The sequence below is a fragment of the Cupressus sempervirens genome, chromosome 10, assembly GCF_028749045.1.
Source record: "Cupressus sempervirens isolate cs-2001-9-10 chromosome 10, ASM2874904v1, whole genome shotgun sequence".
Classification (NCBI taxonomy): Eukaryota; Viridiplantae; Streptophyta; class Pinopsida; order Cupressales; family Cupressaceae; genus Cupressus; species Cupressus sempervirens.
The window spans coordinates 854,766,172-854,838,260 of NC_143127.1; the positions used below are offsets into that span (position 1 = coordinate 854,766,172).

At 34.6% G+C, this 72,089-nt stretch overlaps 1 long non-coding RNA gene and 2 other non-coding genes across 3 annotated transcripts; all 3 read right to left on the minus strand.

The window, feature by feature from the left end:
* Window positions 1-23,047: 23,047 nt before the first annotated feature.
* LOC149536698 (uncharacterized) lies at window positions 23,048-24,966 on the minus strand. The gene is made up of 2 exons (XR_016357035.1): window positions 24,729-24,966; window positions 23,048-24,633 (listed from the first exon to the last, which is right to left on the minus strand). It is a non-coding gene; the product is annotated as an uncharacterized LOC149536698 (long non-coding RNA).
* Window positions 24,424-24,503, minus strand: LOC149536699 (small nucleolar RNA Z102/R77). The gene has a single exon (XR_016358239.1). It is a non-coding gene; the product is annotated as a small nucleolar RNA Z102/R77 (small nucleolar RNA).
* Window positions 24,556-24,642, minus strand: LOC149536700 (small nucleolar RNA Z101). The gene has a single exon (XR_016358236.1). It is a non-coding gene; the product is annotated as a small nucleolar RNA Z101 (small nucleolar RNA).
* Window positions 24,967-72,089: the final 47,123 nt, after the last annotated feature.

The following is a 72,089-nucleotide window of genomic DNA, read 5'->3' on the forward strand; positions in this document are numbered from 1 at the left end:
TCTGAATAGCCTCGCATAAAGAGTGGATCTCTGTCAAGGAAAGATAACTGCCTTCCTGCTCATCACTAGTAGGAGAACCCCATCCATAAACTGCTAACAACTGACGAGCAGCATCAAAATTTTGGCAAGCGATAGCAATGTCTCGGTCACTAACTCTTAACTGATTAGGCACATGATGGCACTGGCTTGACTGTCTCCTACAAACCTCCTCTGATGCACTGTCTAAAGGAGTATCCTCAAAGTCACTAGTCTCTAGAGTATTACAATCCATACCCTGTGAATTAAATCTAAAGCTCATATCAACATATGAAGTATCAAAAACATTAGCACTGCTGTCTAACTCCTCTATACCCAAGGAAACTAAGTCTTCAAAACTGCCCACTACATCCTCTTGGATGTCATCAATGCCAATATGATCCTGGGACTCATCTGTACACACTGCCAAATATGAAATATCATCAACACATTCCAGCAAGTATGGTCGACTAGATATATGAACAAAGCCCAACACCGGTGTATAAAAACTAATACAAACATCGGATAAACTCCTGGCACAAGAAAAGACAACACCGTGCAATCTGCTAATCAAATCCATGGTAGCACCCAAACAATCACTGCTACCAAAAAGTGTTAATGATTTACATAAATGCTTAAGATCTCCATAGGATGGCATGAATTATAGCTTTGATACCACTGTAATGGGCACCTACTGATTATAACTTCGTGAAACACTTTGCAAGCAAGCTCTAATACCAATGTAATGGGCATTGTCGTATGCCCAAAAACTGAATCAACTAGAAAATTAGATTTTTTATGTAAATTGAAGATTGAACCGATGCGAAAATTATATTAATTCTCAAAATGATGAAATCAAGTATAAAGCAATGTATTCCAAAGGCCAAGCCCCAAGGGAATGACATCTAGAATGTTACAAGAGAGGATGAACATCCTCTATTGCTAAGAAAGATATGTGATTCACACATCCAAGCTCTTATCAAATATCATTCACAAAAATCCCATGCTCAACAATGAGACTCTCACCCCTATTTATCCTTTTCCTTCACCCTTCTAGAAGGAACTAAAACATTAATTAATTGCAAGTGCTAGAAGCTTCCCCCTTCCAATAATTAATGCACTCTCTAGAAACTCCTCCCTTGCAATACGATAATTAATTGTGTTTATAGAAAATTAAATTACTAGAGGCTTCTGCCTTTCCAATAATTAATACACACTCTAGAAGCTTTTGCCTTGTAATACAATAATTAATTTAATTAATTAAATATAAAGTCACCTTTTAAATATTAATTTATTTAATGAATTTATAAGAAATTAATTTAATTTTATCTTATGCTCTACTTAGACTTTGGAGAACGTGAAGGCTAAAAGATGGGGTCATTACGTGGCCAGTCCCTTATCCATTGTGATTCAACATGAAAATAATCATTTATGACAACAACATAAACACACATCTAGTGATCTATGGAACATAGATGAATTACAAAAATTAGATCTCACATGAACATGTTGATAACGTTCTTACTAATATCTTGAAAAAGCTTCAACTATCTCCTCTATTGAAAACTCATTTAATACACTCTTTAATCATGAGCCAAAAACTAAACATATGTTACATGAAATGTGCAACAAAAGTCACTTAAAATGTTTGATCATCGTGACTGAAAAGATTAATTAAAACTCTCCAAGAGACATTAACAAATGTTGTTAAAAATACCACCCAAGCTAGCTTATTTCTTATTATCATAAATTGATTACAACAAGATGAGACTAGAACTAAAAGAGAAAGTAGACCAAACTCTTAACATTAAGACTGTACAAACATTACATTAGCTAGATTAAAAATGGAACCACTGGTCTTCAACAGATATAGACCATAAAAGGTGGAACCCCTAAAAAGAAGAGAAGTGAAACATAAATAGAAGAGAAGATAAATCTAAATCTAAACTATATAGGAAACATGTCTCTTCCTCCTAAATTTGTTATGCACATTCATATTTCCCCAATTGAAATAGACCACCTATTCACCTCTCTAAGTAAACATGTAATCTCTTCAACAAAAAATACTAATTGCATCTTGTTACCCTCTTTATTATGTTACAAACATAAAAGAATAGTCTGTCTAAAACAAAAAACCAAACAACAAAGCTCTTTTCAAATTCATCTTTCATTAGAGATCCTTCTGTGTCCATTTGAAAAAACACCCACCTTGCTAAAACTATTTTAACTACAAACAACCTCTTATCTTACAAATAGGAAAGAACAATCTGTATGAAACAAAAAACTAGAGGTAATGCCCCACTTGGGAACCCAAGAGAAATAACCTAACACGATACAATGTTTGATGAACTATTTTTTTCAAAGTTTAAACAACACAAGATAGCAATGTGGAAGCAATATACACATACACATCAAGTACACATAAGCAATTACAAATACAATTTGCATTCCTTGAGGATTCCTTCATGTTGAATCACGTTAAGAAGTTTATATTAGTTAGTTTGATTCTCAAGTACAATGCCTCATGATCATAAAGAATATAATAGATACATTACCTCATAAGAAAATGCATAAGTACAATTTATACAATGAAAATATATCCAATAAATAACAACCACTGCACATGTCATAGGGTATGAAAAAATAGATACAAGCCCATCAGAATACAAGATACATGATAACGTACATACATCAACTAATAGAAGTTTCTAAGATAAGAATAAGAATGATAATGGTACAACTCCATCCATAAACATCCAACATCTATCAAACTGAGGGGGACCCAAATGGTAAGAAGACACTACCTCCTAATTGTATGGTCACCTAGTCAAACTTCCACTCCCATTGTACAAGAAAGATAATGAATGATCCACAAATGGCTAATCAATCATAAAAAATTCTTAGGAAAGGAATCCTAAAGGCCAAAACTAGCTCAAGGGTAACACAAACTACTCAAGAAGAAGATATAATCAAAAGCAAAAGGATACTCATTCCAATACCAACATCACACAACAAGTCAACATCCAGATACCAAATGTAATACCATATCAAATCAAGATAAAGTCAATAAAAAATATTCACCTTAGGTCAAAAACCACATGTCAAAAGTACATCAACCACGAATCACCAATCACCATCAATGAAAGTAAATACTAACAATAAATACATCCAACAAGAAGTACACCACCAATAAATAGAACACCAGAGGAAAATATAAAGAAAACATGAAGGAGACAAGCTACATACTAGGGAATGTCATCACATGGTCAAACTACTTGAGTTACCCTGGATTGGTCTCTCATTAGACCTTGGACCCTCAAGCATTGAGTTACCCTAGACTAGTCACTTTGGACCCCGGACCCTCAACGTGACCCATGCGGAACTAGAATATCCTCTCATGAAGATAAGGAACAACTAGTCATACCTCTCACTACATATCATCTCATTCTCATCCTTATCATATACAAGCATTCAAGGCATGGGTGAAGAAATATCTCTAACTTATCTTTCTAGTGTGTTTTCCAAATATTAATTACTAGATCGTTACTTATTACAAAACGTATAATGAGTTACCCTGGTAAGCACTTTGGGCTCCAATCCCCATTGCAAGTCACTCCCATAGACATGCACCTAGACTACCTTCTCAAAAATCACAAACCACAATTGTGTCTCATGCCATAAAAGTAATATTGATCAAATTTGGTTCCTTAATAGGCAACCCGAAAATAACATTGGTTCTCAAAACCTAAGTTCTCATAGATGCTCATCAAAAGATATCTCATAAAATGAATCTCAATTTGAATCATAAAATACATCATAGACATCCAATCAAATAATTATAAAAGAAATCTCAAAAGCACCTTTGGTGTACATCCAAACTTGGCCACCTAAACAACTCATAAAGAAAACCATCACGAAAAAAAACATCACAAGACTATAAATAGAATATAAGAAAACACATAGTTTTCAGCCATATGATTCAATTCCATTAATTTCTCTTGTTAAGTTTGGATCATAAAAACATGTTTAGAAATAAAGTAAGAATATACATGTTAATATAAATTGTTATGCTAATATACTTATTTAAATCAATAAGTATTTAAATGTCAAATCTCTTTGTGCATATAAAATATCATGCAATATTACCATGTTATTAATTAAAATAATCTTAAATGATTTATTTGATAACATAAATGTATATTATTAGATTATATATTGATATCAATTTCATTTTTTAATTATTAATTTGACTTCTATTCAAGTCCAATATTAATATTTACTTTTCCTTTAATTCATATTGCAACTAGAAATAACTCAAATTTAAAATTATAGTTTTAGTTAAGTTATTTAAAATTTGTCTCATAATATTAAATATTCATAACTAGATTATTATGTAGTGAACTCCACTATAACTTCTCTTAAAATATAACTAAATCATAATTATATATTTATTAATTTGTAACTCCACTCACATTAATACATATATAATAAGTTATATCCCACTAAGACTTTTGAAAATAATTGATATTAAAAACCCACTTATAGGAAAATAAATTGTTTTTTTTTTTTTTTTAAACGAATACTTTCTTTTTTAATTTTTGAAATTAATAATTAATCATTAAAAAATTTATTTATTTGTTTATTAAAAAATTCTAAATAAAACTGAAAATTATATTATATTTTAATTTTAGGTAGAAAATAGGATGGGGCAAAGGGGTGGCCCCTACTATTTTATGGCACGAGGAATGAGTATAAGTTTGGTCGAGAGACTTTTTCTTTCTAAACCAAAAATAGTGAAGCCAAGGTATATGTATGCATCAATAGGTCCATCAAAAGGGGCCCACCCTTATTTATAGAAAGGTATTCTAGTTGATCTATCCTAGTTGGTGAGAACCTTTTCCTTTGTTCTATTGTTCCCTCTATGTCGTTTCTCAGCAAAACCACAAAGCAAGGACCAACTGAAGCTCATCTTTTCAATCGGTTATTCCCCAATGTGTAGTTCTGATGCATGCAATTATTATTTTCACATGCCTTTGATCTTTTGAATTCGTGCAAGTATAATATACTTTGTTCTCTATCTTGAATGTATTTTTTTCCTCCTTCTTTTCGTCTTTTTTGAAGTCTCAATTAAGGGTTTGATAATAACAAGTTTTCCAATTCCTTCACTTTAGATATGAATTTTTTTACCATTTGCACAGATCAAAGTTAATATAATAAATAAAACAACCAAATTGTAAGCACTCAAGAGAACATGATGAATAAAATCTTTTCAAATGAATTTAGTAACATATATTTCAAATCCTACCTTAACATGTTGCTATTAATCTGGACAATCTGGTGAAACCCTTGCTAATCCAAAACTTGCAAAACTTCCAATAATGATTTTGTTCTCATTCTAAAATTTTCTCCCAAAAACTTGTGTGTTTCTCAAATGAACTATAAACCCTCTAATAAAGAACCATAACCCTAACTAGGGTTTCTATTTCCTAATTACTAAAAGCCACTAACTTTATTAAATAATAATTACTTTAGTTATTTAATCCTTTTGTGCACATTTAAATAACTTTTTAATTTAAATATTATTTTTCTTTCTTTTCATCCATTTTATTAATTAGTGAAAGCACTATTTAAAGTGTAGTTTATTATTTAAATTAATAAGAATAAAAGTTCATTATTTAAATGCAACTCTATTTTAATTATTATAAATTAAATATTTATAATAAAACAATATTAAATTTTTAATATTTTAATTCTTTTTTAATCCAACTTCTTAAATTAGACTTTTAAATTAAATCTTATAAACTGAAGTGCAAATTTTCATTAATTAAATATCATCGTATTTTTTATTTATCTTTAACCAACTTTCTAAATTAGACTTTCAAATGAAGTCTTTTAAATTAAAGCACATATTTAATTAATTATCATATTTTAATATATTATTCCAAATCAAATAATATATAATCATTCTCAATATTATATGATCAACCCAAATATTATAATTAAACCATTTACCGAATAAATCAGAAGCCAAATCCACATAAAAACAACATTACCAAAACTCAAAATTAAACAACACGAACAAAGATAAACTCATGGGTTTAAAAAGGGTGGAAAGTCATATACATGTCCTCCTTCTCAAGACAAGTAATTAGGTTATGGTTGGGATTGGACTTGAATATGTTATCTCCTCATTCTTACTATTGAGTTATTGCGATAGGGGACACTCATCCTGGCAACTCAGAGAAGTCAATGTCTAGTACCTGCAATCTGTATTAAACACAAGCATGTACATGTGCATGTATATCTAAGCTAAAAAGACAATGGCAGAGAGTGGTACATCGTGTTGATCCCAACTAGCAAGTGACTACAACTCCCCCCTCAACCATATCAGGCACGTCAAACATAAATGTAAAACAGACACACATAGCATACACATGCAAGTATAAGGTAAGTATAATAGTAAATTCTAAATATAAATAACATCATATTCTAACATGAATATCTCATCATTGAGAGGACATAATAAAAATATTTCTAAGACATGTCATATGACAAAATCATAAAAGTAATTTCATTAACTAACTAAGAGTAATTATTGCATCATCAATACAAGTAGGAAATTGTTACAACCTGGCATAATCAGTTACTCAACATATCGAAGTATTGCATTTCAAATATCAAATAAGGGTTAACACATATATAGAAGAATCATATATAACTTTAACAACTAAGTCTACAATTATAGAAAAGCAGGGGTATTAACTAAACAAAAAAGCTCTTGTCAAATTTATTTGTCATTATAGATCCTTCTATAGCCATTTGAAAAAGTACCCACATTGCAAAAACTATTTAACTGAAAACAACCTCTTCCATTATAAACAAAAAGTAATAATAAGTTTGAAACAAAACAAAACAAAACGAAGTTCATGTCAAATACACTTGTCATTAAAACACCCACCATGTAGAAATCATCTAACTAGAACAACCTCTTATATTACAATCATAAAAGAACAATTTGTGTGAAACCAAAAACCAAACAACAAAGCTCCTGTTAAATTCATCTTTCACAAGAGATCCTTTTGTAGCCATTTGAAAAAGCACCCACCTTGAAACTATTTAACTATAAACTATTGGAATTTAATGCTCCAACAATTAATGAATTAGAAAATGAATCAAATAAGATCATAGATGTGTTTTCTTTAGTTATCAATAAGTTCCAGTTAGTTTTTAGTCACATCTAGTTTGTTGTCAATTGTATTAGTTTTTTTTTTCATGTATATTAACATAATTATAGAATCTTGGTGAAGTCATATAACTCTATATATTTCTTATTTTGAACAATGAATAACAAGCTCCAAGTTTAGTTTTTCTACTTTTAAATCTATTGTTCTGTATTTTAAATATGGCATCAAAGCCATCTTTCAATAACATTGTGTATGTTTAAGAAGCCCTTTTGTGTTGATAGAATAAGTTAGAGAAGAAGCTATCAAGGAGATGAGGCCCGATGAAGAACCAATAGATATTGATGGTGATGACGCTTTCATTGAAGATGAAGGTCTTGTCATATTTTGAAGAAGCCAATGTCCTACAAATAGGAAAGGATGTAGTAGACGATAGATGGATGCTCAATAGTCTGAGGTGCTAAGTGAATTATACCTCATTGGAGTTATGAAACACACATGTAAGGATTGGTGTCCAATAGTTCAAGGGGATTTGAAAATCTAGAAGCTTAGCTTTATACCTTTATGAGGGTTATGAGGCATTTCATTTGCAAATGGTGTCCAAGAGTGTTGAAAGCTTGAATGATAGCTACATGACTATACCACAGTTGGGAGCAACTTGGAAGCTCTGTTGTTGGTGGGGTTGCAATAGTTAAGAGGATAATGGATAGATAAGTTGTCATGCAGCGATCAAGCATGACATGAAGGGCAATCGCAATTTCACAAGGCCAGACGGTTAAATTGAAAAGTAGGTTGCGAAGCCACAATCAGAGGTAGTCAACGAGTCAACATAAAGATAATAGCTTGATGAGGTGGAAAAATATTTCAGGAACATTGGTCCATGTGGCAAGTCAGATGATTGACTCCATTTTACTTGATGACATGGCTAACTTGGCATGTTGAGAACAAAGAGAAGTAGCTCTTTGATGGCAAATCAATCCTTTTGATCATTTGCAACCACTCTCTAGTGTTCCCCATACCTGGTAAATGCAATTTCTTCCAATCACCACTATGGTTGTCCTTCTGCCCAATCAAGTGATGATGGCCACCATTTTTTGTCCATTTAGAGCTAGATTTGCACATAAAGATTTTATTTCTTGTATGGAGATGTGCATTTGATCATGATTTCTTCTTCTCAGTAGTTATTGCTCCTCTACAATATCAACTCTACCTGGTTAGATTTTGAACTCAATGAAATATCAAAGTTATTCCTAAACTCTATAAAAGGCAGTTGTAAATATGTTTTAGAGGCTCTTCTCTGCTTGTATGTTGCAGCAACATTATGCTCTACAACTTTGCCTTTCATTAATGAAATCTTTGTTCCTTACCTTCTCCTGCCATTTTGTTGTCTAGTGCATATATGTGCCTTGTAGTAGATGTTTTCTTTCTATTTTCCTAAGTTTACATGTTGTGTTCAATTTGTTGGCAATAATTGCATGAGTACATATTATCTTTCCTTTCGACATTTCATTAGTTTCAGACCTACATGTCGCTTTGGGGCATAGACTACAGTTAAGTCTAGTGTATTTCGAGTTTCCATTGATGTTTTATGTAGTTGTAGAAAGTTGTGACCATTCAATCTAGGTGCATCACCCCCTTTAGATTAGACTAGGTAGTTCTTTCTTGCATCTCCTTCTCCCTTCTCCTTCAAAGAGTAGTTAGGTGCATCTTGATTGTAAGGAAAATGGCCTTCTCTAGATATTTGACCTTAGAGCGCAAGTCCCACACTTGGGAGGTCATTTCCATGTTACACAAGGTCTCTTGAAGGTCATACCTCAAGCAAGGGTGCAGACTTTTGTGTCAACGATACACTCATACCATGTTCTAGCATCCCTCTAGTGTGCACATTGCAATTCTTTATCTATGAACTTCGCAAAGCAAAAAAGGTATCTTTGTTGACAGTTATCCTTTACAATACTTAGACAATTTTTTGAGTCTTCAAACTTAAACTTAGTCTTTACAACTTTCTAACTTGATGTAGATGATATGATGCCCTAAGTGACAACCTCAATGTATTTCCATACTCAACTCTTAGCCAAATTGCCAACAACCACCCCCCAAGATTTTCCCTTAATCAAGATTTCCCTAATAAATCTCTTCATAACTTATACGACGAGATATCTATCCCAATATAGCTACTAATAAGAAAAATATTTAAGAATAAAATATACCATGACAACAACAAAATGGCTCTGCACCTAAAATATGTAAAAAATGTTTTTCACTACAAAAACAAAGAGTTATGGGAATATCAAAGGAAACACCCAAAATAATATCCTAAGGCGTGTTAAACAAGTGGCACACTTTGTAAAGACCAAGGATGGGAAAGTGATCATCACAAAAAAATTTGCCTCTACCCTAATTTATTTGTTCCAATGTGTTGGCAAAGGATTGTAAGAATGATCATTAAAGGGCTTCCGAGATCTCGACTGGAAAAAGTGATGGAAGATCCAGCTTCATTTTTTAAATATAACCTTCACTTCATATGTTAAAAGAGCTAAAAACCCTACCAATGGCTAGGCTAAGGTGGAAGGTTGGACTATAGTAGGTTTATTTAAAAAGTTGAGAAGCCCTACAAATCCAGAAAATCCAAAAAAATATGTCAATGAAGTTAAATTCCCTAAATCTGCAAATGCCCTAAAATTGAGCTCCATTGCTTGAACCACAAATCATACATTTGTTGATAAGCCTTTGTCTCCTACCTGGGCAAAGTGTAAGGAAACTTACAATAAAGAATATAATCATTTCCACATAACCCATAATAAATTTGAAATAAATATGTACTTGAAATCCATATGCAAGAGAATAGGCAACATACCCACAAAAAATGTAACACAAGACATACCATGGGAAACCCTCATTGAGGGAAAAAACTCAGCCTCCAAAAGCATCTATCACCATGTATTATTCAGCAAAAAATACCATTGCAATACAACCATGGAAGCCTTCATAGCCATAGCCACCACCGAGCAAATTATGTGAACAAGCATGAATCCACACATTCCATGCCATGCTTCCAACTTTCACAAATGCTCTCTTGGCTAACCTATCAAGCTTTGTCTCGCTTGACTCTTGCATTTTCCCCTTCTCAGTCACTACAACAACTACCCTTGTGGCTGCTTATATAGTAACAAGTCTCACAAAACTACTAAGTGGTATTACATAAACCATATGCTACTTAACCCACTGACCCCACATTTAATATTAGGCATTTAATTCTTTTCCCCAATATTAAACAATTACATAAAATATTATCATAATATTACAATACAACTCATCAAGTATATCTTATGGGAATCTTTACATGTTGCATGTCCATCTAAGTACAACATTACATAATAAAATAAAATAATACAATATAACAATATTATGCAATGTGTGCAACACTCATTATCTCAACAATCTCTCACTTGTTGTATACATTGCATAGGGTCAATCCATAGCCACATAAATGAACAAGAGAACAATTTCTCCCAACACATCCACTATCATGGATCAAAGTACCATCAAGTGCTCCATCCTAGTACTTGTAACAAAATCAAAGTATCTAGCATCTCAAACATGAATAATCTCACCTTCTATTATGCCATTGCCACTAGACATACATAGAAGCCATCCAAAAAGAAAGCCACCCAACTTGTCACATTAGAAGATCATAAAATCTTGTACCAAATAAAATGCTAAGCACAAAAAAACTTGATCCAAAGGTAATAACATGTATCTGTAGTTGTCAAAATATTTATAGCGGAAATAGCACCCATAGCAAGTGTCAAACCCATCCAACTATCCATAACTCTAAAGGTATACCAAGTGAATCTAATATCATCAACATATCCAATCTATAACCTACAATCATATGCCTCAAGAGCAATACCTGCCACATATATACCAAGAAGCTTCGACTGCAAAAGATAATGTCAAATCTATAACCAATCCACTCACAACATCTCAAAGAAGTGAATCCATGTAGTATCGAAGACATCCATAATACATAAACAGATATCCTACAAGAACAACTCTCATAACAAGTCTCCAATAGTATCCCAAATTCTCCACAACCGATAGAGGAAAGAGATAAAAGAATAACCATGTCATCTCTCACATGACATACATGAGCACAAACTAGTGATCATAATCTCTAACCAATCTCAAATCCAATGTAAGCAAAACCGGACAACTAGAAAGATAACCCAGATCAAAAAAACCATGCAAATCATAATCTATATCATTAACTTATGCACACACCTCTAGATGTAATATGTGCAAGTATGATCTCTTCCATAAAACCCTAACAAGAAGCCTCAACAACACCCAAACCATAACTTATAACTACTCATGGATGTAAGTCTCTCACAAGAAGATCAAACTCATAAACCATTCCTAAACCAAGAAATATGCCCAATATAAAATCATCTCCCAAACTCAACCAGCATAACAACATATGCAAATGGAGATAACTAATACTAAACCATCTCTCAAATGAACCCTCCAGAACTAATTGATGTATTGTAGCTCAAGATCTACATCCATGAAAGACAAGCATAAATATAATGCAACTAAGAGAAACAATGGGCTATACCTCTCAAGTAGCAAACTGCCAAGTAGACCAGGAGTGGGGAATGAGAATGTTCATCAAGATACCCAAGTCTCCAACCAAGACTCCTCTAAAAACAATCTCATCTCAAGTCTATATCATGTGACTACCCCTCGAACTTCTTGTTGAAACCACCATCCCAATAAATATTTCTCTAATCCAAGAGAAATCAGCATCACCACCATCTCTAAATATCCATGAGCACCTATAACCAATCAATCCATGCCAACTCCAAATGCAACATAGCAATATCATGAAGTATCCAGCTTATGATCAGTGTACTCAATACCAAAAAACTAAACCAAGATCAATGTCAAAGTTCTAACTATGGTCTCAAAAATATAAAAATGACAACATGATCTTAACATCTCAACCAAAGAGATAACGTGCTCCATATGAACATACCATAACATGTCACAACTCTAAACGTGTATCAAGAGTATACCATGACATAATAATGAAAACTATCCTCACACCAAGGATAACATGCCAGATGAAAGCATAAATCACACCTTACCAAGAACCCTATGAGTCCTCAAAATGCAACTATCTCTATACACCATGAAGAAAACCATCTCCACATACCATGAAGAACCATCTCCACACACCATGAAGAAAACAAGTGCACCATGCAAATGTGAAAGATGCACCTGCAGCAACAGGATCTAAGACAAACCTCCAACATCTACAAACACTCAATAAGTATATCAATGCCAAAAAAAAACTCACTCAACTGTGGTACCACGTCACCTATGGCATCATAAAATCCATCTCCTACATGAAGATTCAAACCAAACTAGGAACTAATCCTGCACTGTCACCCCATCACTATCACAAGCTCCCACTAAACCATGTATCCAAGCTATCCATGACATCATGATGAAAAAGCATCCTCTAATCATGAGAATCAACCAAGGCATCAAACCATCAAAGAACTCAAAGTACACATCATGAGTTTTTCAAAAGAAATCAAATAACCATGATCCTCAACGAAGAAGATATACCACCATAATTGAATAAAAAATCCAAGCTAATGAACATCAAGGATGTACCTGTATATCTAATCATGTCATGCCAAAATCCGTGGCACCATAATCACATCCATGAACCAAGCATCTGACTCCTAATTTGTCCAACCTGTCAGTATAAAATAGTCAACCACAATTCTCAACCATGACTGTACCTGGTAACATCTCATCCCTTCTACATGAAGAAAAAATCAACAAATCATGTGACTTAGGACATAGATAACCAAAATCCAAGTCATCAATCTAAATATGCATCAATAATGAAAGATCAATGGACAAAGACAACTCATAACCAAGCCATAAATGCAACCTGTAAGTATAGACCACTTACAACACTGCACAACTTGTAGATCCAACAAGTGATCATACATATCCAAACCAAATATTGATAACCATATCATTATGAGACCAATCTGAATAATGAATTGAGTATACAATGACATCAAATCTTAAATCTCCAATGTTATAAACTCACAATGTTACCATAGTCAATATATATCTATAAACTGTTTAGATCAATATATCAAAAAATAAATCATGCCAAACCTGTAGTAAATCTGAACCAATGTGTAAAATTTTCCAAGAGATTTCTGTTGACTACTTGAAGTCCAAAATTCGACTCTATATGCCCAAGTTATGCCTTAATCTGTGCTCCAGATAAACAATATCCAAATTTTGAACTTTTAAAACTTAACTAAATGTCAAAATCACAAAACCAAACCTACACCAAATTGTAGTGCTCTAAATTAGCTTTCCAATGCCTATAAGAAATCTAAAATCCGATATCCTAAAAGAAAGTTATGGCTATTTTACTAAGACAATTTTTTTACCATTTTCACTGTGATTTTTCATTTTTATTTTTTTTGTGACGAAAATTTTGATGGGATTAAATTTGACAACCATCATGGGTTGAAACTTTAAAAACTCTTTCATTTCCTCTAAATGTGGCCAAACTAGAGCATATTATATATCAAAATTTATGGAAACGTCGACCCAGATCCAATGGTGAGGTATGTTTTTACCCAAAAGGTCATTTCTGCAAGCTCCCCACTAAAAACCTCATTTAAATGAAACATCAAAAAAAAATCTTTTTGTCCAAAAATTTCACATGCCCAAATCTTTTAACATCCCATCGTAACAGCAAACCCAAAACCCTCAAATCTACAATAAACAATTCATATATCTTGTCATTTCTTTTATCCTCTCATGCATTCCCATGGATTCAATCTAAGGTTACAATAATAAAACCATAGCTCTCATACCACTCGTAAGGAAACTTGCAATAAAGAATATAACCGTTTTTACATAACCCATAATAAATTTGAAATAAATATGCAATTGAAATCCACATGCAAGAAAATAGACAACATACCCACAAAAAATGTGACACAAGATATACCCTAGGAAACTCTCATTGAGGGAAAAAAATCCAACGTCTAAAAGCATCCACACCATATATTATTTAGCAAAAAATATCATTGCAATACAACTATGGAAGCCTTCATAGCCATAGCCACCACCAAGCAAACTATGTGAATAAGCATGAATCCACACATCCCATACCATGCTTCCAACCTTCACAAATGCTCTCTTAGTTAACCTATCAAGCTTTGTCTCGCTCGACTCTTGCCTTTTTTCCATTCTCACTCACTACAACAACTACCCTTGTGGCTGCTTATATAGTAACAAGTCTCACAAAACTACTAAGTGGTATCACATAAACCATGTGCTAAAACTATGTGCTACCTAACCCACTAACCCCACATTTAATATTGGGTATTTAATTATTATTTTCAATATTAAATAATTACATAAAATATTATCACAATATTACAATATAACTCATCAAGTATATTCCACAGAAATCTTTACATGTTGCACGTCCATCTAGGTACAACATTACATAATAAAATAAAGTAATACAATATAACAATATTATGCAATGTGTGCAACACTCATTATCTCAACACAAAGTTGGTTTCTTTTAAGAAAGAAGTGAAAATTATAAAAGAGAAAGTCATTCCTTCAAAGATGTCTATAACCAAATCCTAAACCATGTAATTGAAGAGATTGCTCAAATGAAATGGTAACAATATTTAGCAATGAATATACAACAATATTTAGCAATGAATATACAAACAGTTACTAGGAACATAGTGATAAACATGGAATGTATGCTTATTGGAATTGTCCAAAATCCTCAATGAGGGAGATTGTGGAATGTCTAATGGATTCTCTGGGGGAACATGTAAGTATCACTAGCCTGAAGCATAACCATATTTATACATATTGCAAAGATGATAAGATTAAGAATGAGCTAATTTCTGGACTTCCAATCTTCTATAACAGTATTTGTTTAAATGTTTTTCACTAGAAGCCTAACTTTAGTGCAAAAGCCTACAAAGATTGAAAAGTAGTTAAATGGATTACTTTCAAAAATTCTCCAATGGAACTATTTCAAAGCAGGATATTGGTCAAAATAGGTAATCTAGTAGGGGAATCAATGGGAGATGAACCATCCTTTATGAATAAATCTACTATTAAATTACTTATCAAAACTCATTAAGATTATGTTTCCTTTAAACCCTTAAATATAATCACCAATCATTCTATTTACAAGCTTTATCCATATTTATACGAAGGATATGTGGGAGACATTAACATGTTTTTGTTAGAGGAATTTAAGAACGAAAAAGACACTCCTTGTGAGCATAGAACTTCAAATCCAAAATGGGGAGGTTCATTAACAAAAATAGGGTATGTCATAATCATAAAATGAATATAAATCCAATGAAATACATATATCTCAAGAAGCAAAGACAACAAGACCAGTTGGTATTCCTAAATCTGGTTATCCTATGCAGGGGCTAGAAGAGGGTGAGTTTAGACCGGATAATATAAATTGCCTAATGAAAATTACACATGTAGTTTTTGGGGTGGCTCTTGAGGTAGAAGTACAAGAAAAGATCTTTCCAAAAGAACCTATATGTTGGTTAAAGGAAAAAATAAAAAAAGATGCACTACTAATCCTATCAAAGGCCCCTATTCTAGCATCAAATGATGCAAACGTTAATAAGACAAAGACCTTGGGAGTAACCAACGCAAACAGATAAAATTGTAAAGAAAAGAATCGGGATCTAGACTTGAACAAAGAGGTTGAAGATAATATGGGTGAAAATTTGTTGAATCAACAATACGGTTATAGTAATCTTTAGAAAATTTACCAAGAGCAAGCTAAAACACTACAAAGGATGAAAGCATACATGGTAACTATTAGCAAAATGGTGCTTGATTTCCAAGTAATCAACAATGAAGTTAGAGATATGTTGATCCACTAGCATAAACCGAAATTGGAAAAAAAAAGAAATATTAAAAAACCAAGAAAGCACTAAGGAGCATTCTGGCATTGGGAATGATATAGAACATATGTAATTTAAAATTCAACTCATTCATTTAGAGATAAAGACAATACTTAAGAAAAATTTAATGAATGAACAGGTGATAAAGCACTCGATAAGAGAGGATCTAAAGGATCTGATTAATTGGGAGGAATTTGGGATACAAGGTTAAGAGGAAACTATCCCATTTCAAGAAAGACCAAGCTGAAATTATTGATGGGAGGAGATCCCAGAATATAAAGAGAGCATGGATGGTCTAGATGAGGAAAAACACAAACATAAACAACAAAGTTATTCACGACTTAACAAAAGACAAGGAAGATAGAGAGGATGATAGCTGCAAATATAGAAGGTATAGAGCAACCTATATGTGCCAAACAAAGCAAGAAAAGTGGAAGGAGATCACTAGCTAACTTAGAGCAGCTACATCTATAGTAGAGAACCAAATTAAAATTAATGACTTATCGTATGTAGGAAAGGGGAAGTTCCTTCGACCCAATGAGCAATGAGGCTCACTAGGAATGTTAGGGGCTTGAACGCGCCTAATAAAATGTGCTTATTTAAGTGCAATCTTTCTCTTTTTGAATCTAATATTGTGTTAATGCAAGAAACTAAGCTAGGTAATATAAAAGGAGATAAATTTAGAAAAAGGTTAGGCATTTGAAAATTAGAATTAGCAGAATCAATAGGAGCTTCTAGAGGGATGGCAATCCTCTGGGATCCTTGAAAGTTTACATTTAATCTTCTATTGTCTAAATCAAATTGGATGGGTGGTCACATTAGTAGTTTTAAAAGTGATATTAGCTTTAATTTGATTAATGTATATAGTCTCATCCCAACTCCTAAGAAACACGTAGTCTGGGATGAAATTAGTAACTTCATAGCAACGTATTCAAGGACTAGTATTTTTCTAGGTGGGGATTTTAACGCTTTTCTAAATTTGGATGAAAAGCGAGGTACCCAAACCATAACACAAGTAATGGTGAATTTTTAGAAGTTGATTCACCTCTAATAATCTTCTTGATATCCCTACCTCAAAATGGGGTATTTACATGGAATAGTAGAAAAGTGGGCTTTGTAACACAGCGGAAAGACTATATAGGTTTTTTTTTAAGAAACCCCTTTAAATGTGAAAAAAATGTGGTTCTTGGAGGATGATTTCCTCAAAAAAAAATGATCAAAGGTGGCATGAAAGGAGAGTTAAAGGGTAGAAAATGTTCTATTTTATTACCAAACCCAAAATGTTAAAAGAAAACAATCTGAGTTGGAATAATGAATAGTTTGAAAATATTTTCAAACTTAAATTGGATAATGAAGAGGAGATCAAAAACCTCAATGATAGAGTTATCAAAGAAGGAATGTATAGATAAATATATGAGAGAAGAAGATATTAGCAAAAGAAGTTGATATTCTAGCCAAGGAAGAAATCTTTTGGAGATAAAATTCTCGTAAGAATTGGATAGTAGAAGGTGATAGACACAAAATTCTTCTATAACAACACACTTAATAATAGAAACATTAATAGGATATTGAAAATAAAGAACAACGAATGGTTGTAAATGATAACCAAGTAAAAATAGTTTGAAATCTTTGTCAACACAAAAAAATTTGCTTAATACCATACCCAAGATAATCACAACAGAAGACCTCCAAAGACATGATTTATGAAAAGCAATTGAGGCAGCTAGAAATTCTAGGACATTGTTAGCTAAAATCAATAATACATTTTTAGCATTCATACCAAAGAAATCAGAATATGAGACCCATGGGGACTTTAGACCAATAGCCTTATATAAAACTATCTATGAAATCATTTTGAAAGCATTGGCTAATAGATTAAAATGTATTTTACCCAAATTGATTTCAGAAGAACAAACAAGTTTTGTCCCTAACAAATCCATCTTTGAGAGCTTATTCACTAGATCCATGTATGTGAATGAAATTAGATATTTAAAAAACTTATGATATAGTACATTGGAGATTCCTTTGTAAATATTAGAGGCCTTTGGTTTTTCTAAGGTATTCAAGTAACATAAGTGGTTAATTGAAGTTATTCAAGTAACGGAGCACTGTTAGAATCTGAAAAGATTAATAACCCAGAAAACTAGTGCAAAGAGTAAATATCTAAACTATGAATGCAAATGATACAAAATCAAAATAGCATCATAGAGTTAGTCTCCAAGAGAGTAATGCAAATGCTTGAAGCAAAATAGCATTAAGAGGATGCAAAAATAAGAGATACAAATACAAGTCAGGTAGCATGCTTATATAGGCAAGGAAGAGGGAGGAGGTGGCAACACCAACCAATGAGGAGCAACCATCTATCGGACTAAAGATAGCAAAGTATCTTCCCAAGATAGCTAATGGATGCTCACATGTAGGAAGGTGACACCTCACAACCATTCACCTAATAAGACATGCTTTATTAACCTAAGCAAGATTATTAAAAGTGTAAGAAAAACCTAGCAAAATATGAAAAATAAAAAACTACACTAACAAGCACGACAACAAGATATTGCATCTAACTCATTTTTTTTCTTAGTACAAACAATCTACAACTTCATGGGATACAGTAGAGTAACCTTTCCTTATAAATATATTATATATTTTAGATAAAGGTCTTTGAGGTGATAAATCATGAGACTTTAGTAATTCTAAGGGATTCAAATGTAAATTGGACTACAAACTAAAAAACTTATTTTGGCAAGGTACATATGAAAAGAAGCAAGCCATGATCAGTTGGAAAAGATTTGCAAACCTAAGACTTATGGAGGACTAGGCATTAAAGATTGGAGTTGGCAAAACAAAGCCTTAGTAGCTAAACTGATTTGGAGAATGTACCAAGAACATGATAGTAAATGGGCAAAAATCTTACATCTTGAATATTTAGACAACACGAACCCCATCTCTCTATTTAGAACCAAAAAATATTAAAAACTCCCTAGTCAACTTATGGCTAATTGTAAACCTTTAATTGCTAATAATTTAACATGGGATATTGGATTAGGACATGATGCTCAATTCTAAAGACTCTCGAGGTGGTCTTCCACCCCTTAACAAACTTAATATGCCAAAAAGTATTAACAACTCCCTAATCAATTTCTAGATATAGCAAGTTAGGAATTATAAGCACAGTCAATGACGAATGGCCATGGAAATCCATAGATGATGCACCTTTATGACAACAAGAGAAGACAATATTTAACCATAGGGAAAGGAACGATAGGCTCATGTTGGGAGCTTCTTAAGATGGTAAATATCATGTTAAAAAAGCGTATGAAATCTTGATTAATTTTCAACTCTTTGCTAGGTTTCACTAGGATTCAGCATGCATCTTAAGGTTGGCGTCTTTCCATGGGAAGTATTACCAAAAAGCAATTGGTTTACTAAAATTGGTTTTGAAGGCCCTACTAAGTGTTCTTATGTGATGTACACTCACCTTCGAAATACTATTAAGGAGGAAGGTACATTTTCTTCCTAAGATGTGTTTTGGAAACCCCTCTAGTAGGATGGGCAAAGCTCAATTTTGATGGTGACCAATAAAGGGATGGATGGCAAAAAAATATATCAATTATAAAGAAATAGACACCAATACTTAAAATAACTAATCCTTATGATAGCTTTACTAGTTTAAAGGATATATATGTCCACTAAAGATTAAATTTTCAAATCCTTTCCTCGAATCCAAGATAACTAATTTTTTCATCATATTACATCATGGTAGTTGAGCAGTAGTTTTGAATATGAATGGTAGTATAATTTTTACTTATTCATAGTCTTTTAATGTAAATTTCCATCAAAATGAAGTAAAATGTAAGCTAAATGTATAAGCCTCAAAGAATGAGGGTATATACTTATTGGATGGCTTAAATATCCCACAATAGGCTTGATTTCTAGGCTAAAGGTGTTAAATAATCAAAGTTGACTAATTTTACACCATTACAAATACTCAAACCATTATGTTTGTGTGGTAAATTAATGCAACAAGATTTTAGTGCAATTAACTCTAAAGGAATGCCCAAGTGAACAGAGGTTTTTTAGATTGTAACAACCATTCGAATGAAACCGAACAAAAACAAAGTACTTTTAGGGGAAGATAAATGAAGTTGTAGTATATATTAGGATTGTACAAACTTAAGCTGCCTATTTGTAGGTTAATTATATGATTACCTTTGCTATGACAATAGTTTATTTTAGGGGCTTGTAGACTCTTCTATAACCAATACACATTTATTTTAAGGGCTCATAGACTCTTCTATAACCAATACACATTTAAGATAGTATTTATATAAGCTTTTATCATAGGACAATTTATAGTATTTAGTTGATATTGATAGTAATACTTTGGATATTTAGAATACATTTTAGCTAATAGGTATATAGGAGGAAGACTTAATAGTATTTGTACTTTTGTTTGTTCACATTTTTTTTGTGGAAAGACTAAAGCACAAATTGCTATTTCCATTACTAATTTAAGATATCTATCAAGGAATAATAAAAACAAGTATTGCTACATTTGTTTTGAGAGAAGTAAGTAGTGCAATAAGCCTGTGTAGACAAAATTCATATACCCATGTATAAAAGGATTATTTCACAAGAAAGTTGTTTAAAATTTAGGAGAATGTTCAAAATTGAAGGGAAGGTGGTATTGTTTGTACTTTTGCTTGTTCACATTTTTTTGTGGAAATATTAAAGCACAAATTGCTATTAAGAGAAAAGAGTAGTGCAATAAGCCTTTGTTGACAAAATTCACATTATTTCAAAATAAAACAAGTATAACACTATGACAAATAAATTTCCTACTATACACAAGGAACTCGTGGAGAATGTTCAAAGTTGAAGGGAAGGTGGTATTGATGGAAAAAGGTAAGTAGAAATAAGAGGAATTATACTATTAATTAGCAATACCATGGTATTTGACAAATTTATTCTTATACTAATAAAAAAATAAAGATAAAATTTATGTTCTCTATTGAAATCTTTTATTCACAACCAATTGTTTTTAAATAAAAATAACTTCTCACAATTAAAAAATTATTATTACAAAAGATTTGATAAAAAAATTCTGCCCTAATATTAAAAAACCCACCTTCTCTAAAATAATTAAAGTTTTATATAATTAATGTGTTTTCATATGTTTATTATTTATATGCTGCAATATTTATTTATTTTATTTACTCTCACTCCTCATTAGTATTTACTTATATAAATAATTTAAAATATATATGATAAGTGAAATAATGATTTTATTGTTTCTTATTTTTATATAAAATTTTCAAAATATATTTGCTAATTTAAACATTTATTAATATAGCTTTAAAGACTAAAATTTAAAATAATAAAATATATATAATTGACAATCTCTATTTCTTGAGTTTAGAGAATATTGCATTTAGAGAATATAATGCAATGGATATTAAAATATAGTTTACAAAACATAATATATCACAAAGCTATGATCAGCCTATAAGACCTCAATTTATAATAGAAGGCCTTTATTTATTTATATTTAGAGAATATAATAGAATGAAAATTAAAATATAATTTATAAAATGTAATATCTCACAAACCTACAATCTCCCTACGTGACACACACACACACACACATAATCCTATAATTTTCATCATCGTGAATCTAAGAGGTGTGAGAAAATGATTACTTCCATTTAATCTATGTCATTTTCACAATTTTAATTATAATTATATTTAGTCTATTTCTATTTTGTTTTTCTGACATGTAAATGAACATCAAATTTTTTTTTGAAAATAAAAAATATTTGCATTGAAGATTGCTGCCACTATAAAAAGCCTCTGGACTTAATAATAATTAAATTGGTTAATCACTAGCTAAAATAAGGAAGTTACAACTAAAACAACAATAACGTTAGACTTGGCTTTAACAATAGAACAAAACAAGACAACTTGAATTAGAAACATACTAGATAGATAAAGTTTCAAAAATAGAAACAATGCACCCCTGTTTTCCAAAAAAGGATCGTCGACTCCAGTGCACCCCTGTTTTCAAAATAAGTATCAATGACCCCGGTTTATCACTGAACCTTTTCAGTAGTCTAATTGCACTGAACCAAACTAGTGTTCTGCTTATAAAGACCCTTTAACACCATATAACCATGATAGAGGAGCTGGGAGAACTTCAGGTTAAATCTATCATAGTTTTCTTAAAACCTCGTCATCAAAATAAGATCATCAAATTTGTTGAATGTATTTTACAGTCATTTTATGTTTGAAGGGGTGAAAGACCCTTTTAAAGGTACACAGCATTTACTATCTTATGTACAATCTTACTTAATAATCAATCACAATGAAAAAGACAGGATAGCATGTCTTCGAAATTTCAAGATATTGGTGTTTTCGTCAAACTTTCTAAATATTAGAATTTTACCTACTACATTGTTCACCTGCTTTTTATAGTCTACTGGACTACTGGACATGTCCAGGTTCTTCAGCTACTAAATTGTTCACATGTATTCCCCAATTTTCAGAAATTTCGGTATCAAAACGGATCTACTTGATTTCTTGTCTACATCAGCATATCACTCAACTTGAAAACTAGCATTCCCTTCACAGATTTGTTGAACTAATGATCTGATTTATTCAGGTTGACATACATCAGACAAGTGTCTCTTGTGCCAAAAATCAGAATGACCTAACAAGGGATAACACACAGCAAGTTTCCTACACTAAACTAAACAAAAAATAGGCATAATCAAATAAAAAGGTGATTTATGGAAACAAAACTAACACAGAAGTTGCTTCGTTGATAACATATCATGAGAAAAGTACACAGATCAACTTTTCAAACAAACCCTTAAAACCTATAAAAATACAAAATTTACACATGGAAATTTTAGATAGTGTTCTTATTTTACATCATGATTTTGGATCAGCTTTCCCATCATACTATGCGATCCATCATCACTAGCTAATATCAGATTATCTATTCATGTGTTCGTTTTCCTCCTTAGTGATGATGCAAGATGATGCAAGAAACTACCATCTACAGAAAGCAATTTTAACGGAGTGAAGAAAATTAATACATAAAATAAATTATGGTAAAGTCATTTCATCCGTACCGAAGCCACCAAGGTTCAACTCCCTGGCACAGGTGCAGGATTGTACTTCTTCACTGAGCCGATGGCTGTTGAGGTTGCGCTGCTGAAGATGTGCCTTCGCTTAACAGTTACTCATAGCTTCTCCCAATCTCACCCAAACAATTCAAATTTCAGTTTAACAAAGAAAATCAACTTCTGCATATAGCATATTATGCAAACTTCGAGGGTTTGCAGGAATTGAAATCTGAGTGAGATATTTATCTTCCTGTCTGACGATTACTATCATACTCATTTGACTCGTACTTTAAAATGCATAATAGATTTGAACCCGAATCTATCACAGAAAAACAGTTCTAAAAATATCCCCAAATCCTTGTTCTGGAAATAAACGAACGATTCAAATATTAAATAATAACAAAACTAGGGTATTTCTACAGAAAGAAGACAAGGTACCGCATCCATATTGTGAACTTCATTAACATTTACAAAACTGGTTAAAGTGCTAAAATCAATGGGAGACAATTCACGAAATGCAAACCAAGGGATCGGATAGAGCTAACATAAAATGTCATAATTTCAGCATTTAAAGCAACAGAAAATCCTTCCTACTCATTTCACTGCCTATGAAACACAACGTGTGCCCTAATCTGGTAGTTAGGTTGACATCGTCTCTCAGACATCTTGTGGCTTTTAGATTAAGTTTTTCAATTCTTGTTGTCGTTCTGCTCCATCTATTGGTATCTACCGATTCCACCAGTACTACTTCCATCTAAAGTAACCTTCCAATTTCTATTTCAGTTTATAGCTTGGTTTCTTAAAATTTTCAATATAATAGATGACAAATTCACAAAGTCTATTTATAGTCGTCTACAATTATGTCCTCCAATATGCACCAGTATTTGGAATACAGAACAGATTGGCTTCCGAGTATAGGAACCGGTGGATAGCAACTCATGAAACAGAACAGCCACGGCAAACCCATTGCCAAGATCAAAGCAAATCAAGGAAGGAACAATGCTAGATGGCAAACATGAATAGAAAAACCCTCCTCAATGTAATGCCTAGAAATCTGAAAGAGAGCTACAAACAGAAAGAGAGTGATCAGATAGAGCTAATACAAATGCCATCATTCCGGCACTCAAACCAATAGGGAATCTTTTCTCCTCATTTCACTCTATTAAAACACAATTTATAAACCAGTGAAACAAAAAAAAAAAAATACAAAGAAGAGGGCATCAGTTCTCCAAGGTGTTTTACATCACAGATTTTCAGGCGCAAATTACCCATTTGTAAGATTTTCATCACCTGCCCTCAAAATCGGATAAACGAAACAACATTACTCAATAATCAACAAAAATACTCAATAAATTTGATCTATAGAAGGTACAAACCAATCCAACCTGCACACTAATAAGATAGAGGAAGATTTTTGTGACCGCGTCGAAGCAGAAAATAAAACAACAATTGCTATGCGTTGCAATCGATATGAGGATATATGTAGTTTTAGGGTTAGGGTTCTAAATCTGTTAGAAAGAGAAGGATTAGCATTGGGGTTAAAAGGAGGTCTGGAATGGGCTAGGGTTTTCAGGCATAATGATCGTTGATGAGGATCGCTTTATTTTGCCTTGCTTATTTTGTTTCACGGCCTTTGTTTTATCAATTCAAATAGGTTATTTGTGCGCTTTTAAAAATTTATTCTTAAAAAATTGTCGTTTTCGTTTTCTTTTGGAAGTTTTTTTTTGGCTCTCATTGACTCTTTGGCATCTTGATGATGGATCATATAGTATGATCTGAAACATTGATGAAAAAACACTTACACAATCTTTCCCAGAAATTAATACAATATTCATGGATAGTGGAAATCTAATTGCTTTGATTTTTATTTTTTTTCCCCAATCTTTCACATTTTCAAAAAAATCTTACTCACCACTGAATCCACCCAGAGGAAAATCACAGCGCAGGGTCCTTCGGTAGCCTGGGACCAAGCCTTGCAGGCTTGTTTGGCTGTCACGCCTAAAAGTCTCACTCTAGAAAAATATGTGTTTTGTGAGCAGAAGCTCACTCTAGAGGACCTCAAGGAAGCTGTATTCTCCATGACGTACGATAAGGCCCCTGGGTGTGATGGCTTCTCTTGTGAACTTTATAAAGCATTTTGGGATGAGATTGGTCCAGACCTGCATAAGGTTTACATTGAGGCCTACAATTTCCATTCTCCAGGCAATATTATTAACAAGGGGAATATCAAGTTCATACCTAAGGTGAGCGACCCTGAAGACATCTGCAATTGGAGGCCTATTATGTTGTTGAACGTCTCCTATAAGATCATTGCCAAGGCTCTCTCTTAAAATCCATCATCTTCTTCCTTGGATCATTCACCCTGAACAAACGAGTTTTATCAAATCTTGTTATATCTTAGGCAATATAATTGTTGTGTGGGAATGAATGGAATGGGTTCGACATTCAAAGCAACAGGCCATCTTTCTCAAAATTGATTTTTCCAAAGCTTATGATAGGATTGAGTGGCCTTTCATTCTTGCAATGCTTCAAGCTCTTGGGTTTAGCCCTACTTTTTTACAGTCAATCCAAATGCTTTTTGGAGATGCCTTTGCTTGCATCTCCATTAATGATCGTCAGTCTCAAGTGTTTGGGCTTTATCGATCAATTCGCCAAGGATGCTCGCTAGCACCCTCTTTATATGTGTTGGCAACATAAGGTTTTGGGTATTTACTTGCAAATGCCATCTTCCAAAGAAGGGTTTGCGTTATTTCCCTCCTGGATTCCCCTGATCAACTTGTGAATGGTCATTTCGTGGACGACTCCTTCCTCACTCTCATAGAGGATGAAGAGAATATTGCCTCCGCTTTGCAATGTCTTGACACATTTTGTCTTGCTTCAAGGTCTACCATTCAGTGGCACAAAACCCTTTGCTACAAGCAGCCTTACCTTCCATGTCTTGCTTGGCTTGAGCAATATTAATGGAAATGGGTTCAACATGGGGAAGTCTTTTGTTTTTTGGGTATCCCCTTCACCTTCTGAGCCTCAACTGTTGAGCTCTGAAATGTGATTCTTGCTAGAATAGAGAAGAAGCTGGAGTATTGGATCACCAAACCTCTCTCCCTAGCGGGAAAATTCCAGATTTGCTCCAAAGTGTTGGTTGCCACCCATGTTTATTATTCTTCCTGTTGGGCTCCTTCAAAAGCCTCTTACCTGAAACTTGAGTGCCTTTTACATGACTTCCTCTGGGCGTCAAACGCTTCTCACCAGGGCTTTCATAGAGTTGCTTGGGATTTTTGTTGTCTTCCCAAGGAGTCTGGTGGCCTAGGCTTGTTGTCCACCCAAAAGCAAGGTACTGCTTCATGTGCCAAATGAGTAATTCGAGCTCTTTCCAGCAATGAAGCTTGGAAGATTCTGTTAAGACATTGCATTTCCTCAGGCATTCTGTCTCACCTGCCAGCCTAGAAAGGGACTGGGTTTTAGACCCTTCTTATTACCACTGAACCTATCCAGATTCAAGGTACCTTTGTTGCCAAGAGTATTTGGAGAGCCTGGGAAGCAGTTAAGCCTTGGCTTCGTTGGGTTGGCAATGGGTTCAAAGATGGGCTCTCCATGAACCAACATAATCTTTGGTGGTCACCTTTATTTGCTATCCAAGGTGTTCCCCTAGCTAAGGTGCATGGGGCTAGTGCTCTGCATTTTTTTAAACGTGGCATAAGGACACCTAAAGATCTTTTTTCCAAAGTTACTATGAGCTTACGGTCGTGGGAGGACATGAGAGTGCAATTCAGGCTCACTTGTCCAGATCGACAGACTTTTGATCTTCTAGTTTCTGCAGTGCCTTCACATTTGTTACATAAAGTGGGTATTCAATCCTCTCGCCCTTGGTGGAAAGATTGGAAGTTGTATCTAGACACCCCAGTAACCAACTATAAGCCTAGGTTGGGCTACCGATGGTTGGTTCCTCACCTGCCCATGGTTGATGTTCTCAACCAACGATGACATTTGCAATCTTTGCATCACACTTGGAGTCATAGGTTCTCCACTGTGTGTCACGCCATTACTGAACCCAAAATTGTGCATTTCATTTGGTGTATTCTTTTCTAGGGCTTGCCTTTGGGCCCTCAACTGTGGCACCTGGGAGTTCGTGACCCCCATTGCCCTTTCTGTGGTCAACCAAAGTCTTTTTTGCACATTTTTTGGTTCTGTAAATGAGCTCAGTGTTACTGGCAATGGATCCATGATCTCTTTTGCCCCTTTTGCCTAGAACCTTTTTCTTGGCATATGGTTCTTCCGAGTGATAATACTTAGATACCTGTCAAATATGCCTAGATATGACATGCTTTCAAATTGGAGATCTTATTTACCATTTGGAAAGATCGCAATGCAGACATTTATGCTAACAACACACTTGACATTAATGTGGCTATGTATGCTAAAGCATGTATTTATAACAATGTCATGTTGCAGTTTCAAGTACAAATAGATAAAGTGGCTTTGGAGGTGGCTCACATACAGGAGCTTTTGGCTCATTGGGGAAATGCCCCTTGTACGGTTGCTTGTGTTCCGTCGGATTTGGCCTTCGGTGACTGTACTCCTCGCAGTCGTCGTTGAGGACATAGCAATTCTACTCACTGCTCGCACATGCCTCGCTCTCAGCCACATCGCTCTCCCAACAGTGGTGCTTTTGGTCGGTGCCACTCTTCTGGAGGTTCTGGTGGTCAGCACCGCTCTGCATCGCCTCCTTGGAGGTCTAATTTGGGGTGGTCCCCAATGGCTCTTCTTGTTGCTCCTGCTACCGGTTGGCCCTCTACTCACTCAGACCCCAAGTGGGTGTTTCCTCAACTGGACTTAGCCATTTCTCCTCCCAGCCCTGAGGGAGAGAAATATGAAGATAATGTTGTTGTTGATGATGACGGATGGGCTCCCCTTGAGCCATCTACTTTCCCCACCCTCGGGTGGGGCTTTGATGATAAGGATCCTCCTTCCTCGGCTAGCGTTGCACTGGCGGTAGAATTTCTTTATTTTTTGATGTTTTCTAAAAGTTTTTTTTGATGAATAGTTGATTTCCGATTTGTGGCTGTATGAACTCGCGAGGTGATCCTGTTTCCCCCGACCCCTTTTATTGTGAATATGTAACTTTATTGTATTTTTTAATATAAGGAAGGGACTATTCATCAAAAAAAAAAACTTACTTCTTTTTGGGAATCTACTTTTACCAATTTTAATACTTTTTAATGTTTATTTATTTATTATTAGTTCCTATGCATGGCAGGAATACTTATGCATTTTTTAAGATACTTATACATTATTAAATTGTCCAATAGGATTTCAGTATTTCTTTAGTTTTATAGTATATTACAAAGTCTATTATTTTTAACATATTTTTCAAATAATAAAAATACTATCTATCTAAGATTTCATTGGTTCCAAACAATAAAGACAAGAAGAAAAATATTTTTTGTAATCACAAATTAGAAAAAAATTAAAAAGATCAAAGTTTGAGCAACTAAATTTGCATAGATATCGTTTAATGAAAGCATGTTAGTTGTCCATCTGAATTAAATGAGCATTCATCTTCATGTTAGCTTGTTAAATGACACTTGCATTGGGAGGACAAGGATTATTGGTATAGGTTACGGGAAACCAGAAGACCCTAGTCATTGCTTCATTTTTCACTTCTCCTACTTCCCACATACCCAATTTTATTCTCTCTCAGCATTTTGGTGCGTTCAGGTGAAGTGGGTAAATTAATTGTCCTAGGCATTATATCAACAAAAGCTTCTTCATCCAGGTAAAATTATTGAAGAAAAAGCTATTGTTACCCACTTTCTTCAGTTTTGTTTATACATTAATACTACTGTAAGGTATATTATCAAGGTCATGTTTCTTTTTGTTTTGAGTTTCTACTGTATTTTATCTGCCCAATTGGTTTTATGTTGAAGGGATTTATTAGATAATTTGTCATGACTCATCATACGACTTCTTTGTTTGTGCCCACAAGGCGATTAAGTGGCAACCTTGTTATTTTGACTAGGTCAACTATTTTTAAACTTGCTAGATTAATTCATGGATTAGATTAATTATGTCTTGTGATATGTTAACTATTTGGGAAATTAATGTTATTTAAGGATTTTTAAGTTATGTTAAACGAATGGTTAAGTCGTTTTACGATCATGTTGTTGATATTATGTAGACATGATTTAAGTTCATATTTTGATGTATGTGTATGTATTATAGTTATGATGTTCACATATGATGTTTATTTATCGACTGGAAGATACTAACTCCTATATGTTTGCAAGTGTTTGAGTGTCTACAAGTGTCGAAGGCAAGGGTGTGGTTGGGTAGAGAGAGTTAGCCTCTCAAAGGGGGATAGATGGATAATCCCTACAACACATCACACACCACTTAGTCTAACGTGAATTAATATTGATGCATTGGATTTTTGTTTTCCTAAATATATAAATGATACTGAGATAATGAAATGTAGTTCTATGACATGAATGGGGTTATATTTTTATGAAAAGGAAACTATTGCATCTTACAGTTCTTTGTTCTAGAAGATTTAAACAAAAAAAATAGGAAGTGATATATACTTTATGGCAATCTATTTAATTCCTTAAATAGTTGTCTTTGTAAATGTGATTGATTTTTCTAGGAGGTCATCTTTATGGCGGATATATGCAAAAGTAGTGGGAAAATACCATTTCCAGCAAATTCGGGGGCAGTTTCTCCTCCACGACTGGGAAGTAATGGAGAGAGGAATGATAAAGGAAGGAGGGAATATCGTTTTGAGGGGGAGATAAAAGTGGACAGGGTGTTGGAGAGGGAAGCATTTTGTTTTTGGAAAAAATTGGAGTAAACATTTTTGGCAGGACACGCACAACAGTTGGAAGAATAGGGGGTAATGTTCCTATAGCGGCAACACATAGAAAATTAGGTTCCTCTTCTCCTTCTCCAAGGACAGATAGAGTATTCTTGTTTGAAAACGTATATTATTTTTATTGAAAAATGTTTGGGTTTTTGTATGTTACTTTGTTAAATATTTACACCGGCGAATATAAGCTAAAACAGAGGAAATGGAAACATTTTTGGGATGATGCTTGTTTTCTTTTATTAAGAAATTAAAATCTGGGAAACATTAAAAGTAATGGAGTTAAAGGGTTTTTCTTTGAATCATGCCCTAGGTTCTTTTTTTTTATATATACATTTGTTAAGTTTGCGTATTTTCAATTTGTATTATGATTACTTTGAGGTTTGGGTGAAGATTTTGTTTATGGTAAATTACCAGTATGATTGAATTTATGGACTCATCAATAGCATTTATCATCTGACTTTGTAGCCAGAAATTATTTTTAAAACTTGATGTATGGCTCAGCCATAGAAAATGGTAAGATTGGAGACATTATCTCTGTTTTTGTTTGCATTTGCTATTGATTTCATCTGAGTGTGAAACAATAATGAGGAATTAGACCGAAACCTCAAGATACGACTATGTAGAGGTAGAGTTAATCAGAAATTCATTTTTGTCTTGTGTTACTTCGATCTCTCCAACTCCAAGTTTGGTAATGTCAGTCAACTGGGTCTTATATTCTTATTTTGTGGATAAATGTGAGTTTCTCCTCATCTATTTTTTTTTCTTCCAGTTCAGTTATACTTCATTTCCATTGCACAACTTTCTCTGAACTGTGATACATTGCTTGACATTTCAAATTTATCTTTTAGACCTTGTTCTTGCTGTGAGAAGACATGTCTTATGACTGAAGTTATATTCTATAAACTGCCTGCAAGGACTAGGAAAGACTCTTCTTTTAGAAATTATTTCTCAATTTATGCTTGATTGTGAAGTCATAGATATTATTGGTTGGAGCCAAAACCCTGTTCTGAATTGTTTTAATCAAACTGACCCTGCTAGATATGAACATACAGATATAATAAAGGGATTATGTGTTAATTAGACAGTAAAGTTTGAAATAGAATTTGTTGTGATCAAATCAAGCATAGTATAGACTTTAACTACTTGTCTAATACCTAACTACATTTTGTAAAGTGACATTTTACCTTGAATAGGGTGATTATCTATGAGAGGGCCTTGTTTTGATCTTAATGAGATGCTAGCAAGCTAGTTCTGTGTTGTTTTATTTTCCTTTTAGAAAGAGGACTATTTTTTCATGCATTAAAAGATATGAATAGTGAGTGACTTAAGGTTTCCGGATTGATACAACCTGTACATTATATTATTAGGCCAACAATTGGTTCACCTACAAAACAAAAGGAAACCTCAATCATCTGAATGTTTGATGAACTCATCTTAACTCTTTCAGCTTTGGAGGGTAAACATAGTAAATCGAAAACACTACGAGATGTTAGGGCTTTGTTAAGTCGAAATGAAGTAGCATTTTTTTTCAATATATGTTTGAAACCTTACTATACTTTATTGTTGTTTTAAAGTGTGTTTTATTTCCTTATGAGATGGGTGTGTATAGAATTGGGAGGGAAGGGATGGATGCATTTTGTTTTGCTTCTCTCAACCTGTCGAGTGTTGCGTGGTAGGATTCATTATGGTTTGACTCTCCATGCATCATGTTGGCAAATTTAGTGCTTGGCCAAGCCATCTTTTATTATTTCAATTGCAATACTGTTATTTTCTAACATTGCCTATGGGTAGATATGCACACTTTCATTGAAGCATAAAGTAGATATGCTGATTTGTACATATGGGTAAATATGTTCTCTTTACTTTCTGCATATGTGTTGATGTGTAGAATGTTATTTTATTTCCCTACCATATGTATGTGATTAGGCTACTTAGCACATGGATGTCTATAGTAAGTTTCACAGTAGCACTGGATCCACCTGATCCATCTTGTTCTGGGAAGCTAACCTTCTCGTGCTAGAGTCGAGGAGTTCTTCATGTCAGGAAGAATCTCAGAGGAGTAATTACTCTATGGTTGGCATGGTAAAAGCACCTGGGCCACACCCCCATTTCAATTAGCAGAAAGATGTTTTTCGTTGGCTAAGGAAATAAAACACTTAGAAGTAGGACAACGAACACTTGGAAGCTAAAAAAGCCTATTAGTTGATCATTCATTATTTCCTTATGATGTATATGCATCTTTTGAAATGTACCTATGTATTATATTTAGTTTTGTCAACATTTCATTGAATGGATGTAACAAAGACTTATAAGACTTATCTTTTGAGTATTATTATTTTTCTGAACAACATTGTTATTGGAATTTGTATCGAGCTATGTAATATTTTTTAGTTATTTAAATGAAATGTCTTAAATTTTGAACTCCATTGCTGATGTGTATCTTTGATCTTCTGCATTTTTCCTATTATGGATGATTTGGCATATTGTTGTTATAGTCAGTTCTTACATAATCTCTTTTGAAATTGATTTTCAAAGTCTGCAAATGTAAAAGACAACATTTTTGCCATTAGAGTCTCTAATGATCTTTCTCTGTGCCAAATTTGATGAGCACTTCCAAATCAATGAGTCCAAGTGACTTTAAGCCAAGCATAAGACCAAACATCAAATCCACAAACAAAACGAGCCCCAAAATTATCAAACTATATGTCTAGAAGGTAGCACCGCAACATTGGTGCTCTATCCCAGCCATTTACGTATCAAAAATCTGCCTAATACTGGACTAACTACTAAATTCCCTCCTAATTTTAGTGAATAAATTTAAAAAAGAATGTTCTAGAAAAAATGCATTTGGAATATATGCCAAAAGAACAAACCACACAAGATTCTTCAGTATCTGCAATCTTTCAAAAGCATATTTGACATAACATTACAAAATTATAAAAATTTATGCTGAGTGAATTGCTTTTTTCACTCGAATACATTGGGCATAATATATACTAGCTTGAATTTTACCTTTTTTGCGGCAAGACATGGCAGGAATGCCAAAAGGTACACCAGTTAATGTGGGTGAAGCCACTATATCGTATCTAGTGTGCAACTCCATGAATCGGTGATTGGAATTCTATCCCTCTCAAATTATGGGGATAATCTTGTGGCTAATCAGATAATCTCAAAAGAGATCAGATAAAACATTTCGTGTTTTACGTCCTCGAGATCAATCTTTGTTTAAAAAATATTATGCAGCGAGATGTTTGTAATAATTTGAATGTGTATGTCAGTAATACAATTAATATTTGTTTTGTATTGAATTTTGTTTGTATCATAACATAACTGGTAGGTTGGATGTTTGTAAATTTAAACATAAAATGTAAATCATCAGTTGTAATGTAATGGCAAAGAAAGAGAAATTACTGCTTGATGTAATGAGAAAATGCAATCTCTATAGTAGTTGGTATGAAGCTACATTTAATTTAAAAACATTTGGTTATTTAGAAAAGAAAATATGTTGTTAACAAAGCCAAGCATAGAGTGGATTTATGGTATAAATGTTTTTACAAATGTTGAAGGTTCATGGGCTTCACTATGTTCCATTTTTGTGTTTATTATTTAATAGTTAGAAGCTAGCTACAAGCATACAAGCTTAGAGAGCTTAATCATCTCTCTCTGTCTCTTTCTTTCTTCCTCATTCTAGTGTGAATGATTATTATTAAAGCTGATCAAAAGTGTTAGATGAAATCACTTAAAAGATTGATACTTAAATTGCCAGAGCATCAATGTTAATGTCGACAGTAATTATAGCATGCTATTATTCTAATTTAACCAAGGCCAAATATTTGTTGGAGGACTTAATTGATAAAAAGATGTCACATGTACTATTTGTGTGACCCCATTGTCTGGATTGCTCCCTCTAGAAAGTGTGTGATATGAAGTAATTATTTAATTTGCCAATGGTGGGATGTAGATGTTAGTATTGTCTTTGTCATAATGGTAACATGGTAAATGATAATATTGATATACTAAAATGATGATAGGATGTTGAACTTGATATATTAAATAGAGTAGACGATGTATGTTTGACATATCCTCTTTGTTACATCTAGGCGAATGTATCTTGAGAACTTGACCTTTATTCTTGTTATGAACTTTGGTTATGAACTTTGGTAATGGTAACCCAACATTGGTGGGTCTGGTAATTACTTAGAGTGGCTCAAAGCATTTTGTCTTTAACTATTTCTTTTTAAAACATATTGAGATCCTTTTAAACATATTGCTTGTGTTGGTAGTTTTATTTTTGCCTAGGTTATAATTTCCTAATGTAACAAAGCTTTAAGTGCATTTCTTTCTTTTTCAAGTTAACTAATTATTACTTAATGCCAACCCTCCCTTCCCTGCTCCACAACAATACAACTACCACACTGATGGCAAGAACTATGACACTTCATGTCTCTTGTTCTTAAAAGGTCTTTGTTTCTATGATTTTAGTTTCATTATTCATCTAACTTTTATTTCCATAATCATTTTAAGCATGCATTTAAAAATTTAGAATTATAAAATTTCTTTAAAAAATTATTAATTTGGATGTATTATTTTTCCTTCTTTTCAATTTTATATTGAAAACAAATATTTGAATGATCATCAATAATTTTTAGATTTCATTTTCCTCATTTCACATTTTTAGAAACCTAATTTTCTATTGGTGCACTCATTTTATGCACAAAAGTGTGTGAATGTTAGTAGATAGTTAATGTGTAATTATGTTGAGTTTGGAAAAGAAAAATAAAATTTAAGGTTTTTGTCATACTTTTTATTAAGATAAGTAGCCGAACAAGGGGGTTGACCCTTACAATGCTATAGCTACATGACTGTCAATAAAGTAACTACACCAATATATGTGCATAATTTACAACATAGGGCCACTGGTGACACACAATTAGCAATAAACCTTTATAAAAATGTTGTTTCAAGTATACGAGGCTGAAAATTACCATATACAACACATAATGCCAGATAGGCATGTTAGGAATAGCTGAAAGAGGTGGCTATGTGTGTGGGGGGGAAGGGAGGGAGAAGAGGGTGTTAACCAATTGTGAGAAGATTAAAACATTAAGCCATCCACTACCAATCGCATATGAAACGTATATGGCAATGTAAAGGAAATAACACCATAACACATAACACCAATATTTTGTTCTCAAGGAAAACCCGATTAAGGGAAAACCACCAATGAGGATCAACCCACAAGACAATGTACTAGAAGATATAAAACTCTTTTAAAGGTACAATGAGGATGGCGTGAGACAATAGATATAAAAATATGTCAAATTAAACTAGTATATGTGTAGATTGGGTCATTGTGTGTCTAATCTGACCTAATATTCTATCTATTATCTCAGGTCACCCCATCTAGTCTCTATTGTTCTAAAATCTCTTAGACACTTCACTTTCTTTTGGATATTCATCTTTATTTGCCTTCTTCTTATCTTTGCAAAATTCATAATTTTTTATCAGTTTTTAGTATTTTAAGATGTGGTAATTCTATATCTTATTTGTTAAAATTATAACTTCAATCATCATACAGATATGACTGTGTAGATTGCACTGACCTTATCTTTTATATAATAACTTACGATGGCTAATAAATACATTGTTCCTTGACTAGGCATGGTTGACGATTTCCTAGATGATTTTGTGTTAGCATTTACCTTAACTAATTTTAGTTATACTTGCTTGCTAAAACAATATCTCCTTGGGCATCGATTATGAGAATGCAGTGATTAGGCCAACCTAGATAGGGTCATGTCCCTTCAAGAGGCATGCCCTTTGGTTAAGATATTTATACAAGGTGTGGTTGTAGTTAAAGGACACACAAGAAGAATAAGTCTGCTCCTTTATGCAATTCTGCCTATACTTGAATACTTGCTGAGATAAATACATTTTAGAATAACAATTGATATTGACATCTCTTTTCAAGTTAGATAGAAGGAAGATTAATAATAGTAAACAATATAGAAGTTACTATCAAAATTTGATCACATATATTTGTAGAAACTTTACATGGTATTAGAGCTCTAGTAGTTAAACCTAGGCTCTGCAAATTAAATAATCAAACTTGATATATATCTAGCCTCATTCTTCTATCTTCAATGGCATACACAATCAAACATGAGGATAGGTTTGATGGGAAAGAACACTTTGATGCTTGGAAATTCATAATCATGATGATTTTTGAAGAAAATGATGCAAAACAATTTATTGATTCAACATCCAAACAACCTATTGTTGAACCTAATAAAACTATGTGGAGTAAAGGAAATAGGAAAGCCATGCAAATTATATTAGATGGAGTGAAAAATGAAATAGTACCCATGCTAACGAAACATCAAACAACATTTCATATGATAAATGCATATGAGGTCAACAATGCAACTAGAATCCTTGCACTAAAAAAGTAACTAAATCATATACAAATAAAGAAGGGAGAATAAATGAATTCTTACTTCCTAATGGTTGCAAGTCTAAGAGATGAACTTGCAAGTATAGGAACCATAATTGATGACAAGGAACTAACATTGATGGCTATAAATGGGTTACTAGATTCATGGGAAACGTTCACACAAGGAGTAAATTCTAGAGACAATGTTCCTGACTTCAATAGACTTAAGGGAGATTGTCTTTAGGAAGAATCTAGAAAACTCAAGAAAGGGGGAAAGTTGAAAACTGAAGATGAAGAACTTTATGTTCTCAACACAAATTCTTATAAAAGTAAGAAGAAGTAGTTCAAGAATAAAAAGGGTAATCAAAAGAATGACAAACCTAAGAAAGATCTATCCAAAAAAAAAAGGGAAAAATGTAGAAAATTTGGACACTATAGATCTAATTGCCCTAAGAATTCTAGGCAACAAGCAAACTGTACAAACATTACTAGGAAAGAAAATAACTATGATCCTGAGAATCATGTATTGTATTCAACTCTATCAAATGAAGTCTCAAGTAAGGCATGGGTGATTGATAGTGGATCATCTTGACATATTATAGGATACAAAGAAGCACTGGACTCTATATTAGAAAGAGTTAATGGTGAAGTCACCATTGGTGATAATTTAGTACATTCTGTCAAAGGAATTGGAAATTGCACCTTGAAACTAAAGTCGGGTAGTTCTCTAAATTTCAAAGGAGTACTCTATGTACCAGGAATAAAAAGGAATATAATTTCTATTACAACACTTGAAGATGATGGACATAATGTTGCATTTATGGACGATAAAGTAATGACCTGGGGTAAGAACTCCTCATTTAAGAAAGCATAATTGATTGGCCAAAGAAAGGGGTACTTGTATGAATTAAATTTAGAACCTAGTTGACCCATTCAAGCCTTAATTCATGAAGCTACTAATATAAATGAAATATGGTACAAAAGGTTATGACATCTAAATTTCAAAACCTTATTGACTATGGAGAAGATGGTTACTGGTTTACCTAGGTTAAATAAAGATCATTCAAGCATATGCAAAGGATGTGCTTTGGATAAGAACACCAAAAGTCCATTTCATGATAGCACTAGAAAAACTAACAATATTTTGGAATTAATCCATTGAGGTTTATGTGGACCTATGTTTGTTCCTTCCCTTAGAGGATTCTAGTACTATATACTTTTTATAGGTGATTTCTTTAAGAAAACTTGGATTTACTTCTTAAGATGTAAAGAATCAGAAGAAATCCTTAAGAGATTTAAAGAATTTAAAACTTCAATTGAATACTTATCAGGACATAAAATTAAAACTCTCAGGACTAATAATGGAGGGGAATACACCTCAAATTTGTTTAAAGGATTTTGTAAAGAAATAAGAATTAAGAAGGAGTATACCATTCCTTATAACCCACGAGCTATGATATTTGATCAAAATCTAGAATATTATCTTTGGGAAGAAGCCTCTTGTATTGTTGTTTATATTCAAAACAGAAGTTCTCACTCCTCCCTTAGAGATAAAACTCCTGAAGAAGTCTTTACTAAGGTTAAACCTAATATAAGTCATCTTAGGATTTTTGGGTGCCCAATATATACACATGTTCCAAAAGAAAAGAGAACTGAGTTAGAACCCTTTGGAGGAAAGGTTATTTTGTAGAGTATAGTGAAACATCTAAAGCATATAGGATTTTCATACTTGGTCAGAAAAATATTAAACTTAGTAGGGATATAATTTTAGAAGAAGATTTAGCATTCAAAAGAGCCCTAAGTCTTGAAGATCCCTCTCCTTTACCTAGTTTTGAAGAAATTATTGAATTCGAGTCTTAGAGGGAGAACATTGAAGAAAATGAAGATGAAATTCAAAATCTTAATCTTGAAGAAACTCAAAATTCCAAGAAAAGACCACTTTGGGCCATTTAGACAGTAGAGGAAGTACAAGACTTTTTTGCACACTCTAGAACCTCTAGAGAAAGTAAAAGACCCAAAAGAAATTCTAGTTGTGCAACAAACATGAGTGATTTGTCTAAATCAAAACCAACCAATGTTTTAGATGCTATTAAACATACAACTTGGAAGGATGCCACAGCGGAAGAATACCACTCCATTATGAAGAATGATGTTTGGGAAATTGTTCCAAGACCTGAAGGAAAATCTATTGTTTCTTCCAAGTGGATATTTAAAATCAAGCATGCTACTGATAGAAACATTGAAAAATATAAAATCAAATTTGTAGCTAGGGGATTTTCTCAGAAAGAGGGGATTGATTATGAAGAAACTTTTGCTCCTGTTGCCAGATACATCTCTGTAAGAGTAGTCCTAGCTATTACAACATCGAAGGGATGGAAAGTACATTAGATGGATGTAAAAACAATGTTTCTAAATGGAAAGATTACTAGAGAAAGTATATTTGGAGCAACTTGAAGGATTTGAAACTCATAACCCTAAATTTTTTGTTTGCAAGCTCAAGAAAGCTCTCTATGGGCCTAAATAGGCTCCAAGGGCATGGTATGAATTGATAAGTATCTCACCAACTTAGGATTCTCTAAGAATGAAGTTGATCCAAATATATATTATAAAAGGGATAAAGATGATATGGTAACTTTGATACTATATGTTGATGATTTACTAATAACATGTGATGATCATCTCATAGATCAATGCAAGAAAGATCTAATCAGAGAATTTGAGATAAAGATTTAGGGCTCCTTCATTACTTCCTAGGACTAGAAGTATGATAGAATTTTGATAGCATCATACTCAATCAAGGAAAGTATACATTAGATATCTTGAAGAGATTTGGAATGTGGAACTGCAGGCCTATGTCTTCTCCCATGGAGACTAATCTACATAAACTTAAGGAAGTAGGAGCAAAATCACCTTCCATAGATTCTACTCTTTACAGATAGATTATTGGGTCCCTTATGTATTTGGTAAATACAAGACCTAATATTTTCTATGTTGTTAATGCCTTAAGTCAATTTATGTGCAAGCCAAAGGAGATTCACCTAGTTGCAGTCAAACACATTATGAGATATTCACAAGGCACTCTTAACCTTGGGGTTAAGTATGAGAAAGTTGAACTAGATCTACATGGATACATAGACTCAAATTGGGTTGGAAGTGTTACTGATAGGGAAAGAACTTTAGGATGTTGTTTTAGTTTAGGCTCAGTGGTGATATCATGGATGTGAAGAAAGCAACCTTCAATAGCACAAAGTTCCACAAAAGTCGAATACATTGTTGCAACAATGGTCTCTCAGGAAGCAGTTTAGCATAGAAAGTTACTTATGGAACTGTTTGTTCTAGTCATGAATCCTATGATTATTCATTTTGATAATCAAAGTTCCAACAAGATTTCTATGAATCTAATTTTCCATGACAGGTCTAGGCATATTGAAATTCCTTACCATTATGTTAGAGATATGGTAGACAAGAATATTGTAAAATTATAATACATTTGTATTGCAGATTAGACAACAAATATTCTTACCAAACCTCTCTCTCGAGTAAAGATAGATCACTTCAAGAAAAGACTTGGTATGGTTGAATTATGAAAAACTTTGTATTCTTTAACTTATTAATAAAGTAACTTTATTGTTAGGCTATTGATTGTTATGGGCTCCACCATTTTTATTCATTATTTAAGAGGTGATGATCTCTAAGATAATGAACACTTGTATAAAAGACAATATGAGAGATGAGGATCTCTTAGATAATGTGTTGAATAGTAGAGAACTATTGTCAGATCTAGATGAGTTCAAGATCATTTGTGACATAGACATTTTTATGCCTACGAGTCACAACTTGGATAAAGGAAGAATTTATTCTTCAGACTTTATCTTGTGTTCTAGTAGATCTTAACTCAAGATCATGTTGTGATATAGGATTGCCAATACCTATGAGTCACAACTTGGATAAATGAAGAATTTAATCATTCTTCAAATTTTATCCTCTATGTTGCATTCTATGCAATACTATTATCACTAGTATCAGTGATAAGTTATATCACAGGTATAGTAATATGACATGGTATCTTGTGTTCAATGATACCAGAAGCTAAGAAGATTCAGATAGATATAGAGTATCATTCTTTGCTTATTCATCAAAATTGATGATGCTAGATATGTTATCTCTTAGTATGATTATCAAGTTAAGTGGGAGTGTTAAAACTATAACTTTGAGCATCATACAGATCTGACTGTGCAGATCACACAAACCTAATCTTTCATATAATACCTTATGATGGCTTATAAATACATTTCTCCTTGACTAGGCATGATCAGAGATTTCCTAGATGATTTTGTGTTAGCATTTACCTCAACTAATTTTAGTTATATTTGTTTGCTAAAACAATATCTCCTTGGGCACTGATTATGAGAATGCATGATTGGGTCGACCTAGATAGGGTCATGTCCCTTCAAGGGACATGCCCCTTGGTTAAGATATTTATACAAGGTGTGGTTGTAGTTAAAGGACACACAAAAAGAATAAGTCTGCTCCTTTAAGCAATTCTGCCTATACTCGAAAGCATTTCTTAATTATTCTAAAGCATTTCTAACAATTGGTATCAGAGCCATCTGTTGATTTAGTTTCAAGGTACTAGAAGCAAGAAGATCAAGATGTCCAAGAGAGAAATTCCCAAGCTCAACAAAGAAAACTTTGCTACATGGTAGAGTTTGATGAAATCACACCTTGGATCAATAGGTGACTATGTACAAACTTCAAATGGAATAGAACATGTAAATCCAACAGGATCTCTTTATGCAAATGATTTGAACAAAAAGAAGGAGCAAAATCAAGCAATGCTGGAGATTTCCTTTGCACTCAATTATGCAAAATATGATGACATCAAAGATTGTGACACTTCATTCAAAATGTAGAAAGCCTTATCAAATATCTATGGAGGAGATTAGAATGTCTAGAGAGAAAAGAGAGAAAGTTTAAGAGGAAAGTTTGATGACATGAAAATGGAGGAAGGTGAAAATGCTGCTCAATATGCTACAAGAATGAAAGAAGTGGTAAGTGCAATAAGAAGTCTAAGTGGTCAATTGGAAGAAGAAATTGTCATCAACAAATACTGAAGAACTCTACTCCCTATCTATGCTATTAGAGTTTCAGCCATCCAAGAGCTAAGGTGTGTACAAGGAAACACACTAACCTTTGAAGGAATAGTGGGAAGACTTACTGCATTTGAATTGTCCAATTTTGATAACTACAGACCTGAGAACCTTGAATCTTCTTTCAAGGCCAAGATGACAATAAAAGACACTAAGGAGGAGACATCAAGCAAGAAGAGAAGAAAAGAAAAACATGCATCTACTGATAGCAACGAAGATGAGGAAGATGTGGAATAGTTAGAAGCACTAATAGCTAGGAGATTTCATAGAGGCAAAGATAAATTCAAAGGTAAGCTCCCTATCATATGTTTCAATTGCAATGAAGTAGGTCATATTGCTACAAGATGTACACAGAAGAAGAACTACAAAGAAGGAAACAAGTACAGGAACAAGAGAGAAGATGATAGCAAAGACAACAAGGAAAAAGGCAAGAGATGCTATATTGTTGAAGAAGATTCTAATGAGAATGATGTTGAAGTAGTCTATGTGGCCATGAAGGATGAATTGGATAAAGATGAAGATGAAGCAACAACATTGGTTACCTGTGTGAACAAGAATGACAAGTGGATCATAGACAATGGATGCTCACATCACATGATAAGAGATAGAAGTAAGTTCATTACCTTTACCCAATATGATGGAAATAGTGTTAGATTTGGTAATGATGCTCCATGTCAAATCAAAAGAAAAGGCTCTATTAAACTCATGGAGAAAATTTCATGTGATAATGCATACTATGTTGAAGGATTAAACTACAACTTGTTGATTGTATCACAGTTAGGCAATGTGGCTTGCAAAGTTGAATTTGGAAACAAAACTGCTAAGATTTATGACACTAATGGAAATCTGATAGGAAAAGATGAACAAACTAGGAGTAATCTATTTTACCTAGATATGGAAGATGCAACATGTCTTTTTGTTAGACTTGATGATGTGTGGTTGTGGCATAAAAGGCTGTGTCATGTTAACTTTGATAATTTGATTAGCATCAGCAAAAAGAACAAGGTTAAAGGGTTACCCAAATTAAAGAAACCTAAAAACACAATGTGCAAACAATGTCAACTAGGTAAGATGACTAAAATTCGTTTCAAAAGAAAAGCATACACTTCCAAAGAAGTGCTAGAGTTAGTCCATACAAACTTATGTGGTCCAATAGAAGTGCAAAGCTACCTAGGAGACAAATAAATAATGTTACTTGTAGATGATTATTCTAGGATTATGACTACTATGTTTTTAAAGAAAAAATTTGATGTATTTCAAATGTTTAAGTAGTATTTGGCCGGAGTTGAGAAGGAAACAAGAAAGAACCTGAAATGCTTAAGGTCAGATAGAGGAGGTGAGTTCACATCAAAAGAGTTTGAAATATTCTGCAATGACAAAGGTATCAAAAGGCAAATATTAGCACCAAGGACCCCACCTCAGAATGGTATTGCTGAAAGAAGGAATAGGTTAGTGATTGACTGTGCTAGAACCTTGATGATGGAAAAAAATGTTGCACTAAAGTACTAGAGAGAAGTTGTAAGTACTGCAATCTACACATTGAATATAGTCCAAGTCAAGAAAGGTACAAATGCAACACCTTTTGAATTTTGGTATGGTCACTCACCTAATGTTAAACATTTCAAAGTCTTTGGTTGTAAATGTTATATTCTTAAAGATACTAGAAATGGCAAGTTTGATGCAAAAAGTGATGAAGGCATATTTCTTGGATACTCCATTAGAAGTCAGGCATATAAGTGTTTGAACACTAACACTAACAAGATTGTGGAGAGTGCAAATGTAAATTTTGATGAGCATGCAGAAGTTTAGGTTGATAAGTCCAAGCAATTAGAGGATTATAGATCCTTTGTATAATTTTATGAAGGAATGATTGTTGAAGACAATGCTACAAATCAAGTTGGGAATCAACAACAAATTACAGTATTTGTCGAGTCATAGCCAGTGAATGCCGAGTTGCATTTAGGACCTGAGCTATTGAATGTAGAAAATGCAAATTCTAGTTCTGAAAATAGTATATATGAGAGGAATGATGAAGTACCAGATGAAGAAGAACAAAATGACTCTGAAGTTGAAGGATCAAACATGGAAAGAAGGACAAAACCAAGATTAGCCAAGTATGTGAGAAAACATCACCCTGTTGAACAAATCATTGGTGATAAGGATGCTAGACCAATGAAAAGGAATAGACTAAGGAATGAATCATGTTTGTTGAGCAAGGTTGAACCTAAGATAGTGAAAGATGCACTACAAGATGATGACTGGTATAAAGCCATGGAAGAGGAGATTGATCAGATTGAGAAGAACAAAACATGGACCTTAGTTCCTAGATCGGCTGATAAGAATGTGATTGGCACCAAAAGGGTGTTTAGAAACAAACTTGATGAGAATGGTGAGATAACAAGGAACAAAGCTAGACTGGTTTGCAAAGGCTATGCACAAGAAGAAGGACTAGATTATGGGGAAACATTTGCCCCTATTGCAAGAATGGAAGGAGTAAGAACATTACTTGCATATGATGCATACAAAGATTTCAAAGTGTACCAAATGGATGTTAAGTTTTCTTTTCTAAATGGTATACTAGAAGAGGAAGTCTACATAGAACAACTAGAGGGATTTGTAGATGACAAGAACAAGGACATGGTCTAAAAACTACACAAGGCACTTTATGGATTGAAGCAAGCACTTAGAGCATGTATGAGAGATTGCACAAATATCTTGTAAAGATAGTATTTGAGAGAACATATGACAACATCAACTTGTACATCAAAGTTGAAAAAGGTAAAGACATTTTGATATCAAAAATCTTTGTTGATGATATAATATTTGAAGGAAAAGATGTCCTTTGCAAAGATTTTGTTGATCAAATGAAGCATGAATTTGAGATGTCAATGCTTGGAGAAATGAAATTCTTTGTTGAATTACAAGTAGATCAATTAAAGCATGGCATATTTGTGACGCTATCCAAATAAATCAAGGAGATAGTCAAAATATTTGGATTAGAAGAGTCAAAACTAATTAGCACACCAATGGCAATAGGACATAAGTTATCCAAGAATGATGAGTCTGTTGAAATGAATCAGACATTATATAGATTAATGATTGGAAAGCTGTAATATGTTGTACATAGTAGACCAGACATTGCATTATTTTTTGGAATAGTGGCAAGATTTTTTGCAAATCCAAGAGAAAATCACTTAATGGCAGTAAAGAGAATACTGAGGTACCTAAAAGGAACTAATGACTTTGGTCTGTACTACAAGAGGAGTGAAAAATTTGAACTGAGAGCCTACATTGATGTAGATTGGGGAGGTAACATTGATGATAGAAAAGCACTAGTTGAGGAGCACTTTTCTTGGGAAAAAGGTTTACATGGACTAGCAAAAAGCAAAGTTGTACCTCACAGTCTATTGCTGAAGTTGAATATGTTGTAGCTGCTATAAATTGCAACAATATTGTATGGATCAAACATTTGTTGCAAGGTATGAAGGAAGAGGTAACTGAGCATGTGATACTTTATTGTGATAATACAAGTGCTATCAGCATATCAAAGAACCCTGTAATGCATGCTAAAACCAAGCACATTGCAATCAAGTATTAGTATGTAAGAGAGTTGGTGGAAGATAAACAAATGAAGATGGAATATGTTAGTTCAAAAGAAAAAATTGCTAACATCTTCACAAAAGTACTACCTAAAGATGCTTTTGAATATCTTAGAAGTAAGTTACTAGCCAAGGTTGCTTGAAGCAAAAACAAGAATGACTTGCATCAAATGAGCTAATTGTTGAAGATTTTACACATTGATGCAGAGGATGTTTACTTTAGGATTCATGCCTAAAGTAGTAGAAGTGTTGAAGTTCCAAATCAGTCACAAGAAAGGTGACAGAGGGAGAAATTGAATGAACCTGCAAAAGCTATACTTGCATACTAAGATGCTAATATGTCTTTGGCATTGTTGTTAAAGAGGGAGAAGTTGTGAGAAACTGATCAACATCATGTGATCAAAAGTATGAGGGGGATACTGATCAAATGAAGATAGAGAGAGAAGTTGATCAGAACAATAGAAGATGAGCAATACAGAGGGAGAAAAACAAAGAACAAGGATACAACAACAAAGAGGGAGAAGCATAAATGAAGCAATCAAGATAGTAGAAGGAGATGTGAAAACTAATGTGAAGTCACAATTTACTTTTTGACATTTGACTTAGTTAGCTTGTGGTTAAATAGTTTAGTCTGATGGTTGATCAATTTGGTTTGCCATCAATGCCAAAGAGGGAGATTGTTGGAAATCTGATTGAAAAGCTCATTGATGAAGATCAAAGAGAGAGATTGTTGCAAAGAAGGAAGATTGTTGTTAAAAGAATGTTTTGAATCATTGTTTTGTCATTGGTGTTAAACCTACTATTTGTAGGAATGATATTTTCTTATAAGATCAAAGTACTATCACTTAGTTGGTTGATGAAGATGATTTAATCAACAAGATGTAACAAGAGAAGCCAAGGGAAAAGGTTGAGTTATGATGTTGTAATAAAGTGTAAGGATTAGTTAAGACAATGGTTAAATGATGTATTGATAACATACTCAAAGATACAAAGGTTGGTTACACTTAGAAACATTGGAAGAAGAAGTTGTAATAAGGTTAACTGTAAAGCTTAAACAAAAGTCATTAGTAGATGCTGAGCAAGTTAGTTTAAGTTGAGAAAATTCTCAGTTGGAGCTGAGTAATAGGAAATTCTACTGTGTGCCAAGTGAATTTTAGGTGCCGAGCATCAGAAAATCTTAGTTGGTGCTGAGTGATCTTCAGGTGTCGAGCATTAGGAAAAACACAGTGGATGTTGAGTAACTCAGTATGAGCCAAGCACTAGTATTTCAATAGTGCCAAGTTGCTGCATTATTTCAAATGACAAAGATTCACCAAATCTGAGCTGACAAAGTGGTTACCTTGAATTTTGTGAATTAATCGGAAGATAAGGATGATGAGCTAGTGGCATAGAATTCTATGTAAACCATTTTTAGGCGAATTCAAGAGGATTATTCAAGAAGTTTCTAGAGGAAACAAAATATGGGTTAGATACAATGAATCTTACCTAATCCATACGAATTGGAATCAAGAGGAAGGAAGAATTAAGCAGGAAAAGAACTCCAAGACTTTTATTTAAGGAGTCATAGACCAAGAAGCAAATGCTATTGATGTTGTTGCTGCCAAAGAGACAAATTGCAAAGTAGTTAGAAGGGTGTCAAGGAGAAGACATCTAGGAGAAGGAAGAGCACAGAGGCTCTACTTCTACAAGTGGGCAAGAAGAGATGATTGCACTAGTACATTGAGCATGGAGACTCAAGGAGACTAAGCTTGAAAGGAGGGCAAGCTGTTAGAGTTGCACAAATTGAAGACCAAGCAATGGTATGTGCTGAGAAGTGGTCTAAGATATGCAAGTTAAGTTTTATGTTGTAGTCAGATCAAAGATTTTCTAATACTCTCTAGCAATTGTATTATATATGAAAATCCTATGGACTTAGGTTGGTTTAATAGCCATTTGTAAATCCTTTAACAAGGTGGCATTCCAAGCGAATGTTCTAAAGTCCTCTAATAAGGCCCACTTCTAATAGGGTGGTTAAATCCTCTAACAAGGTCACATTTAATAGTGTGTTGTAAGCCTTTAACAGGGCATGCCTTTCATAGGGCATCACTTCAGAAGAGTGAGAATTGAGTAGCATGTTATTGGTGGTTTTTCTCAAATTGGGTTTCCACATAAATCACTATGTTATGGGTTGATTTCTTATGTGTTATGCTTGCATGTTGATTTACAATAACTTTTCTTGTAGAAAAGTTAAAGCTTGGATGAATAAATGGTTGAATGGGCTAACTATACTTAGTGAAAAGTTTAAATAGGACATTTGGACCTTGAATAACTGATGCACCCCCCCTCTTAGTTATTCTAAAGCATTTCTAACATTTTTAGTATTTCAAGATGCGATAATTTCTTTATCTTAATTGCTACTTGACCCTTTGGTTTTCAAACCACATATGCACTTGTTTCAAATTTAGATCCAACTCAGTACTAAGAGATATCTTCTCATCCTCAGACTCAAAATGTATAGGAGAAGAAGAAACAAATTACATTATAGGAAATAACAAGAAGCCCAAAATATACTTGTAGTAGTAGAAATACTTTTTTTTTTTGAAATATTCTTTTAAGACTTAAGCTTTTTGCATAGGCAATCTATTAGCCTCCATGATTGAAAATTCAGGGAACATATCACTATAATCTAGGATTGTGAAAAAATAATAAAGAATGAAAAGGAAGAGATGAATAATCCCAATAGTAGTCATTTTTAAAAAAAAATCAATGAGAAAATAATTGTAGTCTAAGCCACTTGGTCTATGGCTATACTACAAATAATTGTTGCATATAGAACAAACAAACCCTTATTTTCCATGTAGTTGTTGTTTTCAATACACACCAATAGTAGAGGGCACTGTCTATTCAACAACATATTTGCACCTTACTGAAAAAATATGTTGCTAACAAAAAATAGTGTGTTAACATATATGCCAATTAATGGTATTAATACATGTTAGAAGTTTACAAACACTTACAATTATCTAATTTATATGTTAATACATTAATTTTTGTTAGCAACATATTTTTTAGTAAGGTGCAAATATGTTGCAACATAGAAAATGCCATGACAAAGTGCCACAAAGACTAGGGTTAAAATCATCATAAATATTAGGGCTTCGGAATACACGCTTTTGTAAATGCCAATGGCTATACAAAATTCATGGCTAGTATTTTCAATTTGTGACAGTACTATATTGATGGTGCCTGTTTAGCCACCTTTTATAATTGACAAGTTTTATTAAAGTTTTGATTTATATATTCAGTTATTTTGACACAACTTTAAGAGAATAAAGTTTAAAATTAAAGAGGGGACTAGTGATAGCAAGAAGGTTTTCAAATGGGAGAGGACTAAGAAAAATGTTGAGGAAATCATAACATCTGAGAATTTTGATAATGATGAGAAGACAAAATTGGGGGAACTTATTTCTGACTTGGATAGTTACTCTAGGAGCAAAGGGGTGTTGATTGGTAAAGGTAATATAGAGGGAAGTAAAGATAGAAATACTTATTCAAATGGTGGGTCGAAAACCATCTGGGAGGATGAAGAAAAACAAAGTGATCACCCTTCTCACATGAAGAGTAATGCTAGTGAGGAGAAAATGGAGGAGGATACTAGTAAGGAAATTGAGGATAAAGGCCCTACTGGTAAGGACAACAAATAGAGTAAAGAGGATAAGGAGGAGAGGACAGAGAAGTTGGAAATCAATACTGATACCTAGATTAACATTATGACTACTACGATTGATTTTGAGCCTAGGGTTGTGGTGGATGGGAGGGATGACTCTTAGGAAGTGAAACTTTCCTTTCTTCATAGTATACTAAGCTTAAAGTGGAGACTTCCCTTCAAGGTGATTCTTGGCTGTATAATGAAATAATGGTTCTCAAGAAGAAAATGGGGATTATGTAGAAAGAGTTGGACTTTGAATGCACTATGAGAGCTCTGATGGAAGTACAAATTGGTAACATCCCTAAAAAGCTTAAAGAATATAAGCAGGAGCTTCACTACTTAATTAAGGAAAGTGGTAAAAAAATGGAACAGGTTAATTCTAGTCTGTGTGCTGCAACAACCAATCTGGGTAAGAAGAGTAATGAGGAGATAATGTCTCCTAGTAGTGCAGGGATGGGGAGTCTAGGAGGACATAGTAAAAGAATGATGTAGGAGCATCTTGGGTGTAAGGGCAATCTTGCATCACCCAAAAATATTTTATTTTAAGTCTTTTCTATTTTAATAAGGACTAGTAGACAAGGTGGTTACTATTAATGGGAAATTGCATATTTTTAGTAAGTTTTTCATATGAGCTTAGAATGTTCTCATTTTCTACAAGAAGGTTCATTTTAGAGATATAAGCCTACCATAAAAATCTCATTGCTCCAGCTTAAGTATTAGAGAAGTTATTGCAAATTTTTGATGGAATAATTTCCAAAAAAATCTTCAGGCTCTCCATTAGAGGCCTTAGAGTGCCCAGATGGGGTCTAAAAAATGGATGGAAGGGTGCTAGCCTCATTCCAAGCCTGTAGATCAAGAGCTGGCATTTTTGAAAAGTGGTTATAATAGCCAATCGGAGCAACGATTCATGAGTTATGGCCTTTCGAAGTTGGGCTACCTGAAACTTCTAAAATAATTGTCAAAGGTGTATTTGGCTAACTCTATATGTTTTGTTAGGGTCTTTCAGCACTAGGTATTAAGTTTGAGCATCTAGAACCTTCCCGAGCGACATAAAACTGCCTATTTAAGAAAGGTCCAAATATTTTCTAGGATAGCTCTGGGTGATAGTTGACAGCTTGTCTTGCAAATTATTATAATAAAGTCGCCCATGTAGCATATTGTACTTATGAATTTTGTAATTTTGTATTTGAGGCACAAATAAGAAGTCCATATTTTGTTCTCACATTTGCTATATTTTCTTTGTTTCTGTTATGAGTTTATGGTATTAAGGGGAGCACCCTGCATCAAGTGGTATCAGAGCTAGAGTTCTTGAGTGTGTGGACATATCGTCAATTGTGAGGTAGTTTGCACTAGTATTGTGGTTTGGGCTAAGTGTGTAGACAGATCACCGATTGTGAGGTAGTTTGCACTAGGGTTTTAGCAAAAGTGCAAAAATGCCTCCACAAAGAGAGCGTGGTAGAAGAGTTGCAGGTGTTACACCTAAGGGTTTCCTAGCCCTCCAAAGGCAAATGCAAGCATTGGAATAACAAATGCGAAGAGGAATAAATCTTCATATAAGAGATGAAAGTGAGGATGAGGACGAAGTAGAAGAAAATGTTGAAGCAGAGGCAGTTCTAAATCTAGATGAAGAGAGGCCTTTTAGGGCCATCTCTGAGATTGGAAAATGACCTAAGTTTGAGGTTCCCACATTTTTGGGAAATCTTAATCCAGAGGAGCTGATTGATTGGATCAATGAAATAGAGGAGTACTTTGAATATGAAGATATTGATGATCCTAATAGGGTCAAGTTTGCAAAGGCAAAACTAAAGGGACGTGTGGAGATCTAGTGGTAGGAGGTTTAGTTGGAGTGAAATAGAAAGGGAAAGGACAAAATTACTAGATGGGATCGAATGAAAGATAAACTGAAGCGACAATTCATTCCCATGGATTATGAGCTTGATCTGTTGAAGAAGATGCAAGGGTTGAAGCAAATAGGAAATTTTTTTCAAGAGCATACTAAAGAGTTCTACCAAGTTCTCATTAGAACCAGCCATGTAGAAGCTGATAAGGAGAAAGTCGCTCGTTATCTTAATGGGTTAGGCCTAGCATTCAGGATGAGCTGAGTCTAGTTCGAATGAGTAGTATTGAGGAGCAATACTAGTTTGCCCTAAGAGTTGAGGAGAAACTGAGCAAGAAGTTTGACAATAAGAATAGTGGAAGAGGTTGTAGTGGAAGATTTGGTGGATGATCTTATGGTGGTCATAATTATGATCAAAAGAACAAGGATGAGGTTGGAAGTAGCAATCAGAACTAGAGGGGAAACAATTCCAATAGTTTCTATGATTAGAACAATAGAGATTAGAGAGGAAGAGGTAGAGGACAAGGATCTGGAAGAGGAGGCTTTTGTGGGAAATGTTTTCACTATGGAGAAGAAGGGCATAGAGCATTTGAATGTACCTAGCGCCAAGGAAGGATAGATCAAAGAATAGAAGGTTAGGCCAGAGTTGCACATGTTGATGAAGATGTCAGATCCTCACATTCTGAAGATGCTGAAAGAGAAGTCCTAGTTAACCGAAGATTCCTACTGTGGTGAGAATGAACTTGAGCAAAGAAGGAGCTTGTTTCACACAAGGTGTAGATGTGAAGATAAGTGTTGTGATGTGATCATTGATGGTAGAAGTACTAACAATTTGGTGTCAGAAATGATGGTCACTAAGTTAAAGCTGAAGAGGCAAAAACACCCGTGTCCATATTGTATTGCTTTGGTGCAAATGACCACAAGGTCATGGTCAATGAGTAGTGCTCAATGAAGTTCAAGATTGGAAGCTACCAAGATGAGGTACTATGTGATATCATACCTATGGACATATGTCATATGTTGTTGGGTAGGTCGTGGTAGTTTGACAAGCATGTTGTACACAATGGGCAAGCAAATACCTACACTCTAACTAAGGATGGAGTGAAACATAAGTTGAAACCATTGAAGGATAAAGAAGAAAAGGTATATAGTGCTGCCAGAATATGTTTTGTTGATGGAAAAGAGTTTCTTAAAGGTATGAAGCATGAGCATATGTGTTTTGCTATAATTCCTAAAGATAGTAAAGAAGAAGTAGAAGAGGTACTTGCAAAAGTTATAGATATGTTGGGAGAGTTTTCTGATATTGTATCAGATGATGTACCTAATGGATTGACCCTAATGAGGAAGATTAGTCACTAGATTGATTTGGTTCCAGGAGCTAGTTTTCCAAACAAGGCAGTGCATAGAATGACACCAACAAAAAGTGAAGAGTTGAATAGGCAAGTTCATGAGTTATTGCAAAAGGGGTTGATTTGAGAGAGTTCGAGTCAATGTGTTGTACTAGCAATGTTAGCACCAAAGAAAAATGGAGAATGGAGGATGTGAAGTAGAATACAGGGTTGTATCAACCGTTACCTATACTAGAGAAGCTATGGGAGGATGTCAACATGGATTTTGTTCTTGCATTACCAAGGACATAGCATGGGTATGATACTATTTTTGTGGTGGTTGACAGGTTTTCAAAGATGACACATTTTATTCCTTGCAAGAAGACTAGTGATGTTGTTCATGTAGTAGAGTTGTTTTTTAGAGAAGTGGTGAGATTACATGGTCTACCAAAGAGTATAGTTTCAGATCGAGATACCAATTTTTTTGGGTATTTCTAGCGTACATTGTGGAAGAAGTTGAAGACAAATTTGAAGTTTCGTTCATCACATCATCCATAGACTGATGGACAGACAGAAGTTGTGACTCGCAGTTTGGGAAACTTGTTAAGATGCTTGGTTGGAGATAAACCAAAAGGATGGGATATGATTTTACCATAGGTGGAATTTTCATATAATAATTTTGTCAATAGGAGTACAGGTAAATCACCATTCTAGATTGTATATGGGAGTAGTCAAAGAAATGCTTCTAAATTAAGGTAGTTGGATAAAGGAGAGATAAGTAGTGCTGAAGCAGAAGATTTTGTTGAACATTTGAAGAATGTCCATGAGGAAGTAAGGAAGCACATCATAAAGATGAGTACATAGCATAAGGCTAAGGTAGATGTGAAAAGAAGATATAAGGAATTTCAGATTGGAGATGAAGTCATGGTTCATTTGAGAAAGGAGCACTTTCTAGTGGGTATGTATAATAAGCTGAAGATGAAGAAGTTTGAACCATGCAAGATAGTGAAAAGACATGATTCTGGAAATGCATATGAAGTGGAGTTGCCTACTGAATTGAATATTTCACTAGCATTTAATATTTTAGATTTGACATAGTATTATGAAGGAGGTGATGGAGATGAAGTTGTAGAAGCGCAATGGAGTATTCTAGCAGCTAGCTCAACAACATAGGAGACTGAGGAGATACTAGACATTCGTATTAGCAAAAGTACCAGAAACAAAACTTATGAAATATCTAGTCAAATAGAAAGGGAGGCTAGTTGAGGATTCATCATCGCTAGCAAAGAAGGAGGTTAACCATCTTGGTTTTCCTTTGAACACCTAAGATGTGATAGGGTCATTTCTCAAATTACCTTGGGTGTCTGATGCAAGAGCATCCTAGGTATAAGGGCGTTCTTTCATCACCCAAAAATATTTTATTTTCAGTGTTTTCTATTTTAATAAGGACTAGTAGACAAGGTGGTTACTATTTATGGGAACTTGCTATTTTTAGTAAGTTTGTCATATGAGCTCAAAATGTTTTCATTTTATATAGGAAGGTTCATTTTAGAGATATAAGCCTACCATAAAAATCTCATTGCTCCAGCTTAATATCAAAGAGGTTATTGCAGATTTTCGGTGGAACAATTTGTAGAAATATCTTCAGGCTCACTGTTGGAGGCCTTAGAGTGCCTGGATGAGGTCCAAAAACTTGATGAAAGAGTGCTATCGCCATTTTGAGCATGTAGATCAAGAGTTGGCATTTCTAAAAAGTGGTTATAATAGCTAATCGAAGCAACAGTTCATGAGTTATGGCCTTCCAATGTTGGACTACCTGAAACTTCTAAAATAATTGTCAAAGATGTATTTGGCAGAACCTATATGTTTTGTTAGGGTCTGTCAACCCTAGGTATTAAGTTTGAGCATCTAGAACCTTCTTGGGTAGCATAAAACTGCCTATTTAAGAAAGGCTCGAACATTGTCTAGGACAACTTTGGGTGATAGTTGGCAGCTTGTCTTGCAAACTATTATATTGAAGATGCCCATGTGGGTTAGCGTATTATACTTATGAATTCTGTAATTCTATATTTGTGGCACAAATAAGAAGTCCATATTTTGTTCTTGCATTTTCTGTTGTTTCTTTGTTTCTATTATGAGTTTATGGTATTAAGGGGAGCACCTTGCATCAGAGAATTAGGCAAAGCATGAGGAAAAAGGTTGTTGAGGCTCTTGAGGCTCCTGTTCTTACTTTGGCTAATCCAAAGTATTGTAGAAGTAGGTAAAGAGGTGGCGAACATTATCAAAGATTTGTTTTAGGTGTTGGTTTTGGAGCAAGTGTACTAGTTGCTGGTCCGAGTAGTTTTTTTTTGGTTTTTACATTTTGCTTTCTAGCTTGTTTAAACTCTAGGTTCTAGGTCCTTGTAAAACCTGGCTATTTTTTATGGTTTAAACTTTTGGTTTCATGTCCCTATAAAACTTGGTTTGATGTTTAAAACTTTAGATTTCAGGTCCTTGTAAAACCTGGTGGTGCTTTAATGTTTATCTTTAGTTTTTGTAAAGGGTTTTGGGTCCCTTCAAAACTTGTTTTTACTTTAATCTAAAACTTTAAACTTAAATTTTACTTTTTTAATTCAATAGTTGTGTTCATTATTTTGTAAAAGTGTAAAAAATACAATTGATTTAATGGAGAAACCATTATACATGAATTGTTTTATTCAAAAGTTCTTTTAAATATTTTAAAAAAATCTTTTAAAAAATCTTTTAAAGTACTATTTGTGGTACTTGGATTTAGTGATTGATATAGTTTTGTTTATTTTCAACTTAAAAATTTTCAAAATAATTGTTAAGTACTAAATATATATATTAAGCTTACTATAATAGTTGTTTTCAAAGTTGTCTTTGCTAAAATGTACAATATTTTAAAATTATATTTTGTTTGTTGAAAAAATGTTATAATTTTTAAATATTATATAGTAATAAATTTAAGCAAAAAGATATGCTGAGTAAAACATTTAAAATTAAATAATTTATTAAAAATATATTTTGAATATGAAAAAACAAATTGAAAAATTTAGTGGAAACACTCATCAATATTTTTAATGGTGAAAGATAAGGAAAAGGAAAATAAGTTGAAAAGTTTAATAGGAAATGATTAATTACTTAGACTCATCATAACTTCTTTATTTAAAATATAATTTTTACTTTCATTATATTTATGAATGTGTAGTAGTAGACCAAGTAGTAGAGAAACCAGGACAAAACAAGCAGCAAGGGACATGGCCAGTGGTAAGCAGCTTACACTAGAGATAGTAACAAGAGGTAAGAAATGGAATTTCTTTCTTGGAACTTAAGGGGCCTAAATAACCTCTAGAAACAATATTATTTAAAGCAATGTATATTATAGGAAAAGGTTGATTGTGTGTTAATCCAAGAAACCAAAATGTCTAGTTCAAATTTTAGTAGACTAGTGGGTCATATTTGGCCAGGGGCTGCCTTCATGCATGCTGATGTTGATGGAGCCTCAGGGGGTATTGCTACCATATGGAACCCATGTTCTATGAGTGGAATTGAGTTGTGGAAAGACAAAATTTTCCTAATAACTAAGTTCTAAACTAGTAATGAAAGATGGGGGCTTATAAATATTTATGCTTCTAATAATAAGATAGGGAGAAAAGAAACCTATGGAAAGTTGGAAAGGATAATGGATACTATGAAGGAAAAATAGATAATGTGTATGGGAGATTTTAATACCCCCTCTATCACTCAAAAAAGTTAGGTGGAAATAGAGACTGCCCTGAAAGTTTGCAAGACCTTCATGATTTTATGGGAAAAATGGATTTAATAGATGTGGACTTGAGAGGAAACCCATTCACCTAGACTAACAATATAAAAGGGCGTGATCTTATTCAAGTAAAACTAGATAGACTAATGGTGATAGGGAATTGGAATCAACTAAGTGATTCCTTTCTAGAGAATCTCCCAAGAACTGCTTCTAACCATTCCCCCTTAATATTCCATTGGGAGGATGGTATAAAAGGAGGTCTGAAACCTTTCGGGTATGAAATAATGTGGGAATCCCACCTGAAATTCAAAGATTGAATCCAATTATGGTGGAGCATAAGGATAGACGATACTACAATGTACAAACTAACTCAAAAATTAGATAATATAAGGAGAAATCTTAAGGGCTGGGCTAACAATTCCTTTGGAGATTTGTTCAAAGTTAAAAGAGGAGTGGAAGAGAAACTTAAAAAATTGTAGGGGGATATTGCTGAGGGTAATAATTTGGAAGAAGCTACATAAGAAGAAGAGGAGTATAGAAAAAAATAGAAGGATATCATTGTGAGAGAGGAAATATTTTGGAAGCAAAGATCAAGAGTTTAATGGTTAACTAAAGGTGACAAGAACACTACCTTTTTCCATAGATCACCCTCGAACCATAAAAGAAGAAACATGATCAACATCTTGAAAGGAGAAGGGGGGAGGGAATATAAAGACTAGGAGGAGATGGGAAGACATGTGGAGTACTTTTGCAAGAGGAAATTAGGTCATAAGAATAAGTTTGATAAACACGATCCCACAAGTGCTAGGAGAAGCTAAAAATAATAACATTCTGGGGAATATCATGGAGGAGGAAGTGAAAAGGGCAGTGTTTTCTATGAAAGCTTACAAGGCCCTAGGACCTGATGGTTTCTTGCTAGCATTTTTCCAAAATTTTTTGGAGATTATTAAAAATGAGCCGATTTGAGCAACTAGAGATTTCTTTAAAACAGGAAAGATGCTAAAAAGGATAAATAAGACTTTTATTGCTCTAGTCCCTAGGACTTCAACACCCATGAGTCTCCTTGACTTCAGACCCATAATTCTTTGTAACATAGTCTATAAGGTTTTTGCAAAGGTAATGGTCAATAGGATTAAGCCCTTCCTAGAGAATGTTATAGGAACACCACAAAAGGGGTTTGTGCTAGGACGATAAATTCTGGATGTTGTGATAACCACTCATGAGATTATACATTCTATGGAGAAAAATAAAATACCTGGTATGGCCTTCAAACTGGATATCTCTAAGGCATATGATAAAGTAAGATGTGATTTTCTTTATGATGTTCTTGAAAGAGTGGGGTTTAACGAAAAGGTCATAAACTTTATTAGGTTGATGGTGAGTACCATCCAGTATGTGGTTCTACTAAAAAACTCTCCTTGGGGTAATTTTGAATCAGGGAGAGGATTAAGGCAATGGGACCCCCTATCTCCCTACCTCTTCATTATGGTGGCAGAGGTACTAGGGAGATCATTTACCAAACTAGTAAATACAGGCTGTGTTAAAGGCATTAAACCTGCCACTACTACTGAAACTAAAGTATTACAACAATTTATTGATGACACTTTTCTCTTTGGAGAATCCTCTATAATGGAAGTTGGAGCATGGAAGAATATCCTTACAAACTATTAAGACAACTCAGGTTAGCAAATAAATTATTCTAAAAGTAAACTTAATTTTTTTAACACTAATGCCTTTATGCAGAGGAAGATTAGGAACATTTTAAGCTGTCAGTCGGCTAACCTCTCAAATACTTATCTTGGTTTACCTTTAACCACCAAGGAGGTAACAAATAACTTCTGGAATACCATTTTTCAGAGAATCTAGAAAAAGTTGGCAGGATGGAAAGGGAAAATTCTCAATAATGCAAGAAAACTATAGCTACTCACTATGGCTATCCAGGGCATCCCAATTTACTTTCTATCCCTTTTTAAAATAAACCAAAACATGGTGGGTAGAATTGAGAGAATACAAAGGAATTTTCTTTGGTTAGGAACGGAGGAAAAGAAAAAATTAAATCTTGTCAACTAGGAGGATGTTTGCAAACCAGAGGAGAAGGGTGGGTTGGGAGTGAGACAACTTAAGGACCTAAAAAAGCCCTTCTTGCCAAAATTGGATGGAGGCTGGGAGAAAACAACATAGATTGGAGGAAGATCATGAAAGCTAAATACCTATCTAACTCCCTATTTACTCATAATCTTTTTAATAATGACCTCCTAGGAGGATCCAAAATATGGATGAATATTGTCAAAAGTAGAGGTATACTTAGAGAAGGGGTGAGATGGATTACAAGCAGTGGGCAAAACATCAAGTTCTAGGAGGATAATTGGACTAGGGGGAAACCGCTAGCTTACAAAAAATTTAGAAGACTAATGGAAACATTGAAGGTGAAGGTGGGGCTAAGAGTGGCAGATTATATTGACCCTAGAAGGAAGTGGATGAAATTACAAAAAGATATTTTTCCTCTGGAAGATATTCAACTACTTAAAGAACTTGAAGAGTTGATGGAAGCTCAAAGACTCCCACTTCTAATACAAGAAGATAAAGTTGTGTGGGATATAACTTCTAGTGCCATTTTACTATCAAATCTGCTTACAAACTCTATTTTGTAAGGACCTTTGTCCCACAACATGGCGTAAAGTCTAGATCAACAATCTTTTGCCCAAAATCAACTTTTTTTGGTGGACAATTCAACATGGTAAAATACTATTGTTGGACAATCTGAAAAAAAGTGTTTCTTTATCACAAACATATGTTATCTCTACAAAAAAGAGAGGAGAGTATCTCTCAGCTATTCCTTGAATGCTTGCATACTCTAAATATTTAGTTGCTAGTGTGGGAGAAATTTGGATTGTGTTGGGTGCTGAAGGAAAATTTGAATCAATTTGTTGAAAATTGGGATTGTCCCTTTTATCACCCCAAGTTGATATTCCTATGGAAAATTGTCGCACCATACATTTGTTGGCACATATGGAAGGAAATAAATAATAGAATCTTTCAAAAAGAGGAAAGGCTTTTGGAGGTAGTTATGGGAATTATAGAGAAACTACTAAAGGAAAATATAATGATTACCAAATGTAAGACACCGAAGGAAGAACCAAGAAGGAAAGAATACCAAATAGTGGAAAGATGGGGTATCCACTAGAAATTTAATCATTTTGATAACTCTAAGGCAATAAAGAGACAACAGATAAGATGGAAACCACCAACAATAACTCATTTTAACTTAAACTTTGATAGTACTACAAGAGAGGGTGTTGGGGCAGCAAGTGGAGTACTAAGGAATGGAAATGGTGAAGTGCTGCTAGTCTATTCTAAGATAATTGGTGGAGGAAGTAATAACATGGCCAAAGCGATGGCTCTACTCTAGGGTCTAAAATTGATTAATGATATGAAAATAAAGGAAATAACTATAGAAGGTGATTCTAAATTAATAATTGATATGGTGAAGGGAGTCTCTTAGCTAGGTTGGAATATCCAAAACATTATCACAGATATTAGACATATCCTAAGTGGGATAGAAAAAGTCCAGTTATAGCACATATATAGGGAAGGTAATATGGTGGTGGATGTTGCTACTACCATGGGGTTTGAGTTAAAAGAAATGATGTGTTGGAGAAGCATGGATATCCTAAAGGAGGAAATTAAGGCCCTGATTTGCAAGGAAAGGGGGATGGCCAAAACTTGAGCATGGCTAAATAAATAAAGATCAATGCCAAATTTGGCAGTATTATCTCTAGGAAGGCAAAGCTTGCTAAATTTAAGAAGTAGTACAAAGGAAAGGTGATGAGACACCTTTGTACAGGTTTGATAATAAATAGACACAATTTGAGGCAAGAGTTATTTGGTAATTATTGTAACATAATGCGAAATTTTAAACATTTTCTTCTTGAGAGTACAAAAAAAATCATTACGGATCTTGTTATGGATTTTAGGGACATTAGAGTTATGATGCAAAGTACGCACAAATCCCATAATGAAAAGGTATGGGATTTTGAAGCATCTCAAAAGCATGCTTGTAGGATGATTAAAGGTCTTAGAGATGTTATTTTCAACTCTGTAGTGCTATTATTGATTAAAAATATCACTATTGTCAACAAGCTTGAGGGTAAGAAGGCTCATATACAAATTACTAGGGTTGGGGGCTTGGGGATCAATGGAGAAGAAATGGGTGGTGGTGGTGATCTGAATTGATTAGAGCCAACAAAGATAGAAAATTTTAAGGAGAGGATGGCAACCTAGTTCCTGCTAAAAGAAGGGGGCTTTATTCCTTATATGTAGGCAATGACAGGTTACGATGAAAATTGTGCTCTTTAGTTTGTGAATGGGTGGAATGAATGCAAAGTTACCATAAATGATATCATGTTCCAAGTGAATGAGGAGGTTATTGCTATGGACACTAATTTTTCCTTGAAGGGGAAAAAATGGAAGAAGGTTACAAAAATGGTGGACGAGGCCAACATGAATAGCTTTTTCACTGAGGATGAAGAACCTATTTGCTATAGGGGAGGCTTATGGAGGGATAAGCTACTGACTCCTTGGGATGATGTCTATCTAGTGATCATGAAGTACCTCACACTCGAAGGCAGGTTTGGAGTCTATTATTATTATCACTTCCCTCTCCTAAACCATTTTAGAAATAGAGACTTTATTTCTATTCTATTCTTTCTGTTACATTCCCTTGAGGATATGATTAGCGATGTTAGGGAGCAGAGAAATAAGGGTAATAATTTCACTATCATTCACCAGGGTCTAATTTTTAGAATCCACCAATTTCATCTTGCCCTTTGTCCCCCTAAGGTTATTGTTATTGATAATCAACACCACCAAGATAATTCCCCTAGTATTAGCACTGGAACTAGAATCCACATGCCGTACCCTTCCCCTAGTAAGGATAATAAGAAAAAGAAAAACCCAAACCTGGTAATTGAAAAGAAGGGTAGTCAAAAAATCAAAATTGAAAAGCTAGTGGAGGTGGACATTGGGGACTCAGAGGAGGAGGAGGGAGGAAATGGTAGGAGAATATCAGGGAGGTTAGCCAAGTCACAAGCAAGGTATAAACAAAAGGCCAATAGATTTAGGGTTGAGGAGGAGAATTATGAGAATAATGGGAGAGAGCTAGAGGAGGAGAAAAATTTTGACTCCAAGAGAAAAAAGGTGAATGAGGAGAAAGAAAAAAGTGAAAACTCTATTGATAACACCTGGGTGTCTTCTAGCAATGTCAAAACCATTGAGACTACTCATGTGTCAACCAATTTCACCGTGTAGCCTATCACCTTCTATGAGGACAACAATAAAGTGGATACCCTCCCCTATCACTATCTCCTCTCCAAAAAAGGAAAAAACCAATGTTTTTGCTAACCCTCAGGTTTTGCAGGATGAGAACCGACCATTGACAAAGACTAAGGAGGTGCCTAAGAATGTAGAAAAAGGAAATAAAGAGGAGGAGGAATAGAATGAGAAGAATGCAGAGATGGAGAAAATGGTCAAATTTTTAGAGGATGGGTTTTACACCCTCTCTAAATTTTCCTTGAAGGTTACCCATGCTTTTGCAACTACCCTCCAATTACTAGCATAGGAGAAGGATGAGGCAGGGCTGGAAATGGATAATGGTTTTTTCATTACATCAATCATACTTTTAAAATTTTACAAAATAATAAACACAACTACTAAACAAAACTTTAATAAGAATTTGTTAGTTGTAAAAGGTGGTTAAACAGGCACCGTAAATATAGTACAATCAAAAATTGAAAATATGATGCATCATAACATGGCAATGCCATGGGCATCCAGCCATGAATTTCATGGCTGGACAACTGCCATATGATCTCTCATAAATTCATTTTAAAAAATGGTAATAAATTAAAGACTTGATATTTCCTTTGTATATGTGATAGTTTAATAATTACATCTAGAAGTAAGCCAAAAATGCTAATTAGGACAATAAATGGTTGTTGGTTGATAAGCTTGCACTGCTGAAGATGCACCTTTAGTTATTCATAACTTCCCCAGTCTCACTCAAACCATTCAAATTTCAATTCAAAAAAGAAAGAGTAATTGAGAAACTTCTACATCTATCATATTAACAAAATTTGAGGGTTTGTAGGAATTGAAATCTAAGTGAGCTACTTACCTTATTGTCTATTGATTATTATCATACTCATTTGAATCATACTTTAAAATACATAAGAGATTTGCGACACTTACCTTCCTGTCTAGTTATTAATTATGCATACTTGTCGTCATCCACATGCCCTATTCCTAAGGGGTCAAAAATGATTATGTGTCCTCAAAGGAATGAGTCATAGGGATGCTTTCCCTCACATGACTTTGTCCGAAGGATACTTGCCTCTTTGTGACAAAGTCCTTGCCACGTCTCCTACATTCTAGTGGTTGGTCAAGCCACCTTACTTATTCAAGGGTGCCTCATATACTTGTACAAAGATTCCTCATTGAAAAGGATACGTGTTTTCCTTTTCCATATCACATGTCTTTGTGTCAAGGTGAGAGGAAAATGACCCCTATTCTTACTCTTACATCCCAAGAAATCCATCTTTTGTCTCAACTCCCTTAACCAAGTCAATCATAACCTTATACTTGTCCAAATTTCACTCTCAACTGTTGGATGGTGCCACCTAGGCTAGGGTCTCCTAAAACTCTAAGAAAGGAGCCTTCATCCCCATTTGCAAACTAATTAACAACTTTGATCAATAGGCATTCTAGCATCCTAAGAGCAATTATCAAGCATTTTTAGCAATTCAAGAGTGTCCATTAGCATTTTAGCATCATTTTCATAACATTGTTATCATAATACCATTGGGATCATAATTCCATCTACCATCTTCCATCATTTCATCTAGTCTTAGAGCATTCAAGGATCATTTTCATTGAATTGCATTGAATTCAAAATTCTCTAAAACTTTGAAGCATATCTCAAAGAAGCAAATTTGAAGAATCTAATAGCTCAATAATTCAAGCACTCAAGGCTAGGAGGAAAATGGAGGCAAGATGCATTTGGTGAGTAGAGGTAAAAATTTCACTTTTAGTTAATTTCATTTGCATTTCTTCATTCAGTGTGCTTAGTTATATTAGATTTATTAGTTTAATTGTCATTTTGTATTTGCCCTAATTTTTGAATAGACACGCATGCACTAAATTCATAAATGAATTCACTTACACTTACAAGCTTCAAACACATATTAGGTCATCTCAATATAGGACCTACTATTAAAATAAATTACATAAACCAATGTGATCCCATAGGTGTTGACTAAAACACATATAGAATCCTTTACAACAATAATCAAAACCTAACACTCCAACAAATAATCCAATAATAAAAACAACATGTTTCCTAACTAAGTCATCCAAGAAATGAATTCTCTTTCTCTTTCCAATGATAAAAAAAAAAACACGTGTCCTAACTAAATCAACTAAGAAATGAATTCTCTTTCTCTATCTAATGATCAGACTAACTTCCACATAGTTATTTCTCAAGATAATTTGCAAAAATATGAGAATGTGTATCTTCATGAGATCTTGCACCACTAAAACTTTTCAAGAAAAAATTGGACTACTATAAAAGACAATTCACTAGTAAGTACTAACATAAACCACTCTTCATAAAATCCATTATAAATCAACTAAAATAGATCACCACCATATGTGATGGTAAATATAGCATTTAGATTATATGAATGTCACCCCACGATGATCTCAAGCACATGTAAAGTAAATGTGACACAAACAGACCAATCTCTGAATTGAACAATACAAATTACTATTTCTAATAAATAAATATGTTAACATCAATGAAAAAAATTAATGTTATTATAGCTTGCCCCATACTCTCACAAAAATGGGGGCTAAATGTACCCTCTTAAAATGGAAGCACTTTCATTTGAAACCTTTTATCCCTACTTAGTGTGGTTTGGTACAATAGGACCTTCCTCTTGCATTTATTTATTTAAATCAAGTTCCTTTATTCTTCTAATCTTTCTCAAACCTATATGTTGGAACAAATTTCTATGCTTAGTTTCTCATTTATTCCCCTAGCCACACAAATCATGTTTGTTGTTTCCACCACATATAACACCTTTTTCCCTCTATTCTCACAATATTCTTGTGTTTGGAGCCCATTTTTGGGCCATATCACCTCCAATTTGAGGATAAGATCATCTCTTACCTAGCTGATAAGGGATGATATCATCCCCTTCTTAGGTGGTAAGGGATGAAGTCATCCCTTTTTTTGTAAAAAGAGGGGTAAAAATTTATTCAATCAAATGGAAGTTATAGAGTAATGGCCTAAGGCCCAAAACCACACTACATACTCCTGTCCTCCAGTAACAACTGATCAATAATCTCACAATACTTAGAAGGTAACTCATCCCTACCATTAATATCCCATCTATCCACCTTCTCTGAAGCCCACTTTGCTAGATAGTCTGCCACTTTGTTCCATTCACAAGGGATATGAAAAATGGAGACAAATCCAAGGAGCTACAAAGGCTAAGAATTTGTTTGGCCAAAGAGGCAAGTTGCCAACTGACATCCTCCAACTTCTGGTTATTCAGCATATCAATAACAATCTAAGAGTCTGACTCATAGATGATCCTCTACCGCCCTAAAGAGCAACCGTGCTCAATAGCAACTTTAAGAGCTAGGGCCTCCATCAAATTATTAGAATGTTGACCCTTATACATAGAGAGGAGAAAAACTGCACCACTGTCATTACCTCTACCAATAGCCCCAATACCAGCATGACCAGGGTTCCCCTGAGAAGACCCATCTGTATTGATCTTCAAGAACCCAGCCAGGGGAGGAGACCACCTCCCATCTCGACAAACCCTTCACTTAACATGGCTAGGTCCTTTTCTGGGAGCGCATCCCCAGCTGTTATCTCCTAGGTTCAGATTCCTCACAATAGCTTGATCCCCAAGACCAATAGTAATAGACATATCACACTTTGCATAATTCATCTCCTGAAGCTTGTTGAGAATATTCTCCCATAATTGGCAGCTTCCTAATTTGGAATCACAAAAATTTTGCAATTCCTTTCCAACCAGAGATTCCAAAGAATGAAAATCGGTCCAACCATCTAGGCAACTTGTAAGAAAGGAGTCTCATCGAAGTTCTGCCCAAACTTTCCCAGAAATCAATAAGAGAACAAGCATGAATACAACCATGACACCAAGCCTCCCACCATCTGTGTCATATGTCTCTCAAAAAGGGGCAAATAAAAAATAAATGAGAAGCACACTCCTCATTGTGCCAACAAAGACAACAAATCAAAGGTCCCTGAAATCCATGTTTGTGAAGATTCTACCAAGTGAGACATTTCTTCTAAGCCAACAACCATAAGAAAAAGTTACATTTGGGCCATGAAAAGCTACTCCAAACCTTCTTCTACCAGTGCACTTTAGTCAGCCTGTGTAAGTTCCTGTCAAGAGTAGCATAGCCTTGGGCTACTGTAAGTTTACCTTTTGGACTAGGACTCCAAGCCAAGTTGTCCCTCCCCTTGAGAGAGCTACAAAACCTATTTGCCAAAACTCTAGAGAGAAGGGCATGGTCCTCATTAGAGCCACCAACTGGCCACTCTTGAGAATCCTTCCAGCAAGCCACCTCAACTTGACCCAAGCGTATGATGGTCCTAAAATGCTCCACTTTAAGCCAACTTGCATTAGTAAAAGAATGGGAAAGGGGAAGAAGCTGGGTAAAACTAGAGAGAATGGGAGGATGACCATCCCAAGAGTCCTACCAAAAAAGAGCATCCGAGCCTCCATTACAAATCTAGAAGAGACCCTCCTTAACTAGTTGGGCTCCCTTCTTAAGTCTATCCCAAATATAGGAGCCTTTACCCACCAAAGGAAGCCGTGGCACCTCAAAGCAATCTACATGAGGAAAATACTTCTGGGAAAGGATCTTGGCCCAATCTTAATCTTGATTATTACACCATCGCTAATACAACTTGGCAGCCAATGCCGTGATAACAAGAGCCATCGAGCAAAGCCCAAGATCACCAGCCTGCTTCGGTCTACACATAGACTCCCACTTGACCAGGCTCCATTTTGAGGATAAAATACTACCAAACCAAAGGAATTTCCAGGATAAAGCATCAAAGTCCCTCAAAAAATTAGAGGGGGGAACCTGAACACAACACCTATAAATGGGGAGAGACTGCACCACAGTCTTTAGTAGAACCACTCTCCTAGCAAAAGATAACTATCTGTATGTCCAATGACTAACCTTACTCTTGAATTTGTCAAAAATCCCCTACCAATAGTCCCTCCGCTAAGCACCCAAGACCAAAGGGACCCCGAGGTACATCAATGGAAGAGAACCAATTTGGAACCTAAGAATTCTAGCAATCCTATTCTGAATAAGCCGAGGCGTGTTAAAGAAATAAATAGAAGACTTATCATCATTAATTCTCTGACCTGAGGCTTTTAGATAGGTATCCAGAGCTTTCTTGATATTCACTGCCTCACTGATTCTAGCCATGCCCATCAAAATGGTATCATCCACAAACTGAAGATGAGAATATGAAGAAAGGTCATTTTTCTACTCCATCCTTGGATAAGACCCTGTCACACCTAAGCTTTTAAAAACCTACCAAGACCCTTTGCCATGATAATTAACAAGTATGGAGATAGTAGGTCTCCCTGCCGAACTCCCCAAGAGGCCCCAAATAAGTCTAAAGGTTCTCCATTAATAAGAACTGAGAAGGAGGCTGAGGTCACACAGCTAAGAACCCAATCGAACCACTCTGCAACAAATCCAAAAGTCAAAAGAATTTTCTATAAGAACTGCCAAATCACCCGATCATAAGCTTTGCTCATGTCTAGCTTAATGAACATAGCTTTCTCCTTAGAAGTATCCATAGAGTGGACTGCTTCCATAGCTATCACAACCCCATCCAAGATTTGTCTTCCATCAACAAAGCCACCCTGTTCAATAGAGATCAAAGAACCAAGGATAGGCTTGAGGCTCTCAGCAATCAATTTGGTGATGATATTGTAAACAACATTACATAATGCTATAGGATTGAATTTATCCAATCGATTAGCCCCTTCCTTCTTAGGTATGAGAGCCAAGAAAGTGGAATTCAAAGACTTCAACATTTGTTTATTACTATATGATTCTTGGACCACATCTAGGAGATCATACTTAATTATCTCCTAGAATTTTTGGAAGAACTCAATCGAAAACCCATCTGGACCTGGGGCCTTACCTTTCTTCATATTAAACATGACTTTCTCCAATTTTGGAAGCAAGATAGGGCATAAGAGGGCATCATTCATCTCAGCAGAGACTAGGTGAGGGATACAATCAAGGATGTCCTCCACCTCAGGCCCAACAATAGGATCTTCCCTAGAAAAGAGATCAGAGAAGTAATTGACAGCTTCCTTGGAAATATCATCACCAGAATAGATTTGGGTCCCATTAGTTAGGACCAGAGAGGGTAGAGAGTTCCCATGCCTTTGTGCCTTAATAGAGTTGTGGAAAAAAGTAGTGTTCCTATCCCCCTCCTGAAGCCAATCAATACGAGATTTTTGCTTCCAGAAAATCTCCTCCCAGAGCTCCCATTCTTCCAGATCCTTAAGAGCTGAGGACTCAGTTATACTCAACTCAAAGCTCAACCCATGGTCACAAATTTGGTGGGTGATATTAACTAGCTTGGTTTGAGTAGCAACCTTTTGCACTTGTAGATACCCAAAACATTGTTTATTCCATCTCTTAAGTCTGTACTTCACATGTTGGAGCCTCTTATAGAAAGTATACATGGCCATACCATGATTAGGCATCCCCTCATAGCACCAATCCACCATAAGATTAGGTAAAGACAAGTCTCAGAGCCACATCAACTAGAATTTGAAAGAAGGATTCTTGGTGACTCTATATGAAGTGATGGAAAGCTTAACAGACCAATGGTTCGAGCCCCTCCAGTCAAGAATTTCAGAACTAGTAATCCACTTGTCATCCATCCAATAACAGGATACCAAAAATTTGTCAAGCCTTTCCAAGGTAGCCTCACCACAACATCTCTGATTATTCCATGTAAAGACACTGTTGGTTGGCTTCACATGAATGAGAAATAGTGAGCCAATCATATCTCTGAGCAGATTTGAAGATGGGTCCAACCTAGCTAGCCCACCTCTTTTTTCCTCCAAGCTAGTAATTGCATTAAAATCTCCTGCCATAATCCATGGTAAAAAAGGTTCTAGAGATTGGATGAATCTAATGTGAGCCCATAACTGGGATTTTCCTGCAAAGTCTGTAGGAGCGTAAATATTGGATAAAAGGCACCTTTCTCCATTCTCAAAGCTAGTGACGATCAAAGACATGGAGGACTGACTGGAGCTCCACCATATTGGGGAGACTTTCCTTGGGTCCCAGAAGCAAGCCACCCCACCTGAACTATTCAAGGCCCCCACCCCCTGCCAAGAGCCCTAGGGCCAGATATACTTAGCACAATTAGCCAATCCATCCAAAGAAAGTTTGGTTTCCTAAATAAAGACCATATTAGGAGACTGAGATTCGATTAATCTACAAACAACCTTTTCTTTGGGGATGCTGTTCAACCCCCTTACATTCCATGACAACACAATCATTAATGGGGGTGGGCGAAATGAGAATCAACCAGTTTCACAGACCCAAACTCAACCAAATTCTCACCCATTATCTTCACTTTCTCCTGATCAGTCTTCTTGCCACTTTTTGATGATTTATCTAAAGGCCCCTTTTTGAAGGGTTTCTGATGTATTCCTAAAATAAGAGGAGCCTTATTACTCTTTGCAGAATCGGAGGTCCCCTTAGGCATAGGGGGGTCTCGAGCCACCAAAATTGGGTCCTTTGAACCCTCTGATCCACAGAGATCTTCGATATCCTGAACAAGAGGGAGCAAATCGATATCCAACTGCCTAGCCTATAGGTCCCTTGTAGAAGGAATCCGATCCTCTCTCTATGTATCCCCTACTTGAATCTCATGCTGACTTTTGGCCTTAGAAGAGAGCTCAACTAGGATGCCTTCCTCTTGGACCATGTCTCCAAGAGCCTCAAACCTGTTAAAGGTGTCATTAGTCCACCTATCCATCCAGGTTCTCTTCTTACCTTTGCCCTTATTGCAAGATTTAACCTACGTAAATCCCTCACTATCAATAGGTTCATTAGATGCCTTAGCCTTTCCCTTGTCCTCCCTAGGGGCTCTTGGAGCATCCAAGGGGGGCTTCTTATACTTGGGACATCGACGAAGTATATGCCCATATTCATGGTAGATTCTGCATCTAAATGGTAAGGTCTCATAGTCCAACTCCTGAATCCATGAAATTGAGCCCATACAAATCTCCAAAGAATCTAGCAATGGATTATTTAAATCAACTTCTACACAAATTCAAGCAAAAGAGATTACCTTACAATCTTGAGTCTATGAAGTTGATCTGAAAGGTTTTCCTAGAAGCATTGAGATTGAGTGGAGAATATCTTCCCTCCAAAATTCTAAAGGAAGTCTTGGTAGGCGAACCCACATCGAAAGTCGAGAGGGGATTTCTTCCATAGAGTTAAAGCATGTGTGCCAAGGTTTGATGAAGAGCCCCACCTGATTAAAGAAATAAGGGCCACCTTCAAAAGCCTTATTCCTATCCGACATGCATGAGAAGATAACCATAAAGTAATTATTAGCTGCTACTAGAATCTCCATATCTCCTTTTGGGTTCCACACCTGGTGCGCCCAAGAATCCAACATAGGCAATGAAAGGCGGAGGCCTAGAAATTTGCAAATGAGAGCATGATTGCTCCAATACTCAACATCCTCTAAAACTTGTTCCGGTTGGATAACCAAGATTGGCCAGACCTCAGCTTTCTGCAAACATCCATTGATTTTTTGTAATTGGAGCTTCCCATTTGAGGAGGATTCTCCTTCCCCCAATTGGGGTAAAGAACTCTGAGCCTTAGTACTAACATGTACCATCGAAGCTGACTCACCCATCTCCAAATCTTTTCTAGGAGGTAGGGGAGAGGCGACCCCAAGATCTCCCATTCACCCTGAATCCTGATTCAACAAGCAAAAGAGGGAAGGATGGGGCAAAAGCCCCTCAACCCACAACACCATCGATCCCCCCCCAAAAAATGTAGCAGTGACCAAAAAATAATAGGCATTCACCTGTGGCAAGAGGGAGAACTCGTGTTTGATACATAAGCATGCAGTAACGGCCCGCAAAAACAAAGGCAGATGCCACCAAGACCAGAACCGCCATGGGCTAGGGCACGCAGGCCCTAGCAGAGCATGAAATGCCTAACCACGACCTTCAATCACAGTCGCAACACTTCCTCAATTGCCGGTGCTCCAACAATCCAGGGATGAAGTCATCCCTCACCTAAGTGTTTTACTCATAGAAATTTGGGGCCCAATGCCAAATGCTGATTTTTCTCACTCTCTTTAGTCAACCATTCTTGGTGTTTGCCCCAAAATCAATATAAAAGAAGGCCTTCTACCCTCATTTGTTAGTTCATCTACATGACAACTACATATTCTCAAGATCTACAATTTTCATTCAAGGAGTTATCAGGCAAGCAAAACATTCTTCATTCAAGCATTTAAGATCTTCAACAATCATAATGCACTCTTCCTCCTAGATCTAGCTTCATTGTGGAGTTTGGACATCAAGGAGGAGATATACATTCATCATTGAGGTATATTTCAAGAATATTCATACATAAGGTTTTTTCTTACATGATTTCCTTTTGGTTTTTGTGCTGAGTCAAATCTATTGCATTGATGTACAAGATCACATACTAAATGTAATTGCATCAACATTGTTATGTTATTCTACATTGTTATACTTTATTCTACTATATGCTAGCATTCTGTTATCAATATTTATTTTCATTTAAGGTTTATTACTCAAGTGGGGCTTGATTAAGAAAAGCCCCTCCCCACCAACTAAATTTCCCCTCTATTATGTGTAGGTTACATATTTTTAGGACTAGATTTGTAGATCTAGGGTTTCAACTTCCATCAGATTGTTTAGATCTAATATTTTTGTGTAGAATAAATTTATATTGAAATCAACTCTAACCTAAGTTAAAATTGACATCATCTCAACCTTTTCCCCAACTTAACCTTACCCAAAACTAGAATTCTCAAAAGCCTAGTGCAAATTTTGAGCCCAAGTATAGTTTAAAGTCAACCTAGACTCGTCATTTCAACCTGGATCCTTCATATCAACCTTGAACCTATCTCATCCCTTGCCTCATCTTGACATGGACCTAGGAATTCATTCATTTATCAAGCCAATATGTTTTTTTTGGAAATAGTTCTTCAAATTGTATGTTGTTATTGATGTTACACAAATGTCAGTATTAACTGAGTAGTTAGGAAATGAAGGACATTCAACATTCAGTGTCAAGCAAGCCATCAAAAATGAAGGGTATTCAATATTAACCTAATTCACAAGCAATATAGCTCAAGTTACAATTAGTTCAGACAGTGCAACCTGAGTTATAGGCAATACAACCTGAGTTATAGTGAGCTCATCTAGAGGAACTTGAGTCACAGACAAAGGAGCTCAAGCAAAAGAGAAAAGATCCCAAGCATGGAGAACCAAGTGAACCTAGTTCATAAACAAGAAGAGGAGATCCTAAAATTGTAAAATATGTTAGAATACATCATGCACTTGAACAAATAATCAGAGGAGACACAGATAGTATACTGATGAGAAACAAATTAAGAGGTGCATGCTTGCTTAGTGAATTTGAACCTAGATTTGTAAAAGATGGCTTAGAAAATGAAGGTTGGATAGAGGTAATGAATGAAGAAATTGAACAAATAGAAAAGAATAATACTTGGTCTCTTGTACCTAGACCTAAGGATAAGAATATGATTATTACAAAATGGATATTCAAAAATAAGTTAAATGAGAAAGGAGAAGTAACAAGGAAGAAGGCCAGGCTAGTATGCAAAGGTTATGCACAAGAAGAAGGTATTGACTATGGAGAAGAATTTTCCCCTATTGCAAGACTTGTAGGAGTCAAAATACTACTAGCATATGTTGC